This window comes from Podarcis pityusensis, assembly GCF_964106645.2.
Source record: "Podarcis pityusensis genome assembly, chromosome: 10".
Classification (NCBI taxonomy): Eukaryota; Metazoa; Chordata; class Lepidosauria; order Squamata; family Lacertidae; genus Podarcis; species Podarcis pityusensis.
Genome location: NC_138035.1, coordinates 54,276,495 through 54,348,583, shown reverse-complemented (window position 1 = coordinate 54,348,583; position 72,089 = coordinate 54,276,495). Strand labels below are relative to the sequence as shown.

At 41.0% G+C, this 72,089-nt stretch overlaps 1 protein-coding gene and 2 long non-coding RNA genes across 4 annotated transcripts in view; 2 read left to right on the top strand and 1 right to left on the bottom strand.

The window, feature by feature from the left end:
• The window catches only part of FOXP2 (forkhead box P2), a 318,364-nt gene extending 314,189 nt beyond the window's left edge, over positions 1 to 4,175 (bottom strand). The window contains exon 1 of one of the 2 annotated variants that reach the window (XM_081023624.1): positions 3,923 to 4,175. The gene's annotated coding sequence lies outside the window, so the exon portion shown is untranslated. The remainder of the gene's footprint in view (positions 1 to 3,922) is intronic. The other variant, XM_081023625.1, reaches the window with a different exon arrangement.
• Positions 4,176 to 34,029: 29,854 nt separating this feature from the next.
• LOC308486740 lies at positions 34,030 to 54,549 on the top strand. Its single transcript, XR_013991252.1, has 3 exons — positions 34,030 to 34,980; positions 42,639 to 42,687; positions 53,790 to 54,549. It is a non-coding gene; the product is annotated as an uncharacterized lncRNA (long non-coding RNA).
• Positions 54,550 to 57,088: 2,539 nt separating this feature from the next.
• On the top strand, positions 57,089 to 69,252 carry LOC308486796. Its single transcript, XR_013991318.1, has 3 exons — positions 57,089 to 57,181; positions 66,324 to 66,399; positions 68,700 to 69,252. It is a non-coding gene; the product is annotated as an uncharacterized lncRNA (long non-coding RNA).
• Positions 69,253 to 72,089: the final 2,837 nt, after the last annotated feature.

The window sequence follows — 72,089 nt, the reverse complement described above, 5'->3', positions numbered from 1 at the left end:
ATCCCATGGCTATATGCTACTGAAATCACATTAGTCTTTTTTTGTTGCTAAATTTCATTTCGTATGGTCCATGCTGCAGACTTCTTTACCAACACAAGAGACCACTTGCTTAATGAAATGTCAAAACAACAGATTTGCATATGCAAAAGCAGGTGCTGTAACAGGTTTGACTACTCCTGACCTGAAGCATGTAAAAGAGGTTCATGAGCAACAGCTCTCCCCGAGGTATTAGGGCTGTGATGGGCAGTCAAAACCTTGCCATCTGTAGTCCTGTTGCTCAGAAATGACAACCTGAATTAAATATTGGTCACCAGATCTTGTATAACTAATCATCACAGCATCTTCATCCATATGTTAAATTCCCAGGATGGAAAAAGAAAACGTTCTTGAAATGGAATATCCACCAAAATACATGAAATATGTAGAAGACAATAAAAATGCTTCCTGCAAATAATTTCAGGGTGTTTGTAATAAGAATTTATATAAATTGCAATAATTTTATGATATTATTCATAATACACAAGGGCTGGTACACTTCATTAGACTCCTTACTTCCCTACAGACCAGCCTAGTCTTCAAGACTCTTAATAATGCCACATTAGCTGATGTTGCAAAATGCAGCACCAGGTGAGAGGGCCTTCTCTGTAAAGCAGCCAGGTGTGGAATGCCCTCTCCTCACAGACTCAGTTGACATCAACCATGATGGATTTTATACGTCTTGTAAATACATATTTACTTACTCAGGAGTTTGATTAAGGTTTTTTTTCCTGCTCTCATAGTGCTGCGATATAGCTCCTAATGTACTGTTACAGTGGTTTGGTTGTTTATTCTATATTGTTATGCCGTATCCTGCTCTGAGATTGATTTTTAATCGTGAGTTATGAATCATTTAAAAAATAACAAAGCTGTTAATGAACATTGTGTGGCACAGAATGTTTCAACACACATTTGGTAATTTTGTCACCATATCAATTCCCCCCACCCACCCCAAAAGACATAAATTAGTTTGGTAAATTCTTGAATTCATGCTTGCCTTATTGTAACATTGCCTCAGCAAACTGTTTTGTTTCGGGGCAAGTCGACCTATTCAATTACAATAAAGTTCACAGTTCTTCCCGCATGTGAACTCACACCAAGGTGTATGTGCAGCAGGAAACTTTCAGTAACATGCAAAGATGCCATTACACAGAAAAGCCCCCTTACTGCTGCTTTTTCAGGGCATGCATTTGTCATTATTAGATCACAGATTTACAGCAGAAAGTTAACACATCTATGAAAGTAGCAGCAAATCCATAGTGTTACAGGCCAGGGTGGTGTAGTGATTAGACTGTTGGGTTTTGATCAGGGACCTGTGTATTTAAATTCCCAATCAGTCATAAAGCTCATTAGGTGAGCTTGGGGCTGTTACTTTCTCTAAGCATGGTCTACCTCAAAAAAGTGGGAATCCCACCATGACTCAAGGGGTGAGGTACAAAAGTTGTTGAAGATGACAGTAAATAATGATGATAATAGTTTATGATCCAACAAGCCAGATGAAATAACAAAATAACTATAAAATAAGTAACTAAAACTAAACATATTAATACTTTTGCTCTACACATGGTTGAGCTAAATTTCTATTTTGCCTCACAGAATCCACATTTTTAAAATCTATTTATTACTACCATCCTCATCATCAGATCCACTCTTAAAGAGACTCATCATTCAAAGTGTAAGCAAATCTCAATCATGCGTAAAACAGTTATTTATTAATCCATACACTTACGGTCATTTTCAGCAGGTTGGTGGTCTAATCATAAAAACACATTATTATTAGCACTTATATAAATGTCATCAATATATGCACCCAGGGCCAAGGTACTCATAACGTAACACTGGACAAAAGGAGAGGGAAACATATATTCAGTTCAGTTGCAATACTCAGATTGGCTTTCAACAGGGGAAAGGATTAAAAGGTTGAGAGCTGGGCTGATTCTGTTAGCCCCTTAACCCTGATTTTCACATGTGTGGGAAGTGGGCAGGCGGGGGTCTATGCGCAAAGACCCAAGCTCCTTGCTTCCAACATCTCCCCGAATGCATGGATGGTGAAGGGCAGGCACATCTTGCACACCTCTGCTCTCCTCCATACCATTACAACCATACTGAGAAGAACACCTGCAGAGGTATTCTATTGCCTTCAAATTTATCAATTCAACTGTGTTGAGAAACTACAAGTGGTACAGTATGCAGTGGCCAGATTAGGTTGCAAACGTGATCCGTGCGGGAAGCACGTTCGCAACCCACAGCGCTGCGTCTGCACAGGTCGCGATTTGGCGCTTCTGCACATGCGCAAGGGCCGAAACCCAGAAGTAACCCATTCCGATACTTCCAGGTTTGGCACAGTGCGCAACCCGAAATCGCGCAACCCGAAGTGTCTGTAACCCGAGGTATGACTGTATCTACCTGACTGCCTCAAGGTTCAATTTAAAAGTGCTGGTTTTATCCTTTAAAGCTCTACATACCCTGGGATTTTTTCATCTAAAGTAGGGGTCACCAATGAGCTCACAGAGGCATTTTCTGGCAATCACAAAGTCCCCTCCCCATGCTGGAAGTAGGCTTGAAAGAAGTGTTTGTTGTACCCAAGTGCAGTGTGTTTAGTTGTGGTGTTAACAGCAGTTTCTCTGGTTTGCCAATGTGACCACAGGTCCCAAAAGGTTGGTGACCCCCTCCCATATTAGCCAGACTACCATTGAATTTAAGTAGTAAGAGGCAACTGTTCATTCTGCCCTGCTCTAAGTGGACAGACAAAAGAGTAGGCTATTGCCCCTGAATGTTTATCAGCAGTGATAGTTTAGGTCTCCAGCCCACCATACCTTTTAAACCATATGGGCTCAGATCTGAACACTTTTACATAATTACTTTTATAGACTAGGTTGAATACATCGATCCCATCAGTCCATGACATAAATAGGTCAGAGCATCTTTACGTACAAACCTATTTACATTATATATTACAAATTATCACTTCTGAAAACGCAGCCATATATTTACTTTTCTCTGATATGAAAGCATGAACCTGACCCTTAGCGAACAGTGACTTGCTTTGGAGCTATGCTAGCAGAAGGTAGCAACATATGCCCCAAGCCCCAAGTTGGATGCTCTTTCTACAGTCCAATGTGCTTGTCAAAAGATGTTACAATCATAAATCCACTTTGTCTAGAAATACTTCATTACTCTACAAGGAAAAATATTTTCTTTTTTCCTTGTACAAACAAAAACATAAAGCATCTTCATCCAAATTTGATTTACGTATAGAAATAAGTGACAGAATTTTAAAATGCAATCTACTCAGCTTAATATCAAATTCTGTTTGCTATTGTTTATACTATTTTTGATACACCATTATATAGTTTTTTTATTTAAAAAAACAACAAAGTAAGAAAGGCACATGACCACTGCCAAAATAATTCCCCTCTCTTACGCTCACTAATAAAAAGCTAAACCTGTTGTAGTTATTAGTATTATTACAAATAACTTAATATATTACTTATGCTTTGGTGCATTTCTTCTTACAAAAAGAAATATTTAAATTATACATTAGGAGGCACCTCTCCATCAGAAACACTTCTGGAGTGAAAACCCAATCACTCTCTGTCAGTGAAGCTGGTTTGCCACAGACATGCTGGTATCAAAAGCAAGCCAGGAATGTGTCTTTGTATACCAACAGGTCACATACACACTGGTGTGTGGCCGGGGTGTATAAATGTTGGTGATACGCAAAGTAACAGAGTAGCTTACAGCTAGGAAGTTAACTCCTCTTCTAGGTGATTGATAGCTTCTTTGTAAAGACTTTATATTCAAAAGAACTTTACTTTCATAAACATATAACTGAGAAGAATATATTTACAACAGCATGCTTATTCAAACATGGGTACATTCTCACTTGAATTGTAGATCTCACTCAGGCCTTACAGTTTCTTATGAACGGTTTTTACTTTCACCTCAGAAGTATTCTCTCTGTTCCTTACAGAGAGCTCCTGAACAGGTTTCTCCCTATTAACTTTTAGGGATCTTCCTCTGCCTGCCTCACTTCAGACAGATCACACTGACACACAGTAGTATCCTGAGAAACCTCTCTCAGCAGCCATTCTCCCTCACAGATAGAGAGAAGCAGAAAGACAGTTACAAAACAAGTTACTGGAATAACGGTCACAACAGAATGGAATGCCTCTCTCATGTGACTCACAGTCAGCCAATCACATGAGAGCTACTGACAAAGGGGTTGGGGAACCATGTTAAAAGTACACAGTAATTTAACATAAGCAAACATTCCCATTTCAAGAAATTAAACCATTATCCTTAACACACACACACACCCCACTTAAGATATGCTGGGGAATCTTGCATCGTATTTTAATTTTCCCAGAATCCTCCCTGCCCATCCCAGAATTGGCAGTCACAAATGGTTATGTATGTGTGCCGCCCTCTGTTGGTAGCAAAGAGCATGGCACTAGGTCTCCGTTGGCTAGGTCTGGGAGTTAGGAGGTAGCCGAACCCACACAGCAACTTCTCTTCTTGAGACAGGTGCTGCCAGACATAGCTACGGTGATGGTTCTCCCCTGAACTTCAGCAATGTAGGGCATGAGTAGGCAAACTAGGGTCCACGGGCCAGATCAGGCCCAATTGCCTTCTGGATTTGGCTCACGGTCGGTCTGGGAATCGCCGTGTGGATCACCAGTGCACACATTCTTTCCCGCTCCCTCCCTCTCCCTCACACGGCGGCAGTGCCTCCTCCCTCCTGGCTTCTCCCCGCCCTGCCTAGAGGAGGAAAGGGGCTAGGCTTTGTTGGTGACAGCAGCAGCAGCGCTGTCAGCAGCACTCGAGTGGCCACCATTTTAAGCAGCCCCTCTCCGGAGCCCTTTCGCACGCCACTCATCATCCCTACGCCACCACCGCCAGCCCCTGCTGCTCACAAGACACAGGTAAGCAGCCACCGGGGCTCATGGTACTCTTGCATCATCCCCCCCCCCAAAAAAAAATATAGTCCACCCCCCCCCAAGGTCTGAGGGACAGTGGACCGGCCCGCTGCTGAAAATGTTTCCTGACCTCTGGTCTAGGGAGACCCACCATGGTCCCTTTGTGGAATGAAGCGAAGCATTTAAGAAATGCCCAGGGCAGAAGGGAGCATGCAAGCACGAGTTTCATTCCAGTACCAGCAAGCCCTGGTTTGGCCTAGCACACGAACAAGCCCACTGCCTACGTAAAAGCACAAAACTGAAACACTGGTTCTAGATTAGAACACTTCTTCTGCACATTTCTAAAGGCAGAGGCAACTAAAAAGTAAGGATGAGCCTACACGTGGGAGATACAAATATAATCCTGACATTTTTTTTAAGTCATGTATAGTTTCTTTTTAATACAATCTAATATGGGTTCTACTACAGATTTCAATGGTTGTGATAATAATATCCCTGTTCCTCTGCCAATATATGCACACTTGGCATGTTTGTGTGTGCCTGTGTGTTTATCAGGTTCAGCATCATCTTGCATGTGAATACATTCAGATGCGTGTACAAAACACACTTTAAATTCAGCTAAATGTGTATTCATTGTGGGATTGTGGCAGCTCTGAAAAGGCGGCTGCAATATATTGTGTAAATATTTTTTTAAAAAAGACCTGCCTGCAAAACTCTCAATTGTAATAATTGTTCATTCTGGTTCATCATAGTATCTAGGGAGGAGTAATAATAAAAATGAACATTTTCTTACACCATCTGCACTCATGCTACAAACACTATTAGGGAATATTTTCAAACATTTATAGTTAAGTTTTAAATGCTACAGCATTACATTTGCTCATAAATTTACAGTGTGTGCATATTTGTGTCATTTTCCTAGCATTTAACACCTCGGTTCTTCAAATTGGAGAACTGTAGGGTGCTTGCACGAAGGTTAAATAACTGAGGCACAAGTAACACATGACTTCATTTTGCAGTTTGCGAGATGTTTGCCTGTGCATTTCAAACCCTTTCAGTGGGAGTCACAGCTAAGAGGAAGGCCAAGTGGCTGCGAAAAGAGGCTGAAACATTCCAGGGACTGTCTATGCTTCCCAATCTGTATTTTTCTACAGGAGAGATGACCACTGAGAAGGGGAGTGAGTTCAAATTCTGTTGGAGAACAAAAAAGATTCAAAAACTCCCCATTTGCCTTCTATAAAGAGAGCTGAGAGGGACATATCCTGGTACTCAGGTTTGCCTAAGAACATTCTTCATCTAGCCATACTCCAATCTGAGGGTCAGTTAATAATGTTTTTCCTCTGCAACCAAGAAACATTGAACTCTCCATTCCACAGTGAAACGCAAACTGAAATGAAGCTGCACATGGATGCAATTTCCATGGGGACTTTGCTGCTGCTGTAGTAAAGTACTGGCTAGTTAACACACCCTTTTCTTCATTAGTATGAGCCCAGTCACAGGTTAGGACAGATTACACGGAACTGGGAATTACTTTGTAAATCAACCCTACGGCCACAAGATTTTGTAATAAAACTCAAGTTAATTTCTACAGGCACAGATCTGCAAAAAACAAAAAACCTGCAGATTGCGCAATTTACACCTACCTTTTTGGTAACATTCTCCCACGCCCCCTCCACTTTTTCTTTTACAGCTTAATATTTAAAATTTAAAACAATTTTGTATTGAAATGTAAAGCCTTGGGTGGTGGGATACTGCAGAGAGACAGGAGGGTCAGGGCAATGGGTGGAAGCTTCCCTTATTTTAGACCTGCTTCAGTATTTGTCCGCAATATCATTTGATGGATTGCCTGTGTGAATTAGAAAATGGCATATTATCTCATCCTTACTTTCAACTGAATGCACCTTTTGATAGGAATTTCCATTCAGGTGCATATCATATGCACATTTTACTGCAAGCAATGCAGTCCACACTAATTTTCAGGCATGCAACTCTTTTCTACAGAGATTAGGTAAGTAGCTCCATGGAAGCTACTAGAGTTGGGCACCTACCCAAACATATTCATCTGCAAGGCATGTACAAACTATGCTTGGCCACAAATTAGAGAGTAACTAATTAAGCAAAATACACAACTTGGGGAGTAGGAGGGAGTTCTGACACAGGACTCATTCTCTTAGTTCCTAGTCAATAGCTTCATGTATGTGTGAACTTAAACACTGGCCTAGATATACATGTATTAGAGATTCATTTACTACTCTTGTGCGTGAAGAAAACAGCCAAAGGTAACACATGAAGCAACACTGTGATGATTTGTGGCATCCACTTAAAACACTGAACACTGAGGTGCTAGCTGTCACATGCACAAATCAGTGAACTCCTTTTACACCCGATGCATTTATGAATTATCTTTTAATAATAATAATAATAATTTATTATTTATACCCCACCCATCTGGCTGGGCTTCCCCAGCCACTCTGGGCAGCTTCCAAAAAAATATAAAAATACCGTCATACATCAAACATTAAAAGCTTCCCTAAACAGGGCTGCCTTCAGATGTCTTCTAAAAGTTTGGTAGTTGTTCTCTTTGACATCTGGTGGGAGGGCATTCCACAGGGAGGGCGCCACTACCAAGAAGGCCCTCTGCCTGGTTCCCTGTAACTTGGCTTCTCGCAGTGAGGGAAGCGCAAGAAGGCCCTCGGCGCTGGACCTCAGTGTCTGGGTAGAACGATGGGGGTGGAGACGCTCCTTCAGATAATCCATTGTAAGACAAGGTTAAAGCGTCTACTTATATCTTTAGCAAATAGCTACCAAGTTCTGAATGGCAGAAAAAGATTTTTTTCAGACAAACTGTAGGCCCTAAGGAAGGCATTACACTACTCACTACCCCAGGACTAATGCATTTGCAGGTACACATTGGTGCATACCTGTGCATCCTAGGCCCTCACAGCCTCTCTAAAACTGATTTGGGTTTTATAGTTCTGTCATGAATGCTACCTGCTAGACATGGGCAGAACAGAAATTTGCAAGAGGGGTTTTTTAAAAAAGCTTTTATAGCAGCCAATCATCCAAAGGAATGGATAAACTGCTTTTCCATTGGTTTGCTGATTCAACTTTCGCAAAGCAATTCAGGCTACGAGCATGCTCCTTTCCTGTTCACAGTTGCAGTCATAGTGGATTATGGCCAATGATACTAAACTTTAAAACACACTGCACTTATAACAGTTAACTGTTATTAAGAGCGGGGCAATTACATAATTTTGCAGATATAAAAATTTTGCAAATATAATTTTGCAAATATAAAAACATCATTCACCCTCCCCTTCCAAATTTCAACCTGTGTTTTTATATAAATGTTTTATTGGTTTTGTTTACTACTAAGAAGTTTATAAGATTTTCTCACACACACTTACCTTGTATCAGTTTTTGTGTGTTGTGAATGCTGCACAACCTTGCTGTGGACTATTGGTTTTTCGCTGCTTAGACATGAAGGTTCATACAGTACTGTTCAAGAGAGATTACGGCTGTCTATCTACACAGGAAGTACCATGGCATCAGCATATTTTATTACCATAAATCCTATTCTTTCATGCTCTCAAAGACCCTCATTCCTAGGTTAGTTCAATCTGCAACAGCAAGGCAATTAATAAGAAAAAGCTTCAAAAGGTCTATGGGTAGCATTCAGATAGGAAAGGTTTACAGTCTGTTATTTTAAAATGTTCTCTCTATTTTTCCTATTTATTTCTTTATGGGAATGTTTTCAAACTTGTCATAACATGACTAGCACCACTAGAAATATACCACTACCACTAGCAAGTTGTTCTTAGAGAGCATGGGGTCACTTGTATGCAGTCTGGCCCTGTTGTGGTTGTCCTATAAACAAATGGAATTATTTAATGAAAATATTGCCATGAACTGTAATGTCAAACCTAATCTAAATTTGGTCTTCAAATTACTAGTTCATCATCATTCTTTAGCAGGCCAACCTACAAAAACACATGCTTCTGAAATTAATGGGTCTTAAAAAGTGCTTAACTGTTGCTCAAATGTGGCCTTAACGTCCAGCTGAAAATGTTATGTAATGCAGTAATTTACTAAATTTGCATTCAAAATCATAGCTATTTCAATTGCTTTTTCTGGAATGGGGAGAAAGTCTACAAGTTTACCTTAAATTTGGGAGTGTTTCTATAGGTTCAGAAACTATAAAATAAATGTGTAATATCCATGTCAAATGTGAATGCTAGCACATCACTGATGTCATGTTGTAAAACAGTGCATGATTCTGCAAACTGTATTTTGCTGCTGCTGTAATAACAAAAACTCAGCTAGATCAGATTTCATGAATAATTAAACAAAATAAGTATGATTTAGGGTAATTCTTTTTAATTGCAGGTGATCCTAATGAGCTCCACAGATTTCCTCTCAGGATCAGTATAGTTTGTGGAACTGCCTAGAGGAATCCGAGATCCTCTCTCTAAAGGGATGAATGTCTCATCAAAACATCTTATCAAAAAGCCATTGTGTTTTGTTAAGAACTTTAGGGAGATTATGCATATTAGGGGAGAGGTAGTTAAAAAAAAGGAATCACTAATTCACTCAATATTATATAAACTATTTTCTTAATTTCTTAATAAATGAGCACAGATTAGTGTTCTTCCCTGAAATTTAGAAGACGGGCAAACAATATGTTTAAAGTAAAACCAAAATTATCATGCGAGGGTAAAAAAACCTAGTTGATCCAAAATTAACTGATGTTATTATTTCAAAGTAATATTGCGAAGCACAAAGGGGAAATAAGTCTTCACAAAAAATGCATGCAACCTTCAGTACTCAAGAGCTAGCAAGGTATCTAGAATGAAGCCTTTTAGTTGCTGATGAAATTATTTTTAAAAAACCTTTAATACAAACCTGTCAGATCTCTTTCTACAGTATTAGAACACTACTCAAGTTACATTAAAATCTTTCTTATCCTTTCTTACACATATAAAGGTATTTCAAATAGGTTTTAAAACAGGACCTAGTGGTCAAATTGCTTAGTTTACTTTACATGACTTGGGAGTATACCAGTGTGTGACCTTCCTCTCCTCCCATGACTGCAGGTTTGGCAAGGCTAAATCTGCCTCCTAGCACTGTCAACACTTAGCAATGCTACCCTATGTCTGTTCTCCATGCCCTTTCCTCCCATCCCCATCTGCTCCAAAGCCCATCCATGAGTATCTATCATTTGCCTGTGAGTTATGAATGCCTTACAAAAGGGTATTTACAAAGGCAAAGTTGTTATCATCCGAAACAGAAGCACCAATAGCTCAAGAGCGGCTGTAATTTCTACATGTAGAAATCACCTTAAACATTTAAAATACACTAAATGAAATGTTATTTTGTTTTTACAGAGAGAGAGAGAGAGATTGTGATTGTGTGTGCGTGCGTGTACGTGTACCAGAAGTATTGCTTTTCAAAAACTGACTACATTTAAGCAATTGTATAAGATATTCATCAAGATCCTTCAAAATATCACAACAAAAGTGAAAAAAATAACAAAAATACAAAATAAAATCAGTTAAAAACACATAGATTTTCCATTACTTATTTTCCTTTAGCTTGTTTCCCGGACCTCCTCATACCTCCCTTTTTTGTATTCCAATTCAATCTGTTGGTTCAGCAAATCCTTACCCTCTTTAATTATCCTAATCTTTGATCTTAAAAGTAATAGCATTAGCTTTTTACCTATTTATAACCCTTTTTTCATATTCCCTTAAAGCATTACAGCTGGAAACCACTTAATTTCTATCCAACACCATTCTAACATTCATTAATTTTACAATATTTCTGTAGATAATCTTTGAATTTCTTCCAATCTTCTTCCACCGACTCTTCTCCCTGGTCTCGGAATCTGCCAGTCATTTCTACAAGTTCCATATACTCCATCAGCTTCATCTGCCATTCTTCCAAAGTGGGTAAATCTTGTGTCTTCCAATACTTTGCAATGAGTATTCTTGCTGCAGTTGTGGCATACATAAAAAAAGTTCTATCCTTCTTTGGCACCAATTGGCCGACTACGCCTAGGAGAAAGGCCTCTGGTTTCTTCAAGAAGGTATATTTAAATACCTTTTTCAATTCATTATATATCATTTCCCAGAAAGCCTTAATCCTTGGGCACGTCCACCAAAGGTGAAAGAATGTACCTTCAGTTTCTTTACATTTCCAGCATTTATTATCGGGCAAATGATAGATTTTTGCAAGCTTGACTGGGGTCATGTACCACCTGTATATCATTTTCATAATATTCTCTCTTAGGGCATTACATGCCGTAAACTTCATACCTGTGGTCCATAACTGTTCCCAGTCAGCAAACATAATATTATGTCCAACATCTTGTGCCCATTTAATCATAACAGATTTCACCGTTTCATCCTGAGTATTCCATTTCAACAGCAAGTTATACATTCTTGACAAATTCTTAGTTTTGGGTTCTAACAGTTCTGTTTCTAGTTTTGATTTTTCCACCTGGAAGCCAATTTTCTTATCCAAATTATATGCCTCCATTATCTGATAATAATGAAGCCAATCTCTCACTTTGTTTTTTAATTTCTCGAAACTCTGCAATTTCAATTTGTCTCCTTCTTGTTCCAAAATTTCCCAATATTTCGGCCATTTGGCCTCCATATTGAGCCTTTTCAGAGCTTTCGCTTCCATCGATGACAACCACCTTGGGGTTTTGTTTTCCAATAAATCCTTATATCTTATCCAAACATTAAACAGTGCTTTCCTGACAATATGATTTTTAAATGCTTTATGTGCTTTAACCCTGTCATATCATAAATATGCATGCCATCCAAATACGTTGTTAAAACCTTCTAAGTCCAAAATGTCTGTATTTTCAAGAAGTAGCCATTCTTTCAACCAGCAAAAAGCTGCTGATTCATAATAAAGTTTAAAGTCCAGCAGGGCAAATCCACCCCTTTCCTTTGCATCGGTTAATATCTTAAATTTTATTCTGGGCTTCTTGCCCTGCCAGACAAATCTAGAAATATCTCTCTGCCACTTCTTGAAACAGTCCATCTTGTCCACAATTTGCAATGTTTGAAACAAAAACAGCATTCTAGGCAATACATTCATTTTTATCACAGCAATACGACCCAACAGTGAAAGCTTCAAATTTGACCAGATTTCTAAATCTTTTTTCACTTCCGTCCAACATTTTTCATAATTATCTTTAAATAAGTTCCCATTTTTGGCTGTCATATTAATCCCCAGGTATTTCACTTTCTTAACCACAGTCAAGCCTGTCTCATTCTGAAACCTCTCTCTTTCAATCGGTGTTAAATTTTTCTCTAAAACCTTAGTTTTTAGCTTGTTCAGTTTAAATCCTGCCACTTGACCAAATTCTTGAATTAATTCTAAAACCCTTTTAGTACTAGATTCTGGCTCCTGTAACGTCAATACTAAGTCATCTGCAAATGCTCTCAGTTTGTACTGTTTGGCTCCGACCTGTATACCTTTAACCAACCGGTCCCTTCTAATCATATTCAGCAGAACCTCCAGGACCGATATAAAAAGCAGTGGGGAGATTGGGCACCCCTGTGGTGTCCCTTTTTCTATCTTAAATTCTTCCGTCACCACATTATTTACAATTAATTTAGCCTTTTGTTCAGAGTATATTGCACCTATACCATTTTCAAAACCTTGGCCTACCCCCATCCCCTGTAGGTTCTTCTTCATAAAAGAAAAAAAGCTTTCTCCGCATCCACAAATATCAGAACTGCTTTAGTGTTTATATTCACTTCTAGTTTTTCCAAGATATCAATTATATTCCTCAAATTATCAGACAAGTGTCTTCCTGGGAGAAAGCCCGCTTGGTCTTTATGAATCTCTTCCATCAATACTTTTTTCAATCTCTTGGCCAAAATGTCTGCAAAAATTTTGTAATCCACATTAAGTAACGATATAGGGCGGTAGTTCTTAAGCTGAGTCTTTTCAGTCTCTGTTTTCGGTATAAGTGTAATGTACGCCTCTTCCCACGACTCTGGTGCCCTTTTCCCTTCCAATATTTCATTACAGACTTCCTTCAAAGGTTGTAATAGCCACTCTTTCAAAGATCTATAATATCTAGAAGTCAGCCCATCCGGTCCTGGAGATTTGCCCAATTGCATGTTTTGAATGGCACCTTCTACTTCCTGTTCAGATATTTTATAATTCAACATTAATTTGCTTTCTTGGGAGATTTTCTGTAATCCATTTGTCTTCAAAAATCGGTCTATATCCATTTCTTTCTGTGGCCCTTGTGTATATAATTGTTTAAAATACCTCTGGAAACAGTTTCTAATCTCAGTTGGGTTATGTATATTCTTTCCTTCCACTTCTAAGTTTGTAATAGTATTTAATTTTTGTCTTTTTTTCATTTGCCAGGCCAGCAATTTCCCACATTTGTTAGCTGATTCAAATGTTTTTTGTCTCATTTGTTTGATTTTCCATTCTATTTCCTGATTCATCATTTCCATATATTGTACTTGATATAACTTTATTTCTCTCAAAATCTCCTACGACTTTGGTTTTGCTCTCAATTTCTTCTCACTTTCTTTTATTTTCTCCAAAATTTTATCTTTCTTCTCATTTTGACTTCTCTTCTTCATTGCATTCTGTTGTATCAGAAACCCTCTCATGACAGCTTTGCTTGCGTCCCAGATTACTCTTTTTTCTACATTGGTGTTCATATTTATTGCAAAATAATCTCTCAAAGTTTTTTGGGCCTTTTTGTAGACTTCTTCATCTCTAAATAAGGTGTCATTCATCCTCCATCTGAAGGAGCCAGTTGATATTTGTTTCATCTCCATCCTTCAGCATTATGGTCGGAGCAGGTTTTTGGGCAGATTTCCACTTTCTTTATCTTTGGTGCCATTCCTCTAGTTACCCATATTTGGTCAATTCTAGTCCATGTCATCTTGGCTTCAGAAAAGAAGGTTCCCTCTCTTCCCAGGGGGTTCTTTACTCTCCAAATGTCCACTAAGTCCATATTGTCTGTCATCTCAAAAAATGTTTTCGGTAGTCTACCATCCTTAGTAACTACCTGTCTTTGTGCCTTGTCCATATTTGTAGATACTACTCCATTCATATCCCCCATCAGAATCAGATTGTAATCCAAATAGTCTAATAAAGTCTCGTGCAACTTTTTAAAGAATTCAGATTTCCCCTCATTCGGTGCGTATATTCCTATGATCAAAAATTTCTCTCCTTGAACATGAATTTCAATTGCCAAAAATCTGCCTTGTTCATCTTTAAAAATTAATTTCGGTAATAATCTCTCCTTTGCATATATCACAACTCCTCTTTTTTTAACTTTGTCAGATGAGATAAACTCCTGTCCCAATCTTTTATTAATCAGTAGTTTCCTGTGTAGCCTTGTTATATGTGTTTCTTGTAAACAAATCAAGTCCAATTTTTCCTTTTTTAGTTGATGAAAAACACTTTTTCTCTTTCGAGGAGAGTTCAAACCATTACAATTCCAACTTAACAGTTGCAGAGCCATGATGGGGTTACTTCGCTTTGCCTCCAACTGCACCAAGTGTCTGTTCTTGTTCTGTCAATGGTGTCTCTTTCTCTGGGCCGTGCAAGCCAAAAGATAAGTTTGCTATGTCTAGTATTCCTTTTTCCAGTGCTTTTGGCTCTACTCCGGATTCCGCTTCTTTCTGTAGATCTTCTTCGTGGTCTTTCAAAAACCTATCTTTATCGTTGACTGATCTTATTTTTATCTTTCTTCCTTTGTATTTGAAGGATAGGCCTTGAGGAAATTCCCACCTAAAGAGAATTCTATTTCTTCTCAACAGGGCAACTAGGTCTCCGTAGGTAAGCCTTAAGTCCAAAAGATGTTTTGGAATGTCCTTAAATATCTCCACACTTGAGTCGTAAATTTCCAAAGTCTTTCGATAGTACAGATTTAAAATTTTGTCTCTCTCCTCTTTTGTTTGAAGAGTAATCAAGCAGTCCCTCACCTTGTTCCTCCTTTGTCCTCTTCCAAGTCTAAATGCACTCACTATCTTAAATTCTTCCTTCCCCAAGTCCTGTTGCCAAAAATCTGTAAATTCCTGTGTAAGAAATTCAGCCAAATTGTCTTTCTCACGTTCTGGTACAGCCCTGATTCTTAAATTTCTTTGTTTCTCTTTCAATTCAATCATAGACAGTGTCAAACCGTGGTCTTCCAATTGCTTGTATACCGATGGTATCTTCTCTTGAGTAGCAGTTGCTATATCTTTGCTTCTTCAGCTATCTTTCAGGTCGAAGCAGATTCCTGTAATAATTTTTCAATAGACTCTGTATTGGTATTCACCTTCTGTCCCAAATTATTAATGCTTGTTGTACTCAGGTCAATTTTAACTGATGCTTCAGCTACTTGTTTATTTGTCTCAGCTACCTACTTAGCTAAATTTTCCAAGGATTCATTAATTTTTCTAAGTGCATGTGCCAGAACGTCTTCGAACGACATAACTTTTGGTTTGACCTGTGGAGGAGCAGCCCCTGATGTTCCAGATGCTCCAGATGTTGAAGCCCTTCACTGCTGCGCAGTGTCTGTCCGATAGTCTCTGCCAGACCTAGTAGTTTTTTCCTGTGCCAGCTCTAACTTTCCTCTCCCATCTGCCATGACACTCTCATGAGAATTCAAGGCCGATCCCACGGTTGAAAGTTTGTTTTGGAATGGAATTTTCCTCTTGTTATTGTAGCAATGTCAAACCTCCTCTAGGGGGACACAGTAACAGCCAAAGCTTGCAACTTTTAGAAACAAAAATGGTCCTTATAAGTCCCCCAATTCACCTATAAACAACAGTTTCAGTTGCACTTAAACAGTTACTTTAGGACTTTAGAACCAGGAGAGGTCCAGAAACATTGTATCTCTTTTGCAGAGTTAGCTGTCAAAATCTACTGCTTACCGATAGGCTTTCCACTGAACGACATTCCTTGTCTAGGGGCAGTCCATTCCCAGGTTTTAGGCGGCGGATTTTAGCTTCCTTTCCCCCTTTTTTTTGCAGATAAATACAGTTCAAACCTTCCCCCCTCCTCTTCTGCAATCCAGAGGGGAGACCGCTTTCCAGATGTTAAGATTTAAGTCTTTTTCCAAACGTCTTTCCAAGTTTCCGCTTTACAGTCTCTTTGCTTTGATCTATTTACAAGAAAGGAAGGCAGACTTCCTGTTTATACCTTCCCGCTTCGGTGTCGAATTAACTTATTTTTTCTCCTTTTAAATCCAATTTAATCCTACTCACGGGTAGTTGCTTTCAGTCCAATTGTCCCAGGAAAAAGTCAGCGCTCTCCGATAACGGCTGTGCGGCTTCACTCCGCGGAAGAAGCAGTCGACTCTCAGCACCGCGCCACTCACCCCGTCCCGCTCCGGAGCCCTTAAAAGGGTCCCTTCGCAACTTGGGGGGGGGGCGCAAATGGTGCCCGCCGAGTCCCCACGTTCACAGGCTTCCCCCGCCTGTGATTTTTAAAGGGCCCCCGCTTTGCCGCAGCGGTAAGACCCGATCCCGCTGAGCTGGTCCCTCCGAGACTCAGAGGGAATCCGCCATTAACGATGGCGCTGACCCGGAAGTTTAAGCAATTGTAATAATTTTTATGAGAAGCTGGTACACACGTGGAACAAGTTAAGTAGATTTCAAAAGGTCACAGCACTGAGTACATTTGGTAACGAATACATGGCAATTTAGCAGTTATTCAAAGATTAACTTGGAAAAATAAAAACTGCAATTCAATCTGCACAAACACACAGGCACAAACCCTGAATTGATACTGTGGCATGAATTCACCTGTACTGTAAGCAGAGATGGTCAAGTTCAATTAATTAGAACACATGAGCTCAGAAAGCTGTGATCACTGCTGTTTTAAATTAGCATGTGCAGTATGAATTAAGCATTTTCATAATTGCTTAGAAAGCAAGATGAATTAGGTGTAAAGGAGAAAACTGACATATCTTTGATGAAAAGCCAGATTCCAAAACCTTTATAGTATATTGTATCAGTCCACATTTTTCTCAATTTTGCCTACTGTGTTATTTTTCTTCTTCTAAATAGGTATGATGTATTTAATGGTTTATGTTGCAATGCGATGGTTGCATCCGTAGGCTGAAGCATGCTTTGCTCTGACACATTCCTTTCCTCCCAACTGGGAAGACACACCATGGTTCATACGAGAGGAAAGTTCATAATGGAATAGGCTTATAATAATTTTTGTATGGTTTTTTTTTTAAAAAAAAAATTAACCCTTCCCAAGCTTGCGGGAAAGCAGTCTGTTCCCTCACTGGCTGAATAGCAAGTTAGTGAATAACCTGAGATGCTTCTTCCTTGAAAACAAGACTGCAATCTCAGAGCTGGAGTGACTGCAAAATAAGTGGGGGAATCCCATAGGTTTGGTTAGCCTTCAGGCACCCAAAGAGAGGCAATCTGGGATGTGCTGAGACTGGCAGGATTCTTCAAGCCTCTAGCATAGGGTGTGGTGGTGAAGTAAGGGGAATATTGCAGCTGCCTCCATCCCCAGCCCTGAAACAAGATGGCATTACCTGAACAAGGAAGAGGACTATCATGAAAGTAACAGCCCCAACTGACTCATTCAGTTACAATAATTAGCACATTTTCACCTAGAATAGTTTATCCTACCCCCCCAAACCAGTGCATTCTCCCACAGGCCCCATGAAACCTTTCATATCATGAAGCTCTTTACTTTTTCCCTACTTAACACTGCTGTTGCCTTGCAACAGATCTGCCTTCCGGGTTCGGCACAATGCACAAATGCTTGATTGCAAACATTTTGAACACACGTAAATGGGAGGCTGCCTGTATATGTATTGCCTCGGTGATTAAGAATGTGTATGAATCACATACTTTTCAAGATAAAAGTGAGCAGCAACCAAGAAACAATCAGGCCACCAATGACATGTACAGCTTGCAACACGTACGGTATTTATTTTGTATACATGTGTGCAAATTCAACAAGAAGTGGTACCCTGGCTCAGTTTAGGCATTGTGGCTGAACAAAAGTGCTGTAGGTTGCATGTTTCCTTTATCCTGCTGAGTACCAATTCCAATGTGGACTTCACAGTGTTACCAAAAATCAGTAAGTCTGAATCAGGAAAACCATAGCTATTTTAAGCCAGAAAGTCGGGAAGGGAATTGGGGCCAGAAGAGGATGGAAGGAGGGGAGGACAAGCCCACAACATATTCCCAGTGGCCAAATCAGTTTAACTATGACCATCAAAATAACATAATGTCTACTCAGAAGTAAGTCCTATTGAATTCAATACGCAGGGTTAAAAAAGCAGCATTAGTTGAGTGAGGAACAGAATTACATAGATTTTTAGACTTTGTTTTTAAAAAAGTGGGAAGAATAGTTCTCTAGAGACATTTCTTTTACCACAAATGTCTGCTTTAAAAGACATTTTAAAGTATTTGAGATGGGCTTCTCACCAAAAATGGGCTTTTCTGTTTTAAAAGTCAATTGTTAACAATACATATTCCATATGTACTGAGTAGCTTTGAGAGAGATGTCATTATTACACAACTTTTCTGTTCTCTTAGGAGATAGGGTTTCTCATGACCTCACACCTAGACTTTTTTCTTTCCAAGGATCAGAACCTACATTTTATTACACAGATGCCACAAAACAGAATAACAAATTTGTGAAAGATGTCCAAACAGGCCCCTAGCAAACAAGCTGTTAATTACAAATATGACAGACTCATTATGTGGACCTATTCCACCATCTGGGGTAACGATCAACAACACAAAAGCAAGGAAAATAGTTCAAATTAGGAAATCATAACTAATTCATGTGGGCATGACAAAAAGAGAGAGATTCTCCCAGAACTCTGGAAGATTAAAGTTACCTGCCTGCCTTAAGTTTAATACTTAAGAGTTAAATGCTTTATGAAAGCAAATAAGCAGTATGCTGACAGCATTTTGCAGTGAAGCCATTTATGATAGCCTACTACAGGAGTGTATAAGATTAATATTGAAAGAGCAGTAATTGCCCACATGTATCTCCTTACAGTAGCACACCAATGCACATGAAAGTGCACATATACAGCCTGCAAGCTTCTTGTTTTGGCGAGATTTTGTCTCGCAGCAATGCAGTATTTAGAAAGCAGGAACAAGCGTAAGACCACCTATATGCAAAGGGTTGTCAAACTTTTTGGACCTGCTGGCACAATTGGAATGAAGAGGAAGTGCTATAGGCAGCCATACCCAAAATAGCTGTCATGGGGATGTGGCATTAAAAAAATTAGAGAACAGTCAGTGCTGCTCCCCACTCCCATGAACAACCTCATGCTTGTCATGGCAAGACACTTATGTCCTGCTGGTCCTGATTGCAAAATAGTAATCACACAGAATGATGTTGTTACTGCGTGTCAATAACAGGAAGTGTTCCCCAGTCCAATGAAAGATGAAAGGTGCATACTATATGCACACACTGATCACAGACACACATGTATCTGTGTCTCTCTCTTCAAAGCTGCACGCGTGCATACACACACCTCCCCCCCCCCGCCCATCTTGCATACATTCAGGAAAGCTCACAATGGGGGAAGACAGTGCCTCCCATCTGGGGAGTGGGGGAGCGGAATCAAAAATCAAATCCAAAAAATACATGATGGCCCCCAGGCTATATACCATTCCCAGCCACATAGGGAAATTCTACTTCTATCTAGGAGGGACACAAACTTCTGTTATCGATGCTTCAGATTTGGAGCTAAATCGCTAAAAGGCAGTATACCCTTTTGCTTAATATGCTTCTCTCTCCGGGATAATGATTTGTTTAAAGAATGATTTTATTTTCATTTGTATATTATAAACATTTTATGTTTTCCTGAACGCTATTAGCTAGATACCTTGCTTTATTCCTGCTTTTGGGTGGAGTATTCTTTGTTCAAATTACTACATTTCTGCATCAATTGACAGGCAGCCTAAACATATTTCACAATTATCTTGGCTTAATGCATTCAGTCTCCAATATTACTCTACTGCAAACAAGAGTCTACAGAAATATGCTACAATGTTTTCTTTTCTGAAACGTATCGGTGAATACATAAACCAAAACATTTGTTTTCTAAAAGTGATGACTTTCCCCCAGATTATAGTACATTTGTAAACATCAAGATGATTCGATGGTTTTGCACTCCCTTGTTATGTATAGGAAGGAACATCACTTGTATGATAGAGCTTCCTGCACACATTGTAACATGGGCATAAACAACTTGAGAAAAGTAATGCTGAAGGATTGCCATAAATAAGCAATATTGCAATCAAGTCATGAACTAATGCTAATTAGTGCATTATTTGGCGGGGTTGGGAGCTCTGTTCACTTTCGAAATTAAAAAAACAACCCAGAGCTAAGATGGAAGATAGTCAAAGGCAAGAGTAAATGAACAGCAGACAGGAGAAGAATTAAAAGAATTAATAGAAACAATGTCTATTGGTAAACAATGTCTACTGGAAAACAGAATTCTATCTTTTCAAATCATATGGAGAAATCTGAGGAAACGAATTAGTTAAGCTGGCAAAGCTTAAGTGCAACAGAACTGAACATGTATAAATATAAATGGACAAGAAATCTCTCCAGACATATTTTTTTATTTCAAATCGTATCCCATCCTCATTTCAACCTATTTCAAAGGAGATTAAAATATAACGTCATGAATCAAATTAATTATCCTTATTGTTTAAATTCTAGCCACCAGGTGCCTCCTCAAGATGACTATAGTGTAAACAGCAGCTCTGGAATTATTTAGAAGAGGTTCTGGATTTGACAACTCCCCCAAGAGCAAGAGTCCTCATAACTGTTGAGCTGTAGGAACTCTTCAAAGAGGATATATCTTCCTCATTCTAAAAGAAACAGAAATCCAAAGTGCTGCGGCACAGGGAACCCAATATGTTTAAGGATTTAGAATTTTAGTATATGGTCACCTCATTCAGAGCCACCTACAGCCTGTGAGGAATCACCTGGGTACAGCACATTACCACAGACAAGTCTTGAGGTTACAAATGCAAAAACCGCATTTACCACTTTCAGATTTAAAAAGTGAGCCTGGGGGGAAAGCACCTTCTATATTGCCATCATTTGATGACCTTACTGCAGTCACAAATCCAGGAGCAAACAAAGGTTGGACATCTCTATTGCCTGGGAAGGCAGCCACTATGAATGGGAGACAGGACAACTCTTAGTTCAGTATTATGCTGATTCATCTACAACCTGCTATCCTGCACCTACTCAATTCTGAACTCAAATCAGAAGAGAAGGAAAAACAAAACTGTGTGACACAAATTCAATGAGTGAGAGGGCACAACTGATCAACTAGTTTGATTCCTTTGTTAACAAAAGATACCCTATTCACAGCTTGCCATGTCACCGTACTCCAAAAATCAGGTTAATCTTAACTTGGGTTAGTGGAAACAAGCCATCTTTAATCTATAAAATCCATGAACCTGGCTTGTTTTCACTAACCATGGTTAAAATAAACCATAGTTCTGGGATTGCATGAAACCCAAGTATGACTGGGTTCATTTTCACTAAACCATGTTTTAGCATTATGACTGAACAGTCAATACACCTTATAAACCATGGGTTGGAAAAAAGATAGATCAGAATTTACTAGTAGATTTCAGAGTGATTAGCAAAGGTTCCAAGTCCCAGTTATTTAACAACAAAAAAAACACTTTCCCCCATATAATTAAGTTGCTGAAATGAGGAAAGCTAAGCAGGAGTGGTGGACCTGTATGGGAAAGGACTGTGAGCTCAGCTGAGTTCTAGCGCTGAAAACAAATGCCTAGGTTTACAATGTTTTCAGAGTATCCTGTTCTTTGTATGTTGTTTGCACCTGACTTTGTTTGGTAGATCTTCAGATTCTAGTGAAAAACAAGCCTGCAGTTTGCTCGCCTATTATAAACAATAAAAAACTCAAAAACTAGTAAAAAAGAAAAGCAGAGTATTTATAAAACAAGCAAACAGAACCACTGATGTTACTTTAAAGCTCAGGGATAGCCTAGGACTTACATGACAGTGGTGCTACTGGGCAGCTTCCTTGGGGAAGTAATTCTAAAGGCTGGGTGCCACTACAGAAAAGGCCCTTATCATTTATTTTCAAAATTTGTTATTTAAAGCAATATCCAAAACAAAAAAGCCTCACCATTAATGCATTGTGTCTCATAAATCAAACTCTAAACTGCAAAATGAATAGAGACTTTTACACTGATGTGGATAATTAAACCGCAAAAGCTTCACAGACTTAAGAAACAAAATGCAGTCTTTTATCAAAAGCAGTCATTCTATCTCAGCCTGACAGTTAACAGCATATGATCTAGTAAACAAATACTTTCACACAGTACAAAAGTGCCATTAAAGGCCAAAACTGTCAACACAAATTCCATTCTTACAAGAGGGGGGGAAATATAAACTGTTGATCACCTCTGGTTGCCTTAACTAGCATGGAGGTTGTCATGGAAACATTTCTGCGAAGTTCACAGTGATGAAACACAAACACTTCCAGTTTAATTGCTATTAGGTTTAGCATACCACAGTTTATTTATACTCAAAGCGCATTATGATAAAATGCAGTAGAGAGTAGAAGCCCCTGATGATCTACCATAACAAATCCAAGGATGAGATTTCAAAAGGAACAAACAAGGAAAAATAAAAATACAGGAAAATTCAAAAACTTTTATAACACAATTGTCTCTTAAGGTACTTAGTCTTTTTGCCAGCATATAGTTTTTTGAACAAAAACAGAAAGTCCTTAAAATAAGGAACTATATTGATAATATTCATTAACTGGACATGAGTCCAATTAAATGACTATGCCCTATCTAAATTATGCCCAACCTTAATTCAGTGTATTTTGTGTAGTCTCTTTTTAGCATCATTGTGACACCATTAAGCAGGACTCAAAATATGGAAGTTAACTGCTAAACTAGATCCAGTTTTTTTGTATTAATATTGTAAAATTTCCATCCTGCCCTAGTTGTCTTAAGTGTAAAAACACCAGCGACAACTTCATCCCACATCAATCTACACATGACTCGCCAGAGGCAAATGGTGACTGCAGTCCAGCCTCTTGTGTAGTAGTACCACAACTGTGGAACTCTCAAGAAAGAGGTCTGCCTAGTTTACTGTCGTTTAGGCACCAGATGATATCTTTTTATTATCCCAGGCCTTTTAGATCTCTCCTTTTTAACTCAATGATTATCTGGTCACATTAAGTGTTTTGCTTTTGCATGTGTTCCATAGAATTGAAGAGCTGGAAGGGACCAAGAGGGTCATCTTGTCCAAACCCCCTGCAATGCAGAAATCCTTTGCCCAACATGAGGCTCAAACCCATGATCCTGAGACTAATTTGTTTATTTTATTTTATTATTAGTTTTTGTAATTGTTGTTTCAATTTTATGTTGGGAGCCACTCTTTAAGAATATTATATGGAAGAGAAAAATATTAAATATCCATCTTTTAAAGGGGGAGGGAAGGTAATTTTGCTGGATCAAACCTGAAGTTTCATCTAGTCCAGATTTGTCTTGATTTACATATACCAATAATCCAAGCACTGTTTGCAGAATCTGGATGTCGTTGCAAACCAGAAAGCGAGAGAAGGACAAGTGAGAAGGAAAAGTCAAACCTTGGTTTGTCATTGCGTATGAACTGAACTACTTCATATCAAAAAGTAGTGAGCCTGATCTTGCTAGTAGTCACAAGATGAAGACAACAGATTAACTCACTTGTCCCTGCAGCCTGGTTTCTGTTTCTGAAAATGGATTCCATGCAGGGATAAACAATAAAGGGCCCTAAAGCTCCCGCCCCAAGAGTATTGGACAGGCTGACAGATATTGGGAGTCCAACAATATATTGAGGGTGCCATATTGGCTGCTCTTGATCTAGAGTTATCATGGCTAAGAGCTGTAAATATACCTTCCCTATCTCCTTTTAAACCACATATTATGATAGCAAAGTTGCAGTGCAATCCTACACATGTCTGCTCAAAAGTAAGGCACACTAAGTTTACTGGTATTGACTCAAGAAAGCAGAGTCAATTATGGATTATGAGAAGTACTTTCTTCCATCTGTTCTCACCTGACCCTACTAGAGAAGGGCAGAAGTGGGGACTTGCGCCACAGATTAAATGGGTGTGAGAACATTATTGTATGTCCCACTTTCAAGAGATCCCAAGTGTTAGTTGCTGGTCCACTATGGGCTCCATCCCCAACATTACTTAAACAAAAACAGAAACATTCATATTATTCTAACCATCAAACTCTAATAAGTGTACTTTCACTTATTATTCACTTATTTCACTTATTTCACTAGGCTCACTGTCTTGTTTTGGTTTTGGTTTTTTTTTTGGGGGGGGGGGTTTAAAAGCCTCACAAGAACAGAAATAAACCTGACAATACAAATACACTTATAAAAAACTAATTGCAAAGCTGTTAATCCATCTCACTGGCAAAACAGATGCAAACAAGCTGTTGGACTATCAAGTTTACATTGATGAATACCAGGCAGAGGGAGTGAGTGAGTGAGTGAGTGAGTGTGTGTGTGTGTGTGTGTGTGTGTGTAAGAATGACAATAGAATATAGAAAGCATAAATTTATTAAGCCTTCCTTCTATTCCCTTAGTCTGGAAAATGTTTTGAAAAAGCATTAAGAAAGAGAAGAAATGCACTGTTAAGTAAACATTTCAGACCTCAGCCTTCTTTATACGCCTTTGAACCTTTTCTTTCATGTGCAATACTTGATAGCCCACAGAGAATAACTGCTGAAAGCCCGAAAGATCGGTAAAACAGAATTTCTGACTCAGGAAATAAAAATCAGCTGAAAGTGATTCCCACATGGCGATTGAGATCAATGGGAAGCAAGACCAAAATTTGCAATATCTATACGGTACAGTATAACATGGTGGTTGTCTTTTATTGCTGGTAGCAAAATTCCCAATGGCTACGAATGGAAGTAGACACAAAGAATATAAATGAAGCAATGGTGAATTATATAAAAGTATATCTCAGTGCATATAAGAACACTATAATTTTGATTTTGTGGGATTACAACACATGTCTAGTAGGTAATTACAACTGCCTTATTTTTCTCTCTCTTCAAATCAGCTAAACACAAAACTCCAACATGCATTTTATGAGCACAGAAAGAAAGTAGATAAATGTGCTTACATGGAAACTACAGTCATTACAAGTTCTGATGAAACATTGTATATGACTGAATTATTTTCTAAAAAGCATCCAGTACTTTAGTATTCCAATATTTACTTCAAAAGGAAAGCTTTGGATAACCATAAAATTAGTAGTGTTGTGGGAGAGGAATGCATCTCCAGGACTATTTCTAAGATCGTGGGGGGAGGGGGGAATAATTCACATATTTTTCTTGCTTTGGCTGAGGTGATAACAATGCTTTCAGATTTTACTACAGTGGTAACTCAGGTTACAGATGCTTCAGGTTACAGATTCCGCTAACTCAGAAATAGTACCTCAGGTTAAGAACTTTGCTTCAGGATGAGAACAGAAATCGTGCTCCAGCGGCGCAGCAGGCCCCATTAGCTAAAGTGGTCCCTCAGGTAAGAACAGTTTCAGGTTAAGAACGGACCTCCAGAACAAATTAAGTTCTTAACCCGAGGTACCACTGTATTGCTTGTTACAGTTTAGCACAGTGGATTCAGAGAGTTGAGGAAAATCATGTGGAGACCAGATACTTCTTTCCTTTTTTGTGAGATTCCGACTTTATACTAGCAATTTAAGTAACATACTTTCTTTACGATATTTTCTGCCTAAAAGGCTGCATTTCCAGTGAAGATCCCTTGTTAAAGGTCAGTGTGTTTTGCAAGTTGAACCTTATGAAAACTTCATAGCTGATTTGTGGTGTGAATCCCCATCTCCTCAGCTCAAGACCAACATGAAACCCACTACACCACCTTTACTGTCTGATCACTATTCAAGTACACTGATCCCAGTAAACTGGGTATTATACTATGTACTTCTGCTCGAGGGGAGGGGAGGTCTGTTTGCAATATATATATCACACACATATCTGCACAGCTGGAGGAGATACTATGGAGCTGCCATTATGAGCTGCACTTCAAAATTTACCACTACACCAGTATACAGTGGTACTTCTGGTTAAGAACTTAATTCGTTCTGGAGGTCCGTTCTTAACCTGAAACTGTTCTTAACCTGAGGTACCACTTTAGCTAATGGGGCCTCCCGCTGCCACTGCGCCGCCACCGCGCGATTTCTGTTCTCATCCTGAAGCAAAGTTCTTAACCTGAGGTACTATTTCTGGGTTAGCGGAGTCTGTAACCTGAAGCGCCTGTAACCTGAAGCATCTGTAACCCGAGGTACCACTGTATAAAAATCAATCAAAGAAATATCTCTACAGAACTTCACAAAAAGATTTCTAATGAGCGAACGGTAACGAGGCAATCCTGAATAATTAACCTGAAGACATTCATTTCTGCAAATAGTAATCTCCTTGTAAAGAATGTCAAGCCATGGCCATGCCTAACATAAATGTACCAGGAACACCTGCCATGACAATCTTGTAGTCCACTGCAAAATGCATGCAGATCTATTCAGCAGCAGCAGTTGTAAAACTAACTAAATATATCCATCTACAACAGGATTGTCCTTTGCTACAGAAACCTCAGCATGATACTGTATTTATAGGTTTTTTTAAAAAAAAAGGTAAAGGACCCCTGGACAGTTAAGTCCAGTCAAAGGCGATTATGGGGTTGTGGCGCTCATCACACTTTCAGGAAGAGGGAGCCGGCGTTTGTCAACGTACAGCTTTCCAGGTCATGTGGCCAGCATGACTAAATCGCTTCTGGTACAACAGAACACCATGACAGAAGTCAGAGCGCATGGAAACTTTGTTTACTTTCCCACCGCAGTAGTACCTATTTATCTACTTGCACTGGTGTGCTTTCAAACTGCTAGGTTGGGAGAAACTGGGACAGAACAACAGAAGCTCACCCTGTCATGGAGATTTGAACTGCCGACCTTCTGATCAGCAAGCCCAAGAGGCTCAGTGGTTTAGACCACAGTGCCACCCGCGTTATAGACAATCTATTGCCAATACCTTAAGATGTTACAGTGCTTACGCAATACAATTTTTATTTTTATTTTTGCAGAGGAGGGCAAGAGGATGCCTCTCCCACCTCACAATTCGGCACACAGAAGGCATCCAGACTGACAGGTGGATTTTGCTTCAGCACTGGCAACCAGATGCCATCCTCACTGCATCCAAAGGCAGCAAGCTAGCTCGCTCATGGGGCACAAAGCAAGCTGCTCAGCATATACAACTCTGCCTTCCAACACCTACTACTGCTACTCACTCACTGCTATGTGTTTCATCTGCTTGCTGCACCCTCAAATAAATGTTGACACAGCAGCATTGGCACACATAAGATCATGTTAGCGGACAAATGGGAATGTGTGTCTAGGGCTGGCTGCCCCTAAACTTGCTCACTCATGCATCTTTTGCAACAGCATAGTCTGAGACACACTGGAAGAAGGCAACTAGGGCAGCTCACATCAACAAGAAGAGAGTATATTCATTTCCAGTCCAACCAGGTCGCCACCAATGGGGAAGTATCCTGTACTTAGGAGTACATCTGATATGTCACCTCCTACATTTCCCTGTTCCATTTGGCAAATGCAATATTTTCCACAAATCCACATATACTGTGCTTTAATCCAGTATCTCACGTTTTCTGACCACAGTAAATGCTCTGGAAGATTATCTAAATCTGGCTTTGGTTTCAAAAGGATGTACAGACGTAATCTGAAGCAACATAAACCATGAAGTCCCTTCCAATTATATGAGTCTCCTCCTTTTCCAGAACAGTAAGTTCAAGAAGAAAAGCCCGCTATGTTTGTTTGTTTCTTTTAAACCTAGCCATCTTAACACAACGTTTGCAGTTTTTAAAACCAAGTTCTGCTGGTTACCTTACACATGATTCCTTCTTCAGCACCTGAAGAACTGAACTATCTTTTTTGGTGGTTGAACTGTTCTAACAACTCCCCTCCCTTCAATCAGGTAAACATTTTAAGGACTCGCCCGTTCACCTTTCCATGCTGCTGTTCTAATTTCTATGGCTAGGCTAAAATAACAATTATCAGAAACAACAAGAGGAGGGAGTGCTCAAATTCTGTTTGCAGTTTCCCACAGGCATTTGACCAGTCACTGTGTGTACATTGTGTACATTGGCCTGATCCAGCAGGCTCTTCCTATGTTCAGAGTCATGAAATCAAGTAGATGGCATGACTGTTTCTCACAGACTTCAGCACAGTTCAACCTGGCCATAATAGCATGGGGGGGGGGGGACCTGGGTTATCTGGTTTACGGCTGAACTTTGCAGTTCACTAAGGTATCACCAAAATAGCCTGAAAACGGTACTTTCAATTACCGGTAATAGTCCTATTCTGCAATCACAAAAGGAGCATGTTCCATTTACAGTACCAGCTGATGACAAATTAAAGGTGGGAAAGACTCGCTGACATGTTTATCCCAGGGTTGCCAACTCGTGTAATTTTAGGAGTTTGTTAATTCTCAGATCAACAGACTGTCAATTCAGTCTTGAAGCTCTCCTGTTTTGCCTTATAAAGACGGTTTCTAGTGCTGGTATTTACGAAGAAAGTTCAAAAATGCGACTGCTTAATGCCATAAAAGCACACAAACCAGGATCAAGACTTCATTTAAACTCACTTATTGAAACTTATCTTTTTATTTTGGGGTTCTTCGACGTCTGCACAACTGGTGACTTTCTGTGGCTGAGGAGCCTTGCTTTCTTGGGAAAAGAGTTCATGACCGAGTATACTGTTACCTAGAGACTTGCTTCAAAACCTAGACCCATAAAAGTGGTCCCTGAAATGGGAGATCACATCTTTTGAGCAAAAGTTAAAGCACCCAAAATGAGTTCCTATAAATATTAAAGTTAACAATGAAAAGTACAGGTGTTTATTGTTCAATAAATATCAGAGGCATTTTTAAATATTTTTGTGATGGTGATCGCCTTGTTTAAGAGGCTGTATGTCCTCCTAATATAGATGAGCTCTCAGCAACTTACAAAAACAAAAGTAAACACGAACAGCTGAACCTTAGTTATCAAATTTAATGTACAAATATAGTTGAAATGTTTGAGTAACGAATAAACAGACATAAAAAGAGTAAACAAATTTGGGCCTATGCATGCAGCCCCTTCCCACATCTCTTCTGAGGATGTCAAACTATGTTTTAAAAATTGGCTCCCAAACTCTGGCTTTTAAAAAAGCCATTAGCCACAGCTCACTGTTCACACCAAACAGCAAGCTATCATTTACTGCAGTTCCTGGTTTCTTTGCCCACAGTAGCACAAGGGTTGAGTGCAGGTACATGAAGCTCATGCATAATCTTGTTTATTAAGACAGGATTTGATCATCCAAATGCAGCAAGTACAACCTGTGGCGTTTGCCCCTAGGATGCGTCAAGGAAAGAGTTAAAAATGGGTGTGATGTGATTGGCCAGTGAGAATGCGAGGGGGGAGTAAAAGATAGAGTGGGAGGTTTTGAAAAGACAGTTGAGGTCTGGGGGTTGACGGTTGAGGTTTGGGAGTTGGGAGTTGAGGTTTGTCAGTTGGGAGTGGAGGCTTGGGTGTTGGAGAAGGAAGAGGGTGGAATACGCAGTGGGTTGGTTGAGTTGTATTGTGAGAGAGTGAGAGGAATTGTTAGGGAGTTAGATAGATAGTTGGGAATAATTCAGTTTGAAGTTGTGGGAACTAAGATTTAAGAAACTGATAAGAGAAAAATAAACCGAAACCATACGCTTATTCCTGCACTTAACAATAAACTTGATTATTTGTTATGTTAACAACTGTCTGGACTCCGTGTGTCCCCGTGAGAAGCGGGGTGGTGGCAGCGAAGGAAGCAACCGCAGTGGTGGCACAGGGTCAATAGACCGTGAAACATCCGGGGGCCCTGTGTGATCACCACAAACCTAAGCCCCAGTCAAAAGAACAGCCCCCATACATGAACTCCATACTGATCAACTAATGCAATACAGACACTTAAAACTCAAGCAGAAACGCAGCTCCAAAACATACAGACCCAGGCAAGCGATCGAAAACCTACAAAGTGGAGGAACAGAAAAGGGTTCTCAATACTGGGGATAAATTACTTATTTACAACTAAAATTGTGCTAATATTAACATATGCACACACATTTTGCAAAAAGGCAAAAACAAATCCATTAAAAGCAAAACATTTTTTCTTCTTCTTTAACGAAAGAAATGGTAGTCTGAACTTCAGAGGTTTATTCTGCAGTTAAATGGCATTCATATAATAGATTTTGTTTATTATACAGTAAGGTATACAGTAATGGAAATCCATGCATACAATTAATGCAGGTGCATATTAACATCACATGCCAACTTGGACTGCACTGAACTTCAGGGATGCATGCCCGGACAATGAGGTCCAGCTCCGAGGGCCTTCTGGCGGTTCCCTCACTGCAAAAAGCGAAGTTACAGGGAACCAGGAAGAGGGCCTAATGCCCTCCCATCAGATGTCAAGGAAATAAACAACTATCTGACTTTTAGAAGACATCTGAAGGCAGCCCTGTTTAGGGAAGTTTTTAATGGTTGATGTTTTATTGTATTTTTAATATTTTGTTGGAAGCCGCTCAGAGTGGCTGGGGAAATCCAGCCAGATGAGCGGGGTATAAATAATGAATTATTATTTATTATTATACTGAGGCAGACTGGAAATGTACTTCTGCATCCAGGGGCAACAGTTGCGCAACTTGTTGGCATCCGTCTGTCTCAAGAGACAAAAAAAAAGACTGCACTTCCAGGGGTGAAGTCAAACTGCTAAAATTGTAGCGCTGAAGTGACCTCCCTGGGGCACAAGCATGGGCAGTATGTATGAAGGTCCTGGGCTGCCCAGACAACAAGACACCCCCCCCCGGCCTCACTGATGTGGTCTAAAGGAAAGTAGAGCAATAGAGCTTGGCTGCAGGAGTTGCCAGAAGGCAGTGTACCAACCACCTTCTCGACTGTTGGACCCACTATTGGTCTCGTCTGCTCAATTCACTGTAGCGTGTCTTCACATGGAGACCAAGTCTCTAACTCAATGAAGGTTTGAGACCTGGTTTAGGTACCTGGTGAGGCCACTGCGAATGCTGACAGCTTCTAGGAGCCACAGGTGAGAGCTGAGTGCAATGAGAAAGAGAGAAAATGGGTATTCTAAGTGATCAGTGAGCCTCAAATCCAAATTTTCAACTCGGGGGGGGGGAATAGCTCCTTAATATTAAAGAGCCACTTCAGGGACAATGGATAAAAAGAAAGGGCACAAAATCCCCCTTTAAATGAAAAGTTTTTGCAGTGCCACACTAACTTCAGTATTTTTCCCTTCAAAAGTGACTCCTTATGCACTCTTGTTAAGCTGCATATTCCAGCTGGGGTGCTGATATTATCATCTGATTCCTAGTTAAAAAGAATGCCAAAATATCTTTAAATAAACTTTACAGGGGTTTTATAAGTTATATATATTTAAAACCTATTTAGATTTGTTTTATGTCCTTTTCTGGGCAACATCACTAGAAAGCTTTCAGAAGGAAAAAAGTTGGGTTACAGCTTTATTGACCAAACTAACCTTTTGCAATACAAGGCATTAGTCACCTAAAACATAAGCAAACAACAAATGTTTCTTTGCTAATTTATATCTCAATAAACCTTGATTTCTCTTTGCTGAACAGATATGTTTTCAAGACTTTATTGCTCTTTCTGTAAATTATAACCATTTTGTGAACTATTGACCATACATATTACATGGTGTACTTAGATAGTTATTGTGCACGAAGAACAATTTACTGGCATCATCACAACCTTAAAAGTAATTTAAATTCATTCATACTGATAACAAGCAAGTCTGAATGAATTTTCTGGGTGAAAGCATTTCATGATCGTTTCCAAAACTAACATCATATTCCTGCACTCTTTGTGCTCATACACTATGCTAATTGGTTTTCAATTGAAAAATTATCCTTACAATATGCCCAGCACTACTCCATATCTTCTGTGCTACGCTAACTGTACAGTACACAAGACCATCAGTATGTTTCCCCCAACACTATTCCCTCATTAAGTTTAGATATGTTCTTACAAAAATATTACAAGAATGTCAATATTGAAGGGGAGGGGGAAGCATAACTATTTATCAACAATCTTGGCAGACTCTTTATACTTGACTGCATTAGGTCTTTTGCACTTTAAATTTTAGGTCATGAAAATACTGTAAGTACTGTAATGTAACCACAGCCTTATCTGTGCTTTCACATACAACACTGTGCGCCATCATAAATATTTTAATTCCTATTTTTAACTCCAGAAAACTTTATGTTTGTGTTTTCTATGAACTCTTATTTTCCCATTACTTTGAGAAAAACTTTTTTTAAAAAAACACAAACTTATATTTGGGGATGCAATGAGTGGAGGAACAACACATAATGGATGCCATCAAGAAGCTTTCAAAAAGGTACTAATGAATCCAAGTTGCCCCTTCTTTTTAGAGCCATCCATTACTTCAGACTAATCACATTTCCATATTACAGTAACTGCAAGAAGTAGAATACCCACTCTATATTTGCTCATTCTGAACAAGAAAGAGCTGCAACTCAGCAGCTGGGCATCTGCTTTGAAGTCGGAAGGCCCCAGGTGCAATCCTTGGCATGTAGGGTTAGGAGAGACCATTGTCTAAAACCCTAGATAGCTGCTACCAGTCAGTGTAGACAATACTAAGCTAAGGAGAGAACTGGTCTGGCTCAGTATAAGGTAGCTATGAACTGGTAACTCCATTGTGGAAGAGCTGTATAGTCACCAAGAGCGAAGTCTTTTACATATAACTCTGTGGTAAGACACAAAAATCCAAACACCTTTCTTAAGTTCAAACTTAATGCACATTTTAATGCAACAATTGATTGTATTTCTTTTCCATATTTGCATCTATTAGCATCTCTCGAAACAGAAACTCTCCAACTAGCATTTTCAAGTATCACACCTGTGTGTTTTTCTTATATTTATACCCCATCTTTCCTCCATCATGGAACCCAAGGTAGAGTACACATGATGTTCAGGCAATCTCCCATCCAGGCAAAAACCAGGCCCTAGATCTGCTTAGCTTCAGCAAGGCGGTGACTCTATGTGCCTTAATACCATATCCTGGGGCCATATGCTTGTAACAAAATTGTTCACCAATTTCCAACAGTTCTATTCCTCTCTGGCTCATTCAACGCTAAAAGTATGTTATCAACTGCTTCTTCCATTTCCTAACATGTATTTAAATATACAATAAATCAGTCGTTACTAACAAGCCTAATTGTGCTGATGAAATGAAATCTGTTCAGGATGATCATTTCTTGTGTATATGAGCAAAAGAGGTCAAATAATGCTTGTCTAAACAGGTTACCACTATTTTGCCCAGAAAATACTGCCCACATTGCTGTTCATTAGGTTGTGTACATGTGAGAAACATCGCAAACTGTCGACATAATGTCTGTCCACCCATAGACCCAGAATGATGTCCAATAGAATCGCCTAGGGAATATTTTTATTAGGCAACTCAAATTGAATTACTAAGATAAAAATAAAAACAATATTTTGGGAAGGTTTCCCTCCACAACTTCCCTTCCAGCCCCCGGAGCAAACAGTTATTATTAGGTAAAAATAAAAACCAATTTCTCTTACCACACATATTTAAAACAAATAACATCATTTGTCACTTCCATACCATTCAAATATTTTATACCTTTCTCAGCTTCTTATCCAATCCCAAGCTTTGCTTGGCCACTTTCCACAAAAGTCTTATCCTTTCAAATTTCCAGCTGATTCTAGCAACCTGCTCATCTCAGTTTTCCTTCAATTATTTGTGTTGAAACTGAAATGTTTCTAATTTAGTTATGAAACAAATGTTATTACAAATGCTTGCTTTTCCAAGTCTTGGGACTAAAGCCATAAGAACGCAATGTTACGTCTAAACTTTTAACAGAAAGAAGAGTGTCTAGAGAGGAGAAAATATATTCCATACCTTTATAGCGAGAAGACAAAAATCGGTATATTTTTAACTCCCCAATGTCAAAATGTCAAGAGTCTTCAAAGAGGTATGCTGCACTAGCATTGCATCAACATCAAGCTTTTGATTTAACTTGACCATGTGGAACAGGCACGCCCAACTGGTAGATTGTGATCTACCAGTAGATCACTGGGCGTCTGTGGTAGATCACTGGCTCCCCCCAACGAAGCTCAACAAGTTTAGCTCCCCTAAAAAAAGCTAAACAACTTTGACCTGAATCCTTAAAAAGGGGATAGATCACTGCCAGTTTTTAACTCTGTGAGTAGATCGCAGTCTCTTGGGAATTGGCTACCCCGGATCTAGAACATTACATGATGTCACTATGCTGCATAGAATGCAGTCAGCCAATAAAGCACACAAGACAGAATCATAGAATCATAGAATTGTAGCATTGGAAGAGACCCTGAGAATCATCTAGTCCAACCCCCGGCAATACAGGAATATGCAGCTGTCCCATATAGGGATCGAACCCGCAACCTTGGTATTATCAGCACCACGCTCTAACCAACTGAGCTATCCAGGTGAATTAAGGAATACAGCAGCAAGAAAACCACTGAAGCAACAGAAAGAGCTGGTAGTAAAAGAAATGAAACCAACAGCTTCTGGTTCTACTTCTATAACCATTTCATAAGAACTGTATACCTCCTCTGAAGGAATCTAGCTCTACAGGCACCTACACAGACTTCAACAGGACTAGCCTGACAGCACAGATGCAACTGTCCATTGACCAAAAGTAGTGAACACAGGAGTGTCCATCTTGTGAAAGCATTAACAGAAAGTATTAAAAAGCATGACACACAAGATGGAACTTTGTGGCATCTTGAGGCAGAACGAAGGGACCTTCCAAGAATGAATGACAGCACCTGTTTCAAAGTGTGAAATATTCCCATGAATCAAAAACATCGTTCTGTAAATGGCCATCAATGTTATATATTACATCATACTCATCAGATAGCAACGGCTTTGTACATCACACAGGTTTAGGTATTGGTCACATATGAACACACCCTTTATTTATGAGCAGGCACTGGCTTCCCAACCATTCTCTCCAGAAAACACCTGCTTTTTGCAACCAAGGTACATAGTCTAACTTCTCCTACTGCCAATTAACTTGCAGCTATCTCAAAAGAGGAATGTTGGCTTCAGAAGGAAGTATGAAAAACAGGAATCATGGCGGCACAGGGCCAGATTCAACTAAAAAGTTGCACTAGTCAGAGCCACTGCAACTTTTCCCACTAATGCAATGGGGCTTTCCCCCTCCCCCCTAATCAGATGGGACAGTCAGGATAACCCCAGAACAGCACACCACAGGGAAGATCACCCCATCAAGCCATCATAAATGCTTGCAATTATGGAGCAATCTCCTTAGAGCTACTTCTAATTCCATCCACAGTTTAATAATTGCCAAATAGCTACAATTTTACAACCATTGTTGGTTGTATTTATAATATAGCATGTGTGTACACTACAAAGACTTGCGCTCTGGAGACACATATAAGCGCATTGTGCCATTTCGTATAGTTCCAACTCTTAATCAGAGAACTATGGAAGTGGCTGGTTGGCTACACTTGACAAGATCACATGCATCCATGTTGGCCTCCCATGATCTGCAGAAGGAGCTTACCAGTCAAGAGCAAAGACAGAACTTCTCCCTCTCAGTCCAATGAATGGCTACCAATGCACCCAAGCCAATTTATCAGGTAATGTATTTTCCTTGAGCAACTGCCCCCCTCAACGAACAAGATAAAGATGTAGAGAGGTACACCAAGACAAAACATAAAATCCACTAAGAACATAGCAGGAGAACCATCCTGCTGGGTCAGAACAGAAGTCTACCAAATCCAACAGTGGCCAGCCAGATGCTTCTGGAAACATGTTTCCATAGCTGGGTATGATGGCAGCAGTCCTTAATCTCTACTATTAATCAATTCTCTACCCCACAACTGATTGTCCATGTCTAATCCCATTTTAACGGCACCAAAGGCCGTGGCCATAAACACATCCAGAGGCAGTTAATTCTATAAATCAATCATGCATCATGTAAAGTAAAGGTAAAGGTAAAGATACCCCTGACCGATAGGTCCAATCGCGGACGAATCTGGGGTTGCATGCTCATCTCGCTCTATAGACCGAGGGAGCTGGCGTTTCTCCACAGACAGCTTCTGGGTCATGTGGCCAGCATGACTAAGCCACTTATGGTGAGCCAGAGCAGTGCATGGAAATGCTGTTTACCTTCCCGCTGGAGTAGTACTATTTATCTACTTGCACTTTGACGTGCTTTCAAACTGCTAGGTGGGAATGAGCTGGGACCAAACAACGGGAGTTCACCCCGTTGCGGGGATGCGAACCGCTGATCTTCTGATTGGCAAGCCCTAGGCTCTGTGGTTTAGACCACAGCGCCACGCGCATCCAAATTTGGGAAAAGTAGTTGACCCCAAATTCTAGTATTATCAGGAAGGAAGAAAAACTTCCACTTTATGTAGTTTTTATAAATCTATCTCATGCCCTCTTATCTTTTCTACTAAACAAAAAGCCCTCAAACATGTTAGCCTTTTCCCATAGAGAAAGAGCTCCTAATTCAATCATTTTGGTTGCTCTTTTATACATCTTCTCCAACTCTACATCCTTTTTGAGACAAATTATTTGGGTTGCTCTCTCATAACCACACTACAGATTTATACAACAGAGCGCCGCAACCCCAGAGTCGGCCATGACTGGACCTAATGGTCAGGGGTCCCTTTACCTTTACTATTATAATATTGGCAATTTTGTTTTCACTCAATTAACCAATAAACCTGACCATGGTATTAGCCTTCCTCAATGCTGTAGCACATAATATCACTACCACAATCCCAAGACCCATTTCCTGGGTATTCACAATCACTTCAGATGCTATCAATGTATCTGAAGTTAGGAGCTTTTGCCCAGGTGTGCACCACTTTAAAGTTTTAAATTGAACTTCATTTAGCATTTTCATCAACATTCATCCAGTTTGGAAGGATACTTTTGGTGTTCATCACAGTCTGCTTGGGTTTTCACCACAATGGATAATTTGATGTTATCCACAAACCTGAGCAGCTCACTGCCTAATTCCAGATCAATTCATGAACAAGTTAGACAGAACTAGTCCTATTATACAGTAGATCCTTTGGTACCCCTATGAGTCATGTCCCCTATTTTGAAACTGTTTGATTTATTTATATCCTCAGGTTTCTGTTCTCTAATCAGTCATTAATGCATGAAAGGCCTGCTTCTTACTCTATGAGCATTTAAGTTTATTCAGGGGCAATTTGTCCATAACGTGAAATTAAAGTATATAATGCTTATGAGAATATATGTATATATTTGAGAATACCTTCAAAAAGTATTCTCAAATGTGCGGAACTTCCTATTGCAGAAGCCACACCAATTCTACCACAGCAACCTTATTCTTCTATGTTTAACAACTCTGGCTTTAATTATGCTTCTCTACCAATTTACCCAAGACAGATGTTATGCTAATGGACTTGTAATTTCCCAGCTCCCCCTGGATCCTTTTTTAAAGATTGGTGTTTATGCTGGCTACTTTCCAATCCTCCAGCACAGAAACTGATTTTAGTGACAAGTTGCATATTTTTGTTAGAAGATCTTCACATTAGGGTATATGCCATTCAGACAGCGTGGCTTGATGATTTTAATTTGTCTATTTGCCCTACAACTTCATCTCTCATCACTTTAATTTGGCCATTCTTCTGACACCCTCCCAGAAAGCACACACAGTTCAAACCCACCTATCTCGATCCAGTATCTTCAATAGCAAAGATCAATGCTAAGTATTTGTTCAGCTTCTCTGCAATCTCCCTATACTCCAATAATCCTTTCATACCTTTGTTATGGACTAGTCCAACATCTTCCTGGGATGGTTAGAGGCTTACACTATTTGTTTTAAGGCTTCTAAAATATTATTATTTTATTGTTACCATATTCTTGCCCCTGAAGCAAAACAACAGCATCTCAATTTAAAATACAGTGGTACCTCGGGTTACAGACTCTTCAGGTTACAGACTCCACTAACCCAGAAATAGTACCTCGGATTAAGAACTTTGCTTCAGGATGAGAACAGAAATCGTGTGGTGGCAGCGGGAGGCCCCATTAGCTAAAGTGGTACCTCAGGTTAAGAACAGTTTCAGGTTAAGAACAGACCTCCAGAACGTATTAAGTTCTTAACCTGAGGTACCACTGTAATACAGAAATTAAAATAAATTTTGAAACAACCTCACAATTGACACTTTCAAAGCTGCTAAACGGCCCCTACAAAATTGGGCAAAATTTGTGATCTTTTATATTTTCCTCATGTCAGGATTTACACTTTTTAAAGTATGCCTTATTGCCTTTTATAGCTTGCTTTACTCTTGCTTGTTAGCCACACCAGTTTTCTTTTGGACTTTCCTGCACCTTCCGTAATCTAAATTATATATTCTATCCGAGCTGCTATTGTGGTTTTAAATAACCTCCAAGCATCCTAAAGATATTTTGCCCTCTTCACTCTCCCTTTCAATTTCCTTTTAACAAAGCCTCTCATCTTTGAGAAGTTTCTTCTTCTGAAGTGAAATGTGACCATTGTTGGACCTTCTGGGCACACTCATATGTTGAATCTGACAATTCTGTTGTCATTGTGTTTAAACCGTTATTATGAAACTTAAGGCAGACAGTATGTTAGATCTGGAAACCACAACTAAAAGATATTTGGATAGAAAAAGACTTACTGAGCTGAATGTTATGTTCCTTAATTAAATTTATGCTTATGTTTGACTGTCTTGGTGTGTGGGTGGATGCTTAGGTAACTATATCTAGCCCCATGTGTCTGTACCTGGGTAACAATAGAAAGATAGAATCCTGTCACTCTTTCCAAGTCCACTAGGTGATAGCAGCAGGTATTTTAAAGGAATTCTGCACTCAGTGGAGTAGCTGAAAGACTGACCATAGTTACCACCCATGGATAGACCAATGTGAGGCTCCCCGGGAATATCACAGACCACTCTGAGGAAGAGTTATTTGCCCAAGGACTCAGTACAAACTCAGAGGTGCTCAGACCTTTGTATCTTCTACAGATTACAAGTGCCCAGTAGTCAGGATTATTACAGAGTCCTTTGTATTTACTTTGGGGAGAAAGAAGGCCTAAGCGTAGTTTAGCGCAGTGTTCTGTAAAGGCGCCAAGGAAGCACTGAATTCTAGTCTTCTACTACGTGACAGTTTTGGTGATCAGCATCATCCTATTTTTCATAACTTGCTCTAAAAAACTGACACCTTAAAGCATTTGGTCATTTTATTCTCTTTTTTAAAAATGGGTCAAATGTCAATCCTATTTAGACCCATTGAAGTCAATGGGCTTAAGCAGAGATAAATGTCAGAATGATTAGGAACTGATTCGGCTAGCTCAGTACTGCCTGCACTGGGTGATAACAGTTCTAAAGAGTTATAGATAGGAGACTTTCCCAACCCTACTGGGAAATGCCAGAGACCGAAGCTGCAATTTTCTGCATCTAAAACATGTGCTCTACCACCAAGCTACAACTCCGTCTGAACTCTGATCCTAAGCAGATTGGATCCACAAAACAATCCTACACATATACTCAGAAGTAAGTCACACCAAGTTCAATGAGACTTGCACTTAGGTACGGCAGCCTATGTCAGTGGAAATTAGGCCCCACCTAAGTAATGGATCATGACATAACTTGTCCTGTTGATTTCAAGGGGCACTTAACTTATTACGTATCCAACCTAACATATTTTTAAGTAAGGGTTTCTTCAAACAATATGAATTTTATACATGAAAATTATTGCCACGTGAATGGAAAAGCATAATATAGAGTGCACTAGCAATATAGTATGTTAGGCATACTGTGAACTATTTCATGCAATGATTACTGTAACAGCTCGAAGTTTAATGAGAAGCAAGCCCCATTAAATTCAATGGGACTTACTCCCCCTATCCCTATTATGTGTGCTTAATATGGAAGTTGGCCTTTGCTTAAGAATGAGTTTACTTCTACCATTTCAGTTTTGAAAGCTTATATATAACCACTATCTATGAAAAATAACAATTATGCAGTGATACAATCTAAATCTAAACTATTCAGTGTTGTGTATTTGTGTTAAGGACGGTTGAGATGTATGCCGCAGGACTCGTACAATAGACCATTTATATTATTTCTAGCACACCATTGACAAAAGCCTCAGAAGAGTAATCAGTTTGAGTGCCCCAAAATTAGTATTCAATATTTGTAATGGAACTGATAGCATTCCAAGTTTAACTATGATTTGCAATTTTCTCCACTGACAATCATACCAAAGTACTTCTCGGTGACCTGTGTCCTAAATCATTTTCAGTTCACAAAAGTAAACCTCACATTCATAATTTGACTCAGACAACACACAAAGATACATTATTCAATTCTTACCAAGAACCTACCCCAATATTAACCTAGTAAACAGTAACACTTAGTTCCCAAAAGCTAATAAATTAACTTTGGTGTGCCAGAGAAGCAAGTTGAGAAGCAATTATCTTAATTTTGAAAGAGAGAGAACAACAGGCCTAACAACAATCAGATAGCATAATTTTAAGATAAAATACTTACGATCTGAATCACATTGATCCTAAATATATTTACAAGGCAGCAATCCTAACCCCATTTACTTACAAGTTTCATTAACTGGAACACGGTAAACATGCTTTAAGACAGTTGTAAATTTGTTTAAACTGAATTGCTTTAGCTTAATTTGGTTATAAAGCCTAAGTGGCATACACAAACAACACAACAATCAGGAATCCGGTACTCTGGTCAACCCATCACATTTTAACAGTGCTTGTAGCAAACATCTTTCAAAAGTATAGCTAGGGTTTTCACACTGCCTACAAACATGCACCAATTCTGAATGTAAGTCTCATTTTCAATTAAATAAACCAGCTTTATATCACATTCCTAGAAAGAACTTGGAAACAGTACTGCCTACAGGCGCACTAGTTTGTGTTCTTCCATAACAGCAGTGTCCCACTTCCCTTCTTTCCTTGGTTGCCACTCAGTGGCCTAGCAGTACTTTTTTATCTTCTCCACCTACCTCCACTATCTGTGGTAATTAAAGTATGGTCACATTCTACCTAGCACCTACATCTCAGGCAAAAATTTGAAGTATACTCTACCACAATCAATGGGGTTTACTTCCAAGTATATTAAGCCTCACAGACATTGGTAACGTATTTAGGATTAAGGAGAATAAACAATTAGCACCAAGATTCCAAAATATAACATCGTGTAAAGTGTTTTAACAAAACATTTATTTTTTAAGACACATAGTTACAAACCGTTTACACATATGGCTATTCTGCAGTCTTACCTACTTTAAAATATAGGGGAAATATATTTTTTTAAAAAACTAGAGGTAAACATGCACTGCAAGTCACACATTTATTCATTTTCTTTCAGTTACCAACAAAATCATAATAACCGCTTCTTCTTGGCAAGTAAATTTCATTGAAGTTAATAGGCTTTATTTCCAGAAGATACGTTTAGGAAGCCCAAACAGGCAGTCTACAATGTGGCAATTTCATAAGCAGTCTACAAATACAAGTGAAAGAACTCCCAAGACCCAATTAAACCACTCCACTTAACTCAGCATAGTCTAATAAACTACTCCAGTTTAACCAAGAGACAGATCAAGTCATTTGTTGGAATATTTTATAATATAATACAAAAAAATACCAAGCACTCCCTACTTTTCTCAAAAAAAAAAAAAAAAGCAACAAAATAGGATATGATCCATATATTATCATTTTAAATGCATGTTGTTTTAATTTTGCACTGTGTGGATTGTTCTACTTTAAGTCGCCTCAATATTTTTTAGTAGCAACCATCATAAAAACCTGAGTAAATAATAATAACTGGCAAATAATAAATCAATGTTTCCGATGTGTTTTCATATGATTCCAGTATGGCACAGCCGCAAAATGAAGAATACAAATAGACCTCTCATTAGCCTGCACTGATCTTCAACAGATGAGGCTTACTATACAAAATAGTAATACCACAACCAATTGTTTTAAGGGCCCATATTAGATAATCTGTAAGAGTACAGACAGCATTTTTAAAAAAATTAGTTAGCAGTCACATGGTATTTCGGATATGTGAAGGAAAGAAAATGAGTCTTTACAAAGTAGTTATTCCAGATAACTAGATTTGCTTGTGCAAAATACTACTATCAATTATAATTTTGCACACAAGATCCTTTTGAAAATGGTAGTTGTGCATACAGTAGCAAGAACTGTGTGCATACTACAAAGTTTATAATTGTTGTTGTTGTTGTTGTTTAGTCGTTTAGTCGTGTCCGACTCCTTGTGACCCCATGGACCAAAGTTTATAGTATGTTCTTTAAAATTAATATACCTAGTATAGCAACTTAAAGTCTAACTTTAAAGAGTCACTCCTTTATAAAAAAGAGATCACTTGTATGTTTAATGTAGCATTAGGAAAACTACTTTAAACATTAATGCACTGTAATATTATTAGACACAATACTCTTTTTCTTGACAGGTTTCATTTATCTGAAGCGGAAGAGAAGCAGCAGCAAAATACCTTACAGGTAATATTTTTGTGATTTATCATCAATTAGTAGTGTGCTTTCTTCCACTTCCCCATTTCACTATAGAGTGACTAATATACTTGATATACTTCAGTTGGATGGATCAAGTTATATCAAATATCTGGATCTAGAACAAGTTATATCAAATATCTGGATCTAGAACAGCAAAGGAGCCATTAAAAATATGGCATGAATTATTTTACACTGTGATCCTAAACTCCTGAATGTGGAATTGGTCAACACTTATGCCACAAGAACTGAGTTGTGGAGTAACACAAGCATCAAGCTGCAATTCTATTCATACTTACCCATAAGTAAGTCCCACTGAATAAAGTGGAACTTACTTCAGAGTAAATATGCATATGACTGCATTACTATTTTAAAGGAATCATTTATATATATATATACATATACATATATATAAATATATATATGAATGAGAGAAAAATGATTGGAAGTGAACTAGCTATGTAAGATGAAGATCACTGGAGCACTGAAATCTCTTACACTCAGTTGTGTAACATATTTCATTTTCTACTTCAAAAAAGAACTCTCTCTTCTGCACTGTGAATGCACTGCGAGTGCAGAATAGTCACTTTAGTAACTTTTCCTTAAAGCCCAGTTACCTTCACTCCTAATCATTTGTTGCCATCTGTTATAAATGTATGGGTTCTTTTCAACTTGATTCCACAATCAACTGTTTCCAGTAGAACAGGTACCCAGATGCAGAAAATTCACTCTGACAATGAAAGCAGACCACAACTTCATTTGGAGCAAAAGCTGTTGTACAGTATTTAAGTCCAGTTATTAAAATGCCTGGAAAAATGTTTTAGTGCAAAGTTACTTAGACACAGAATCTACATCAAAGAGCTACCTTGGTTTCACCGGGAACTCTGCCCTATTTTTTATTCATCCTTACACTAAGACCTTTTTATGTTTGGGTAATCACTCAGAAACTCGAGCAAAAAAAAAAAAGGCAGCTAGCGTTTTGTTTTATTCCTCACCTTCCCTGTCCTCACACTCACAACTCCACAAACAAAGCTCAACATGCCTTAGAGCCATTTACCTACTTGATCTCGAAAGCTCTTAAAATTAAACTTTCACAACTTTCTTGCGTTTTGAATTTCAAGAGTGAAATTCAGGAGAAGACTCTCCCACAGCAGAGGCAGCCAAGAATGCCTCCGGAGCTCCATACAGGTCTGCCATTATTATTTATTAATCTAGCGTTGTAGGCTAACGTTTTCTGTTGCTGTTGTTCAAGGTGAACACACTCTCTCCAGCAAGCACAATATATATAAATAAATTTTAAAAAAACCACTACGAAAAAGGTGGTGTTAGGAGACCAAAGCAAACGGCAGCAAACTAGCTAAATATATAAATAAATGAAAGGAATGCAGTAACTCGTCCTGGCCAGAGAGGGTACAGGCGAAACACCATGCACGTGCAACTAACTGATGGAAGGAAGAGAAGTCAGTGAATACTGCTACAGCCCCCCAAGTGTCACAGCTAGGCCCGTCTTTCCACCCCTCTTGCTGCCAATTTCCCTTTCCCCCTCCATGCATTAGGGTCTGTCTGGCATGGAGGAAAGTGGGGTGTCTCGCTGCTCTCCCCAAAGGCACACGTGCTCCCCGCCCCATGACTCTACGCTTCCACCTCCCGGAGAGTGACACAAGAGGAGCAGGCTGGGAGAAAACAACACCACACTCTCTGGAATACCACGCCACGTTTTCTCAATATCTGATGAAAACAGCCGGCAATTAGGTGATTTTTAATACACCTTTTACTTGCAGTGAGCAACTGTTAAAAGTCCGCGCAGGCCAAGTTCGAGAGTTTGCAAAGATCACCTGTACTTCAAGCGCGCACAAAAGTGCAAACACCCACCCACACAAGTCTAGTGGCACCTCAAGATCTTGCATCAAATGCACTACAACTCAAAGCACATTAAGTCTGCTAAGTCTTTGAGGTGCCACGAGGCTCGGGGGGGGGGATTTGCTACCCGAGCCGAAGATCGGGCGCGTTAAAATGAGAGGGGTGGGGGTTAACACCCTGCCTCGATTAATTTATAAGCAAGAAGCCCTCCTGCAAAAACAAAGATGCATGCAAAACTCAATCTCCGTGTGGGCGTTTGCTTCGGCGAAAGAAAGAAAAGAGGGGCAGGAGTGGGCCACAGCGTTCGCCACCTGCTAAGAACAGACCTTGACACATGTCACCCTGGACACATGGACACGCCATGTTCCCGGCGGCTTGCAGGCAAACTTTTCTTGCAGCCAGGAGCAGCTGGAGAGAAAGCGGGAGGGGGAGGGGAGCCGAGAGTGAGGGCAGGAGGAAAGTAACTAGTCAAACCCCAGACTGAAGGGACGGGGTGGGGTGGGGGGAAAAGAGGGAGAGAGAGAGAAGGGAGGGGAATAGTATTTATATATATATTATAAAAAAAAAACTTACCAGGAGCGCACACTGACTGAGCAGAGTCCCGAGGAGATGGCACGGCGGGGGAGAGAGAGAGAGGGAGAGAGGCAGGCGGTGCACTCGCTCGCCGCGCGCACGCACACGCAAATACAAACACACCGAGGGAGAGGGAAAAGTGTTTTGCAGGAGGAGCTGCCGCCGCCGCTGCTGCTGCCAGGACGCGCCAGAGGAGCCGCCGGGTGGGAGGGGGAATCCGAACGCAAGAACAAGAGAGAAAGAGAGAGAGAGAGAGAGAGAGAGAGAGAAGCAGCAGCGTCTCTGAATGGGCTGGATATTCCTCCGCAGGCGGCGCTGGCTCTGCGGCTCCCGGGGCCTGGGCGGCAGCAAGCAAAGCAAAGGAGCCGCCGACCGAACAGCAGCAGCCGCCGCCGCCGCCGCCAAAGCTGAGGCAGGAGCAGCAGCTGCGCGGGGTCTCGCGTTCTCTCAGAGGCTCGCGCTGCTTCTCGCGTTCTCCCTCCCCCTGGGTGTGGGGCTGGCTCCCTCTCTCTGGATGGAGGGTGCAGCTGCCTCTCGTGTGTGTGTTTGTGGAAAGATTCAGATTTTTCTCTCTTTTTGGAGGGGAAAAATGCGTGTGCACGCACGTTTCTCCCCCCCTTTTATGGGGTGGAGTGGGGTGGCAACGACTCTTTAGGTTGTGTTCCTAAAGTTGTGTTCCAGGGAGCCAGGAAGGGGCTGCGAGTTTCTTCCCGCCACCACCAACACTCCCGCCCCCCAAATAAAAGTGTGGCGGGGTCAATCTAGCAAGCTTCCCTCGCCCCCGATGCTGCAGCCTCCCCGCTTGCCAGCCTTCTTCCGAGCAAGGTGTCCTGCTCGCGGAGCAGGATATTATTCGGATTCGCAGTGAAGCGTCCTCCTTGACGTCAGGTCCACCTGCTATGTAAACAAACCACCCGAGAAGTTGTTTGCTCTCCTCTCTCGCTCTCTTTCTCTCTCTCCCCTCGCGCCACAACCAGACTAGCAAACGGGAGAGGGGAAAACAAAAGCGTCGTGTCAAATTGGTTGCGCCACAGCAGCTTTTCGGCTAGTACTCCAAAGGAGCAAGCGGGAGGGGGGGGCTTATGCGAAGTGGGGGGGGGACTTCTCAGAAGGAGGACAGGAAGGACTACAAGAGCCCTTTAGAAAGGCTGCTTTGAAGCGTTGGCACGGGGGGAGGAGGAGGAGGAGGGGTATGTGTGCAAATCTCCTCAGACTTGGGCCGCGCTTTTCAGAGTTTGGTCAAAGCGCGCGCGTTTCAGACTCCCTCTCCTCCTCTCTCGCCCTGCCTCTCTCTCCCTCTCCGGAGGTTTAGTATGCCAATAAAACTCAGGAGCTCAACTCTGACCTTCAAGCACACCCCACAGCGAGGAAGGCGAAAGGCAGCGGGTGGCCCCACACGTGCTACACTAAACACCCAGCCCAGCTCTCCTTGCAAAGAAAAGCGTGGTAAATCCCGCGCCAGCAGGTTGCCTGCTGCGTCCTCCTCCTTCTCCTCTTCCTCTAAAGGCGGGAAAGAATGAGACAGACGGGGGTAAATGGAACTGACGCCGGGCTGACAGCTACGCTCCGATGCCCCCCTTCCCCCCCTCCCGTTTGCAGGTCCCACAGCGGGGCTTACGCTTAGGCTAACGCACACAGAACCGCAAACTTACAACGTCCCCCTGTGCGTGTCTCCTCAGAAGTTATTCGTTCAGTGGGGTGGGGTGGGCTTCCCGAAAAGGACATTTAGTAACTCCATGTCAGAAAGCGCTGTCTGTTGTCGAGTAAGTATCCCCGAGAATGAGGGTGTGAGGGAGGCACACTGCACATGCTCGGTGGCACTTCGGTTTTAATTGGAACCCCGCGCTTTCCGAGCCTGAGCGCGCCTGTGGCAAATGAAAGCCTTGCGCGTGCGGCCGCCTGTCCGGTTCGAACTCGCTGCTAGAGCGAAACTGGCTTCCTTGGCTGAGCTCCGGTTTCGCACACTAGAGAACCGACAACCCCCTTCCCTTCCGCCATAGTTGCTGGCTCCAGGCTGACGACTAAGGCCCACCGAGCGCCCGCCCGCCCGCCCTTCCTCAAGAAAAGACGACGAAACTTTTTGGACGAGATGCAATTAAAAGCCCATCCATCTCCTGCGTTGCAATGGCTAATAACGTCAACAAAAGCCTAAAGAGTCTGGTGGTGGCACCTCTAGCTAGCTTTACTGCACGCAACGCGAACAACTCCGAAAGTGCATTGTAACTTCTGCTCGGGTCTGGCAAGGGGCTTCCCGCTGCGCTTTACACACACGCCTTGCAGAGCCATGAAAACGGCCAGGCAACCGCCACATATCCTTCCCAACACCTTTCAGCCACGGATCGCGTTTCCAGCTGAAACAGTTGTTGCCCCTCACCCCAAAAGCAGGGGAAGGGAAGCCTGATCAACAGTGCAGTACAGTACTTTAATTTTAAATACATGCGCACATCAGATTTTTCAAACCGCGTGAGCATATGGAAGCGCAATCGAGATAAATAAATTCAAGTATTCCGGCTTTTTTGGGGCTGTGAGAAAGTTTCTAAAAGCAAAACAAAATGAAATACCCGCATCGCAAGTTTCTAATCGTTCAACTTGCTTTCATATTTCTGCATTTTGCAACGCTAGTGCTTGGTTGATGATTAATTAAGAAGTGAAAAAGGAAATCCTACATAAAAATCTCGCGGATTTGCCTTGGATTTAATTTGTTGGTGGGACTTTTTGAGCGCTTTTAAAGAGAATTCAAAAAGTTCTTTTAAATTTACCGAAGATCTGAATGCAACACGACCGTCGCTCAGAATTAATGCGAAGTGTTTGTTTTCGGCTTAGCGTGTTACGCAAATGGGAAAGTTTATCGGGACGCAGTTATTATAGGTTGCCCACCGCCAGTTGGAAAGCGCGCGGTTGATAGTGGTGGGGGAGAGTATCGGAAAGGACAGAAAGGAATTACTATGCAAATTTTTCCTTTCGCTTGGGATTTGGACGATGCCCACATCTTTACTCATAAGATGAAAGCAAATTTGCCTTGGTTGTCCCCCCCCCCCCCGCCCCAGTTCAAGATTTCCCCCAAGAAACAGGAGAGGGTGAAAAAAACAAAAGTCGGAAAGGAATCGGCCACACTTTGCTGAACTTTCCTTTTTGTGGGGTTGCAATCGCTCCACTGCCGGAGAAGTGCAAAAAGGTGCAAAGATTTGAACCGTGTGCGTCTCATGTTTGGACAATTATTGGTGGGGTGTTTTGTTGTTTTTTTTCAAAGTGCGTTCTGCAAAGCAGCTATTCCCGCCATTCCTCTGGCATACTTTTCGGAGTGTGTTTGGAGGCGCCTGGGCAGCAGATGAGACTACCCTCCCCCTCCCTTGCTCAGGTCTGAGAGGCAAGGGAAGGCGGGGGAAGAGAAAGCAGGAGGTGCGCAGGACGCAGGTTTTGCGGAGAGCCGAGGGCTCTCTCCTACCCAGATTGCTAACTCTCAGCCAATAGGGCTCCACCGGGTTCGAGAGGTGAAAGTTCAGCCCAAGGGCACGCGCACTCCAGGCTATTGACTGCTGCAAGGCGCGGAGTGCTTGTTGATGGGTGGTCGTAAAACATCTTCATTTGCCTCTCGCAACTCTTTTTGTCTTACCTCCGCCTTCTTTAATTGTCCGAGTTGCTCATAAACCTTGATGGCTCGTTAGCACCGCGAGCCTAAGAGGCACGTTTACTTGGGACGAAAGACGCACTGGTTTCAATGGGACACTTGCTCTCTCTCTCTCTCTCTTTTTGTTTTGTCCCCCCCCCCTTTGATTATTTGTTACTTCAAAGAGGGGAGTTCTAAGCAGTCCCACGCCTCGTCCCTAAATGCATTTATTCGGCCGCGATCGCAGCGGGGCTTGCTTCCGAGTAAATGTGCTGTGGAGCGTTAGGCTGCATCGCTAAGCATACATGGTATGGATTACTTGAAACCATTCAGGCACTTTATTTTATTTTATTTTACTGCCAAGCTCATTTGTTTAGGATCAGGGCGTGAGTCCTGCGACTCGGGGGTTCCTCGAAGTTGAGGAAACCACAATAATAATAAAAAGTTTCTCTAAGCAGTGTGGGCGCCAGACAGCAAGAGGAATCTGGGGGCGAGATGAACGGAGAACGAATACTCCAGTTCTGGGCAGATCTTAAGTGCCTCCAGACAACTCCCGTGAACCTTCAAACGAAATAATTCACCGAGCGGGAAAGCAGGCAGCTCGCTCGCTGGCAACGCGCAGCCGGCAGCCTTGGGGCGCAAGGTAGTGGTTTTCTCTCTCTCCTTCCCAAGAGCGGAGCCCGGGCCAGGCGAGAAGGCTCCGGGGCAGCGTGGGGATGTTATCCCCAAAGGTCCCGATCTTCCGGCAGGCATGTCCAGAGCACAGTTTCGGCGGCGGGGGAGAGTCACCCGTTTTCTTTCGCCATTCTTTTTGTGCGTGTGACGAGTTAAGCTCGCGGACCAAACAAAAAGGCGCAGGAGCTGCCCAGCCTGGAGCCCAGACAGCGGCCAAGTTTGTTTGGCTGCTTGATCCGAGCGAGCTTTTCTGACATGCAGCCGCCGTGTCCAACCCTCGCCCGCTCCCCATTGAAAAGACAGAGGAGCTCAAACTGAATCCGTCCCCTTGCTTCAAAACCTGTCCCAGATCTCGCGCCTCTTGGAGTTCCTCGTTTCGCGTTAGTTTTAACTCAGAATTTTTAGACTGTCTTTTGTTTCAAAGGAGAGCTTTCAGATCTCTCCAGTTCCCGCAGATAATCGCCTTGTTGTACTCAAGGGGGATACTACCCACCTGGCGAGATGAGGTGCGCTTATGTGTGTGTGCGTGCGCGCGCGCGCGTCTTCTCCTGAAACTGGATTAGGAGGTCGATCTTTAGTACATTTTCTTAGGAGTAAGGATTCCTTACAGTGGGAACAACTTACTTTGAAGTTGACCTGCTAAAAAGGGAGTGAGCACAGTGTATTGTTGTTGTTGTTGTTTGTGCATGGCAAAGTGCACCACGCAGTAAAACACACAAAACAATTCCCCCCCTCGCCTCACCCCAGGGTTCTTATACTTTTAAAATCAAAGTGGTTATTACGCATGAATTACCCCCTTCACTTTCTGGTTTAAACACAAACTGGGTCCTCCCCCGCCCGCCTTTGTTCCTGTTTTGGGCTTGATATTTTCAGTCCAATCCGAGTTGCATTCTATTCCTCGCTTCAAACAACCCTATTTCAAACGTCTTCTTTTAATTAATTTAATGTATGTCTTTTCCTTGCGGCTGTGTGTAGATCAGATTGCCATTTTTCATTATGATTGTTTGTAAAGGCAAGGAACAAAACAATAAACAGGGTGTTCTTCAAAATGGGATTATTCCTCTCTGCGCGCACACACACTTCTCCCGCCCGCCCCCAATTGTTAACGGAGATAGTTCGGGAAGGGAAGAACACGCCGGCTTTGAAAAACCGAAATCAAATCAAGGGGAATCTTCCTTAACAACAGCAAAGGAGTGACTAAATTGGTGGAGTTACACCACCATCTGTCGTTAAGCTTCGGGACTACAAAACTCGCGTAATAATAAATCTTAATGAGAGCTGGCACCCCCCCCCTTTACCCATCTTATGCTTCCCTGACAATTAGACTCACATGTAAAGCACATGACATTTGGAACTGCAGTTTACCCTTCACAGAGCAATTCCCAGCACCCGTGACAAACTACATTTCCCATGATTCTTGGGGGGGGGGGAGTCATGCTATGCAGCCTCTGTTTCAGCTTCTAACTCCGCTTCCTAGTGGTGTTCATGTAATAACATTCTGATGCTGTTCCAGCTGTGTACTACCCAATCTGTCCCGTCTTCAGGCATATGGTGCTGAGCATCTTTTTTCTGCCACAAATCCCTTTCACCTTCACCAAGACTGTGAGCTGTTCCTGCTTGTTCTGGGTTGTTGCTGGACTGCGGCTCTCATCACACCTCTCCACTGACCGTGCTGGCTGGAGCTCATGGGAGTTGGAGTCCAACAACATCTGAAATGCCACGAGATAAAATTACATCTTCCCCAAAGAATCCCGGGAGCTGTACTTTCTACGTGGGACTACCTTTGAAGGTGACCCAGAAACTACAATTAATCCAGAATGCATCAGCTAGACTGGTGACTGGGAGTGGCCACCAAGACCATATAACACCGGTCCTGAAAGACCTACATTGGCTCCCAGTAAGTTTCTGAGCACAATTCAAAGTGTTGGTGCTGACCTTTAAAGCCCTAAACGGCCTTGGCCCAGTGTACCTGAAGGAGCATCTCCACCCCCATCGTTCAGCCCGGACACGGACACTGAGGTCCAGCTCCAAGGGCCTTCTGGTGGTTCCCTCACTGAGAAGTGAAGTTACAGGGAACCAGGCAGAGGGCCTTCTTGGCAGTGGTGCCCGCCCTGTGGAACACCCTCCCATCAGATGTCAAGGAAATAAACAACTATCTACTTTTAGAAGACATCTGAAGGCAGCCCTGTTTAGGTTGTTTTAATGTTTGATATTTTATTGTGTTTTTAATATTCTGTTGGAAGCCGCCCAGAGTAGCTGGGGTATAAGTAATAAAATTATTATTATTATTATTATTATTATTATTATTATTAGGGTGCTGGGAATTGTAACTCTGCCAGGGATAAAAACTAGAGTTCCTGGGGAAAGGGTCACTTTATGTGTGCTGTGCACACAGCCTACTACTTTTCTTCAAATACACAATGGACGATCCAAACCTAAATATCTTAACTCAGCAGTTAGTCCAACTATGGCACCTTACTCCAAAATTATTTTGCAAAGGTTTGCAGTTGCAAAAATCCTGCAGGATTTCCCGCTTCTCTTTTCTATAGCCCACAGCATTCTGTCCAATCTCTCATTGTCACTTGAAGATATATATAACATCTAACCTGTGAGTGATGTTCAGTGCTCTGATCAGCCGAGGGTCTCCAGGTAGTCAGAGGGCCTTTACAGAGGTGGCACCTACCATAAAGAAGAGCCCGCCCACCCGAGTTAGGCATGCACTAACCACATTAGGGTTTGGGCATATCTTAAAAACAAATCTGCCGTCCCAGCAATAAGAGCCAACTCCTAGGGAAAGGGCTTACCTGGTGGAGCTTACCTACCCCCCCATATATTATTCAAGTTGCACCTCTGCCTCCCAGGCTTTTACTGAATATAAGTATTGGTCTGGCACATAACACTATTTGTTTACTGTGGAGACTTCACTTCTAATGTAAAGCATTAAAAGAAGGAATTATTGTATTAGAGTTTATTGGTTGATAGCTGTATTATGTTTTGTTATTGCAGACAACTTTGTGTGTGTGTGTATCTATAAGTTGCTGGAGGTCATCACAGAGGGGCAGAAGGAAAACAAAGGGGATATTGCATTTGGCATATTTTGACTTCAAAATCTGAGTTACCTTCTTTGGGGTAGGGCCCCCAAAGTGTAGACCATCCTTAACTACAGTTGGTGACTATACCATTGCTCCATGGTGTAAAATATAGTCCAGTGGAGTCCTCTCAGGGTGACTGATGAACTCTTCAAGAGCTGATGGGATGTGCTCCTGACCTTAGCTTCTTCAGTTCTGCCTTCTCTCAAGGCACAGTTCTGCCTTTAGTAACCTCCAGAAAGGTGAGGGAGAGGGTGTCCCAACAGTTCTCTCAGGCTATTGATGGTTCTTTCAGGAGCTGATGGTACTGTACTCCATGGTCTGGGCTTGCTCGCTTCTATGTGGTCCGTTTGGTGTCCCCCCCCCCCGGGCAAAAAACAAAACAAAACACTTTAATGCAGGCTACCTTTTTAAAAAACAACAACAAATGTTAGGACACAATCCAGAAAACAGTTACACCATTTTGGTGTTACATTGTTTTGGGATTTTCATACATTTTAAAGAAATCATTGAACAATAATACAAATGTATCTCTTTAGGCCAGGCACGGCCAAACTTGGCCCTCCAGATGTTTTGGGACTACAACTCCCATCATCCCTAGCTAACAGGACTAGTGGTGGTCAGGATGATGGGAATTGTAGTCCCAAGTTTGGCCATGCCTGTTTTCGGCTGACATAATCCCACTAACTAAGCTGACAGTACATAGCAAAAAGGGAAGGTGGGAAAGGGCAGACACCAAAAAGATCCACAGGATTCTGTCAGTTTTATTGGAAGGGTTTTGAATGATCTGTTTCATGGAATGCTGTGTATTCTTTGATTTTTTTCCATTAATCTATCTACCATTACATTTATATCACGACCTTCCTTCCAAAGGAGCCCAGGGCAGCAAACAACAATGAAGTAAAATCAATACAATTAAAAATAAAATAAAACATATTCAGAACATTTAAAGACATTAATAACATTTTTTAAAAAAAACATTTAAAACTATGTAACACAAGAACAGCAATAACTAAAGTGTTCTTGAATGTATATAGAAAACCTTCCACATTCAAAACACACTCTAGGGCAACAATAGCAACTGGAATAAAATTAGCAATCAAGCCAATTTATAATGCAGAAAAACAAGTAACACACAAGACAATTAATTTAAAATCGGAGTCCAGTGAGTTATGAGCTGGTAGCTTAGGAAGAAGAGATTTCCAAACATCCTATTAGGGCTGCCATTATCTGGAAATCTGAAGCTTCTATCAGTTTTCTGTCACTGCAATTTTTGTTTTGATTTGCAGAAACAAATAAGTGCCCTGGCTTTTGAGATTGGATGGATTTCTTGTAAGGTGGGCATCTCCAGTTCACAAGCACACTCCTCCACCATCAGCATCTAGGTTGGTATTCATCCAGTATAGAATTCCGTGTGAGCCTGATCTCTCCAAGATCAGCAGAAGAAGTTCTGCCAAATGCTGTGTGCTGGGAGGTATTGCTTCCAGCTGAGCTGCTTCAGCAGGGCTTACCAGGGCTTCAGAGAGATGGAGCAGAAGAGCAAGTGGTTTAACAGCTTCAGGAAGGAAGCCTTTATTCTACCAGATACAGAAATACTTCAGTGAGACTCAAGCAAACCACATTTTGGTCCAACAACTCTCACAATGTGGAGATTCCTCCGGCTGAGCTTTTTGGGTGGTAACAGGCACCAAAGTGAGCCTTGACTTGTTTGTTTGATAAATGTAATTTAACCACACAAACTGGGGAAGGGGATGCCTTTTTGTTGCTCCCTTCGAATTCAGCATGTTTGCTTAGGGCAAAAAGGGCTTATGTCTTAATAGCTGCAATTGTACAGCTTATTGAGAGCTGCTTCACTTTAGCTCATTCTACCCATCACATCCAGTATTCCTGCACTGCATGGCCTTTGCAAATTTGGGGAAACATATTGCTGCATTTTAAAAAAATAGTGCCTTAGTATTTGTGGAAAGGGGGAGATTATGCTGTCAAGAACTTGTGAAAGATCATTGCAGTTGAGAAATAAATTGAACACATTCCTAAATGTTAGCAATATTTCAGGGGTGTGTGGATTTTATACTTACCAAAGCCTAACCACACAAATCCTTAATGTGCAGGAAACCTCCTATTAAAGTAGGTAAGGATTGCAAATATTCAAAATGAATTTTCAATAGCACTTGAATCACATCATCGTCTGTACTGGATTAAAAGTGGGATTTCATTGCTAGATCCCAAAGTTTGCATGGAAAAGCACCCCCCAAAACAAGGGGTTCAGCTCCTCACTTGTCCCCCATATCTGAAACATTACCCCTTCTGTCCTCCCCCCCCCCATTTTTTCTGGTGCCACCACTGCCAAAATGTACTCCTAGTATTCAATTTAGCATCATGCTGAAAGTTATTTTTAAACTAAGCATGATGATGGCTGCTACCTCAGGCATAGCTTTAACAAATTTAAAATATCTGGTGTTTTAGATTCATCCTTTTAAAGAATAAAGAACATGTGTATTTATTTTATTATTTTATTTGAATAACATATTGAATAACACTTAACTACTTGTCTCTTGGGACGCGTGTGGCGCTGTGGTCTAAACCACTGAACCTTGGGCTTGCCGATCAAAAGGTCGGCGGTTCGAATCCCCACAACAGGGTGAGCTCCCATTGCTTACTCCCAGCTCCTGCCAACCTAGCAGTTCGAAAGCACGCCAAAAAGTGCAAGTAGATTAATAGGTACCGCTCCTGCGGGAAGGTAAACAGTGTTTCCGTGTGCTGCTCTGGTGTCAGTGTTCCACTGTGCCAGAAGCTGCTTAGTCATGCTGGCCATATGACCCAAAAAAACTGTCCGCGGAAGCAGACAAACACTAGCTCCCTCGACCTGTAAAGTGAGATGAGCACTGCAACCCCAGAGTCGTTTGCGACTGGACTTAACTGTCAAGGGTCCCTTTACCTTTACCTTTACTTGTCTCTATGTGGTTTACAGAGATACAATACCTAAAATAAGAATCAGTTACACTATAAAATCAGACTTCAGTTAAAATGCTTAATGGAACAACAACAACAACAACAGCAACAAAGATTTCAGTAGGCACCAGACGTTTGTTAGGGCACATTTGCTAGATTTTGTTTGTCTGATTTCACCTGGAAGGGCGTTCCATAAAACTGGGCCCACAGAGCTCTGGGTGGATTTGGGTGATGCACTCAGACCATGGGTGGCTGCTAACAGTGATTCTGCTGAAGGTCTCAATTATTGGGCAGGGATATAAGGAATAAGACAATCTTTGAGGAATCCTGACCCAAATAGTTAAGGGCCTCGTAAATTAATACAAGAACTTTGAACCTAGCCTGGTTGCAAATGGGCAGTCAGTGCAGATTTTTGAGCACTGGCTTTATGTGCTGGCGATAGTCTGCAGGAACCACTTAGCAAGCAAACAGAAATTAAATGTTGGGGCTTGAGAGCCATGGAATATGTAGCTCAAGCACAGGGAGGCAATTTGTCCCTTATGAAGTGGTCTGGCGATATTGGAATGCTGTGTGAGATGAATTTAATTGTTCTCCACTGATTGTTTTTGTGGTTTCTATTTCCAAATGATTTTCAAATGTACAGTTTTAATTGTTATATTTCCGTCACCTACCATAGGTGGGCTATGAAAGCAAGTATATAATGAAATAAATTGTTCTTTTGGGCAAAGAAGCAACAGGGAAGTACTTGGAGTCAGCAGCTGTCAAAGTTTATGACATGTCATTCACCTTCTAAACTTACTACATCCTCTGTGACCTGAGGATGTTCACTTTGACAGCAAATGGTGGAATAGTAGCCATATTTGTCCATGGCAGCAAAAACCTCAACAAGACTGGCTTGAAGGCTGCCAGTATTTATTGAGGCAAAGACCGTTTAAAAGGAGAGGCTATTGACATGGACTTTAGTGAATTTGGACAGACAGAAGTTCATATGAGCCATCTCAGAAAGGTAGTTTGTATGTAATGTGCTTGCATACCATTTTAAGCAGAGATCTAATGTTACATCTCTCCCTTTACCACTTTATCAATTAGTGTTCTGTTTCAGTGGTTTGACATCTGTAACCAATATAACAGTGTTTTGCACAGAAGGGCATCCCCAGTGTCCTACAGACTGATCAACTAAGTGCCTTTGGCGTGTTAAAACGGACAAGGGGAGGCACTATGAGGGGCAGTAGTCCAACGGGGATTTTATTTTGTTAACTGTTAGGATTTAGCTTGCCTAGAAAAGTTGTCTGTAAATAGTTTAGTCCTATTGAACTCAGAAGAACTACAGTACACCGAATAGCCTCCTCTGGATGATCACTACTATGTTTACTGTTATTAACATGCTGTCTTGCTCACTGAACGCTGCACTTGCTGGCTAACCCCCCAACCTCCACCCCAAATACATGAGTTACATTGCTGTCACTGGGCCATGCTCCCATATAATTCCCAGAAAACATATATCTGAAATAGATGGCTGGTTAAATACTCCACAAGTTTCCCTAGGAAAACTATACTTCCTTTTGCTGCACAATTTCTCTGGAATTCGTATTGTTTTAAATTTGAAGTACTGCATGCTTCCCTTATTTTTATTTAGAAGGTTTATAAAGCACTTGACCAAAAAATGTCTCCAAGTGGTATACAAAGATGCAGAGAATGGTAGTTTCCAGTGGCCACGAAAGCTTCAAAAGTGAGTATGAGCATGTGACTTGCACTTCCTTTTCTGGTAGTTCTAGGCCAGGGGTCAGCAAACTTTTTCAGCAGGGGGCCAGTCCACTGTCCCTCAGACCTTGTGAAGAAGATGAAGAGTTTGGATTTGATATCCCGCTTTATCACTACCTGAAGGAGTCTCAAAGCGGCTAGCATTCTCCTTTCCCTTCCTCCCCCACAACAAACACTCTGTGAGGTGAGTGGGGCTGAGAGACTTCAGAGAAGTGTGACTGGCCCAAGGTCACCCAGCAGCTGCACGTGGAGGAGCAGAGACGCGAACCCAGTTCCCCAGATTACGAATCTACCGCTCTTAACCACTACACCACACTGTGGGGCCCGGACTATTTTTTTTGGGGGGGGGGAATATGAACGAATTCCTATGCCCCACAAATAACCCAGAGATGCGTTTTAAATAAAAGGACACATTCTACTCATGTAAAAACATGCTGATTCCCGGACCGTCTGCAGGCCAGATTGAGAAGGTGATTGGGCCGGATCCGGCCCCCAGGCCTTAGTTTGCCTACCCCTGTTCTAGGCCTTTGCTGAAGGGTAGAAGCACACATCTCCTTTGGTGGGAGAATTCCAGTATTTCTCTCTGGATGTGAGAACTGTGCTGTGGGAAGCCACTTGTTGTAAGCCAGCAGTCGTAGAACAAAGCCAGAAGTAAGGACTGGAGGATAACCAAACAGAAAAGAACTCTGGAAGACCTTGTTGGTCAAGAAAAGCTTAATTGGAACAGAAATCCCTAATATAGCTGTTTCTTACTAAGAGAGGATCCAATGGCCAGCAGCGCCATTCGTGGGCTAGAAGATACTAAACAGCCCTAGAAAGATGTTGCAACATATACTTCAGTGCCTTATCACACAGGATAATTGCATGCAGAGCTGAAGGTTGCCAGTTCAAATGCTAGCAGCTCCTAAAGGAAAACTGAGCATCTTCCTGTTTTGGATAACACTCAAATGGAGAAAGAGAGAGAAAAAAATATGAATGTGAGTCACTGGTGCTCCCCCACCTCTGTGCTTCTTCTGAACATTCAGAGTAGCTCATAATTAGCACCACCACTTCTTCTGCATAACCAAAAGTAATTAGCACCCAAGGAATTGGAGAGGTTCAAGACAGACACAGAAACACCAGAGAGCAAGTGAGGTGAAAATGAAGGAAGGCTACATGAGAAATGTCCATAAACAGCTGGAGAGATTTCTCGAATGCAGCATGGCAATAATACCACAATCGGCTTTTTACGTTTCTTTGTGTTTTTAAATCCTACTCATTCCCAAAGGCTCTGATTTATAGTTGCAGTAAATGTAAAGTAATATAACAGAAAGTAAAAAAAGGTTTGTGTGAAAGTTTACCTCTCCCCCACTCCTATATATGTGTGTGTGTGTGTGTGTGTGTGTGTGTGTGTATGTATAAAATTTATAGGCTTCCCTAGAACAATGATATACCTGGGCCCATCTCACAATAAAAATAGCAATTTTAAAACACAATGCAAAATAAGTGAAACACAGCACTAGAACGATATTCCTTGTGTCTTTGATCAGTCTGATTGCAAGATTTTCTCTGCTTGCATTCTAAGTTTAGTTTCCCTCAGCACAGAAGAATGGGCTCTGCTCAGTGGGCGAGAGCAGTTGGATGCAACCTTGTCAACCGCCAGAGTCATTTTTGCATTGTATGGTCATATCACCTGGAAAATCCCTCAGAGCCCTCAGAAATCCACTAGCTTCCAGGGGTGGACCATTCTAATAGGTCCTCCATCCTTACAGAGAACAGTAACTGTGAACCTAGACACCAGTAGGAAGCACTCTGACTAATCATGACAAGAAAAGAGATGTGAAATCCTCTATTTTCAGGCCAAGTTCTTTTTTCCCTAGTAAACCAAATCAAGAGCAACTCTGTGGTTGCCATAGCAAGCCATGAAGTCCTGAGCCATGCCAGCTGCATCAGTCAAATTGAATTCCTAAAGACTTCATCCGCCTACACCTTCTGAGTCTAAACTGGTGCTGAAGAGGCCGTCCAGATTGGCACAGCTGGGAGAGACCAACTCAGCTAGGTCAGTGGATGGATAAGAGAGAATTTATTATGAACCGACTTGTCATTTGGCAACAGCACTTTTTAGTTCCACTCTTCTAAATTTCCCAACTTTCCAAAGTTTACAATATACAATGTATATGTCACAACCACATTAAAACCTTCCCACCATGTTGTATCTCATGTTTCACTCAGAGAGCTCTGTCCTTCCTTTCTGATGCTTCGCAATGTATTATTTACTTATTTCATAAAATCTATATGACGATTAAAAACAACCCCTGCCGTTTCAATGAGAAGGATAATCCACTCCCTCCCCAAAAAGATCACTTGATATTTGCAAACTGTGTTATAAACTGCTGAATATAACGGCATGCCATAACTTTGTTGAAACCTGCAATAATTACAGAGTTCATTACGGCAGGTAACACTTACAACAGATCAATCAGATTTAGGCTACAATTCTATGTACATATATTCAGAGGCTAGGCTGTGTACACACGATACCTCTGAAGCACACTCAAAGTATATTCCCCACCAACACCAACACTTCTCAAAATTTCTGGGCACTGAGAAAAGTTTCCCCACTAGTGCTGTAGAAAACCACACTGTTAGGCTTCAGTCCTAAACACAGTTACTAATGTGTAAGCCCAACTGGACACAGTGGGACTTACTTTTGAGTAGATACAGCTGGCATTGGACTTTGACATATTTTTTTTGTAGCTTCTGTTTTGTTTATTTAATGTAACTCCTTAATTTCAGTCACCAAAATACTACAATTGAATAATAATAATAATAATAATAATAATAATAATATGGAGAGCAGTATTTGCCTGTGGAATGTGTTTTTTAAAAATATATGACTTCAAGTTATCTTTAAAAATATGATGCACAACTATTTTCATACGATTTTCAACAATAGAATGCACATAATCTTCCATTTCTTTGCAATGTATACTAACTCACACTAATATTATTGTCATTATTATGTCTAAACCAGTTCATATTTTTAAGAAAAGAATCTCAAAGCGGATATCTACACTAATATGCGCTCATGTAATTGTCAGTTGTTTCCAACTTGATGCACTTTTAAAATAAAAAGTAGGCGTTGATTGTAAGTGAAATGTGAATATAAATGAATCTTCAGGAATGACACCATGTATGTATGTACAATGTATACCTTAAACCTTTGAAGGACATTCTATCAATAATAGCTATTTGGTGCCACCTAGTGGTTAATAGGTTATTGAACTAGTTTAACAGCATCTGTTTTAGGTCATTCTCAATATTTAAATTAAACACTTTGAAACTAATAATGACAACACACTGTTTTCCCATATGTGCACAGTTCAGATATACCCCCCCCCGAATACCACATAATTAGGGTTGCTTTGCAGACTTTACATGCTTACCATCATGAGTCCATGCCATGGTGGCAAGGAAACTGTGTCCAATGCCAGTTGTCAACGTTTAATTTGTGTGCTTGAAAAGCTGTGCCTGCTGCATGAATGACCCTGGTTTTCTGTGCATGCGTGAAACCTGCGATACATGAAGCGCCCCAGAGGGTTCCATTAGGCCAGAGAGTTTGTGCTTTCAGTGCATTGAATTCCCTTCTGCAATCTTTTCTTGCTGTGCTTTGCACTGACGATGGGGAACCTTCATATCTTTTGTACCATTTAAGGTGTCTTCACACATGTGCATTCATCACTGGGTGACAAAAAGGGAGGAAGAGAGTGTACAAAACAGCCACAAGGGGAGATGCAGGACTCTACAGACCCACTTAGGTCCCTCTGATTGCTGAGGTTTGGAGGGGCGCTGAATGTGACAAATACCAGCATGGGGAGGAGGGCAGCAGAGCAGAAATGGTTCATTCTCCATCCCTCAATGCTGCAGCCTCAATCCAAATCATTCAATTCATGACTGCTTTGATTTTTTTTTTAAAGAAGAGGCAACACCCATGAGCAATCCTATCCATGCGTGTCTAATTTGGCTTGTTCCTTTTTATACAGAGCCCATCTCTCTCAACCCGAGTCTCCTGTTTTAATTGCTGTATTGATTTAATGGGATTGCTTTATCCTGCCTTTTAATTGTGGATGCTTCTATTTTAATGTTTTAATGGGGTTGTTTAATTATGGATGCTTACATTTTAAGGTCTGTGTAACAGGTGTGTTTTTTATTTTATACCTTGTAACCACTTAGAAGCCAGCTTTGGCATTAAGCAGTATATTAATGGTTTAATTCATTAATATAGGCAAAGGGATGATTGCACAGAACTTCCCCCTCCATTGAAGTTACAAAGCAAAACACATTTGCAGGCGGAAGGAAGCCTCTGGGGGCCAAATTAGGCACAATCACTTCAAGTGCTATGTCTCCATCTACAACCATAAATAGCCACTGAAACCTCACTATCAGTATTGCAGGAACCAAGGGATGCATCTTACTGCAGTCCTGGTGAAACCCCCCCCCCAGCTGCTATTCACTGTAAGGTGGACATTGCCTTTGGCACCAGTGGATGTTTCCCTCCATCAGCAAACAGTAGCTTTACATACCCTCCAACATTTCTCCGATGAAAACAGGGACGTCCCATTCCATAATGGCAATTTCACTATTTATACCCCACATATCTTACTGGGTTGCCCCAGCCACTCTGGGCAGCTTCCAGCATACATAAAAACATAATAAAACATTTTTAAAAAAACTTCCCTATACAGGATTGGGGGTCAAATAATTTCACACCCTCCAACATTTCTCCTGTGAAAACAGGGACGTCCTATTCCAGACCCTCCAACATTTCCCTGATGAAAATAGGGGTATCCTAAGGCATGGGTAGGCAAACTAAGGCCCAGGGGCCAGATCCAGCCCAATCGCCTTCTAAATCCGGCCTGCGGATGGTCCGGAAATCAGTGTGTTTTTACATGAGTAGAATGTGTCCTTTTACTTAAAATGCATTTCTGGGTTATTTGTGGGGCCTGCCTGATCTTTTTACATGAGTAGAATGTGTGCTTTTATTTTAAATGCATCTCTGGGTTATTTATGGGGCACAGGAATTGGTTTATTCCTTTTTTCCCTAAAATATAGTCCAGCCCCCCCCCCCCAAGGTCTGAGGGACTGTGGACCGGCCCCTTGCTGAAAAAGTTTGCTGACCCCGTCCTAAGGAAAAGTGGGACATTCCAGAATCAAATTAGAAACCGGGATGGCTTCCGTTAATCAGGGATGTCCTTGGAAAATAGGAACATTTGGAGGGTCTGGCTTTGGGTGGGTATGAGATTCAATGGAACAAAGGGGAGGGAGGAAAGAATTAAATCTCTCCCCATCTCTCTCTCTCTCTGTCACACTCACTCTCTCTCTCTCTCTCTCTCTCTCTCTCTCTCACACACACACACACACACACACACACAGAGTGCAGTGGCTTTTTAGGGTTATAAAAGGAGACATGGCATGTGAACCAACACATTTAGTGTGTGTTTTAGCTATCTACATGCATGAGTGTAGAAAAATAATTGAAGTGGAGTTATTTTGTGAAAGCAGTTCAACTGAAATAAGCAGGGTTCACTTTCAGGTGGGCTGTGCTGCAAGAGCCAAACCACCAACTCTGTTCAACCCCTTGCACTTTAGAAAAGCTGGGAGCCTGCAGGTGCAGCTCCAAAGTCCAAACGGATACCCCGGGGTTCTTGCTAAACCACAGTATCAATAAAATCAGTGGGAGTTGCAGACATCACATCACAGGGACATGGTGCATTCTTTGGCTTTTCAAAAAACGTCTGCGTACGCTACTATCATGTGATAAATTGCACAGTTAGAAGAGGAAATAGTTTTACCAAAACATTTTATGATGGTGTTAGCAACCAGAAATCTCTAAACCTGTGTGTGTGTGTGTGTGTGTGTGTGTGTGTGTGTGTTTTATAATACAACAACAGCAGCAGCACCTCAAAGCATGCAGTGAGTTGGTGGTGATGGTAGGATTTGAACCCAGGTTCCTTAGATCCAGGACTATTGATTTTGTCCACATCATCACACTGGCTTATACTTCAACAATTTTAGAATTTTGAAATCTGTGTCTATCCAAGTGAAGAAGAGGAGTACTATGACTTCAATCCAATCCTGATTTACTTACCAGAAAGCCCTACTGAACTCAATGAGCCCTACTTCTGAGTAGACCTGTTATACTGCTTAGAACTTGCACTTGATAAGCTATTCCGTTCTACTCTGTGAGAGTCCTCTCACAGAGATGGTATATCTTTTTAAAAAATCAATGGAGAAATCAATACATCTTACCGAGGTTATCAAAAGTGCTCTTAGATGCTTAAGTTACTAAATAGCAGTTGGATCAACTTAGATGTATCTCACATCCTTCATTTTCAAAGTGAAAGGCAGTTCAGATTTTTTTAAAAGAAGAAGATTGATTAGCAGTTTGCACAGAGACACCAATTTATTTCATATTTCGTATCGCCCCTCATTTTAATTGATTGGCATTTATTAAAAGCAAAACCGAATCAATTACCCCAGCCACACAATCATGGGAAATCAAGTCATATAGAACTGCCCTTGCATTTTATTTCTGAAACAAAGTGGCATTATTAATGAGGGTCTATGAGAAAGAGACCTTCAGGAAAAAACCAACAATGGGCAATGGAGTGTATAAAGAGGGAACAAAGACTGGAATTCACAGCAAGCTATTTCCACTGGATTTCATATCTCATCAATACATTATATTTCATGTGCATACAAATTATTTTTCATGGCAATTCTAAGAGGTAAATGGGTTGGCTTCATAATAAGTTAGGTGAGTTTAGGTCTATTGAAATCAACAGGGCAATTTAGCTCACTGATTTTAGTGGGAACGAAATTCAATTAACTTAGTCTGGATTCAACTCAGTATATTGGGCTCGGATATAAAGATTCAAATGAAGGCTGCTACCTCCTTCTTCTTTTTGGCAGCTTTTGAGTTTCCAGCAGTTCTAATGTGCCTGCATGCACATCAGCAGGGATGCAATTCTGCAACCGAGCCACTGAATTTGTCAGAGGTGTGGTTGTGTAGTCCTTCGAGGCATGGCTGTGTAATCCAAAAGGGGTGCTTATCCCGACCAGACCAGCTGTAATGTGCTTCCCCACTTGTGGTGTAGTGGTTAAGAGTGGTGGACTCATAATCTGGCAAACCGGGATCGATTCCCCGCTCCTCCACATGCAGCTGCTGGGTGACCTTGGGCTAATCACACTTCTCTGAAGTCTCTCAGCCCCACTCACCTCACAGAGTGTTTGTTGTGGGGGAGGAAGGGAAAGGAGATTTTAGCCGCTTTGAGACTCTTTCGGGTAGTGATAAAGCAGGATATCAAATCCAATCTCTTCTTACTGTACGTAGCCTAGAAGAAGGTGGCTATCCCAAAGATGTCATAGACAGGACTCAGCAGGTATTGGAAGAAGGGATGCCAGGGTTAAACATCTGGAAAAGAAGCAGAGGTTGTTCCATTGGAGGGTATTAAGATGGTGGCCAACATTTCCAATCAAAGTTAATCCAGTGTAGAAAGATTTTTAAATGCTTGTTTTCCTGATGTAAAATGCAATCCCTGCAAGGATGTCCCGGAGGTCTGAGGTTATAGAGGAAAGTGAGTGAAAAAGGTCTCTTTCAAAAGCCTCTCGATTGCGAGTATATAAATGCACACCATCATTGCTGCTGTTCTCTGGTAAGTGGTAAAAAGGGAGCATGCGGGGGGGGGGCGCAGATCAGGGGAGGTCTTGGATTCACAATATCAAAAGCCCTCCTATTCCCCTGAGCAAAGATCGCCAGTGTCGAAGCAATGATTCCACAACATCAACTTCATTGGACTGGTCATGTTGTGCAGATGCCTGATGATCGTCTTCCAAAGCAACTACTCTATTCCGAACTTAAAAATGGAAAGCGTAATGCTGGTGGTCAACAAAAGAGGTTTAAAGACTGTCTCAAGGCAAATCTTTAAAAATGTAGTAGAAACACCAACAATTGGGAAACACTTGCCTGTGAGCGCTCCAATTGGAGAACAGCCTTTACAAAAGGTGTCATGTGCTTTGAAGGTGCTTGAACTCAGGACGAAAGGGAGAAACATGCTAAGAGGAAGGCATGTTTGGCAAACCCTCACTGTGATCAACTCCCACCCGGAAATCTATGTCCCCACTGTGGAAGGACGTGTGGATCCAGAATTGGCCTCCACAGTCACACTCACTGTTAAGACCATGTTTATGGAAGACGATCTTGGTTATGAGTGATCGCCAAAGAAGAAGATTCCCCTGAGACTGGAATGTTTATTTTCTCTCCCATTGACATCAATAGATCTTCTATTGGGAGCCGCCCAGAGTGGCTGGGGTAACCCAGCCAGATGGGCAGGGTATAAATATTATTATTATTATTATTATTATTATTATTATTATTATTATTAGAAAAGAAAAAGGCTGAAAAGAATGGACAAAAATCACACACACATACACACCACACACTTTCTATCCTGTTGGTGTGGGTCCAGCAGGACTTGGCAGTTCCTTCACTTCCAACTCTCCCACCTCCAAAGGATTGCTCTGTCCACTAACAGCAAAAGCCTGCCGACCGCATGTTCTAGTGATATTTTGGAGAGAATTGTCACTATCAGACAAGTAAAATCCATCACCCTTCTATCTATATTTGGCTTGTAGGCTTAGGGAAGTGTGATGGCAGTTATTAGCTGCTCAACGCAAATCCAGTAGTAAGATGGATTTATTTCTTGATTAATGGCGGAGATTATTCACATATTAATTTCAGTTTTGTATAATTTCACAAACTTGGCGCCAGCATTCTTGTTCCAGCCACCCTTAAAATTACTATGATTATTCTAATTGTTAAAAAGCTATTATTTGATTCTAATTTATGGAGTAATTATCAGCTGGTAGAACATCTGCCATTTCTTTACTACACTTCAGAGGGAATTTGCAGCAGTGGCCTCTCAATTAAAAAGAAAGAAAGAAAGATCTTCAGCTGAAGAACCACAGCTGAACAAGTCTCCTAGAAAAGCTTTTCAAGCATAACAACACTTTGGTCTTGATTGATTGTGATTTGTGATGCATGCCGTTTAATTTATTGTGTTGCATTTCAGAATTGCTCTCCGAATCAGTGCCTGGGTTTCTGATGGTCGTCTACAGTGTTTCCTGCAGCCTGCAAAACATTGAGAGGTGCCTGCATCCTCATTTATCTTTGCTTGCGTATCATTCCCTATATTATATTTGGGCTCTTTCTAAAGATTCGGTGTTATTGTTAACTCTTATGATTTCTTTGCATTTAAAGTTATAGGGATTCATGGACTCTCCATCTCGGCATCAAAAGATGCTAAACTACTAGGCACATATAGGATAATTATATCACACTTCCGTGATCAAGAGGTGAAGGAATAAAACACCTCAACCATTAATGCCAGGAGCAATGGCTTCCACTTTGAAACTGCTGCACTTCTGATGTGTAGATATTGCAGAAGAGACAGAATTATTAACTGCACAGTGATAGGTTTTTGAGTGCACCTTGTCCTTCAAGGTCTGTCAATGAACACAAAGCCAATAACCTGTTTGCACAAGGTAACTGAATACATTTCACCTCGATAACTGGTGATGAGCCATAACTTTTCCATGTGCTTCTTTGCAAATGGCGGAACATGGTATACAAAGGAATGGACATTCAGGGCTGTGGTCTCAATTGAACTGAAGGAGGAAAATGCTTGTGCAGGACATTATCTTGGCACCATTGTCTTGGAATACATTCATGCGTGCAGGTGGCAGGAACAAAATGAACAGATCCCTTTTTATTCTTCCTAAAAAGATGACCAGGGGTCTGGAAATCAAGCCTTATAAGGAAAGGTTGAAGGAGCTGGGAATGTTTAACCTGGAAAAGAGGAGATTGAGAGGAGATATGATAGCCATCTTCAAATATCTCAAGGGCTGTCACATGGAAGAGGGAACAAGCTTGTTTTTTCCTTCTCTGGAGGGTAGGACTCGAACCAATGGCTTCAAGTTACAAGAAAGGAGATTCTGACTAAACATCAGGAATTACTTTCTAACACTAAGAGCTGTTGGACAGTGGAACAGTCTCCCTCTTGAAGTTGTGGACTCTCCTTCCTTAAGCAGAAGTTGGATGGTCATCTGTCATGGATGCTTTAGCTGAGATTCCTGCATTGCAAGGGGTTGGACTCTTCCAACTCTACAATTTTATGATTCTATGAAAAGAAAAAGACAGAAAGGGGGACATGGTTGTTCCCTTCCCTCTGCCCGGTTGGCCTTCTCTCTTCTCACCTTACCAGGTGTTGGTGGTGACAGCAGCAGTCACCGCAACAGCCTTCATCTCCCGCTTTCTTCTCACAGCAGAGGGTGCGGCTCTTGGGCAGTGAAGAAGCTCTAGATCAGGGCACTTAACCCATTATGACCCAAGGGACACATTCACCCTGGACCAAGCCTCTGGGGGGGCCAACAATGGATGTGGCTACCCCACACTCTCTCACATGCACACTGACGTGCACACACATCCCCACAGGCAGGATGGGGGAGAAATGCAGTTCTTTTCACGCTTAAAGGCAAATCTATTGAATTTGAACTTCCCAAAACAATATGAGAGCTAACACGCACCCACTGTTTACAATTCGCACTTATCTGAACTTTGCAATGCAGTTAGTTAGCAAAAAAAAGATGTGTATATTAAAGTGCACATAAAAATGCATATATTGGTGGAAAGAACACACAAATAGCATTAAATTAGGAGAAATTGCTTGCAAAAATGTGTGCATTACTTCAAGCTGCATACACATTTTTGTGTTCACTAGGAGAAATTTGCACTAAAATGCTGATGAATTTGCATGAGGATTTTTAATTATTATTTAAAAGAAATCACAAATGGATGCAGAAATGCAGAAAACTGAATTTGATGGGGAAAGTTAGAAACAGGTACAACCAAAATGGACAGGTCCGAACCCCCCCCCTCCCAAGCCACAGGATGCACAGAAGCAGATGAATTCCAACTCGGTTGATTTGTGCTATTTTCTGCTCTCCATCCACCAATTTATTGTTTTTCTTTTCACATGAGCCCAGAGGCACAGCACTCTGGGAAATGAACCTGGTAGGCACAACTGCTTGAAGTGTCTTTGCTCCACAGCAGTAGCAGTCTGTGAAAAGTAAATAAATGGGTAGGGAAGACATTGTAGTGACTGCCAGAGGTGCAACACTGTTCTTTTGTAGCAGGGGCTGGTTTGTGGTGCCTGGTGGTACCATTGGCACACAGCCTAAGGCAAGAACAGCTAGTTCATATAGATAGAAAATGCACAATAATCAGCACGCACTAAATAAAACAAATAGCATTTTTTTGGGGGGGGGGGGGAGATAAACCTTCAATTTAAGATAAGGCCAGGACTGTCACAGAATTAATTATTTGCTAAATGCAGGATAAAATAACATTTCAACCAAGTTATATTACTTCTGCTTTTGCTTGTTTTCAGTCCTGAAAAATGAAATATAAAACCAATGGGGCTGAGATGTGATCAACACATTCAGGAAGATCATTTTATAAAGCCCTCTTGGAATGGTATGACTTAGAAATGCAGTGACCGGTTGCATATTCAAATAATCTCCTCTGTGGCAAATGCCCCGAACACAGAAAACTCTGGTAGGGCTATAGCAGAAACCATTCATCCTAAGAGGCCCATTTTGTCACAGGTGGATTTTTTGAACTGACACAGCTGAACATTCAGTCAAATGATTCTCCCACAGTCACAAGAAGCTGGGAATAATGTGCTTTCCCCCTGAATATACAAATCAACCTTTACTTCAAGCAGTGTGTTGGGGACTGTCTGTCGGTATAAGAAAAACTGAGCCAGTGGAGCCATTTATAGGAGTCCGCATGACTTCAGCCTAAGCTATTTATGTCAGTCACTTGGCATTTAATATGTACACTCCAAAAGTAGCTGCACAGAGAAAAGGATAGCCTCCTGCCTTGTTTATTCAAGACACATACTTGAATTAAAACATATTTGTGCCTTTTTAAAACAAAAACTTTTTATTGACCATGAAGAATAAGGTATTTGGTTCAATGGGTCCATTTGCCATACCCTTTGTTTGCCGTGTGATAACTCAGGTAAACACCGAGATATTGAAACTAAACTTTGCACTTATGTTCAAGACAGAATTCCATACCTGAAGTTTCAGGCATCCACAAAACTCCCACCCCCACTTTAATGTGAGGGGAAATGCAAAAGACAATGCAACACAACATTTGCATTCAACACTGTGACGTCGGAATGAAAGTTTGTGTACACATTTCGAATGCTGTTCTAAGTTTTCAGGAGGGACTGTAAAATAGATGGCAATGTGATATCTGAAAAGAGGTCTCTCAGACACTGTGCCTTACTAACTAGTATAATTTGTATTTTGAATTATGGTAATTGTCTCTAAATGGTTTCATCTCAGGTACCAGTAGTTATCTGTATAAGCATGTTCTCTTCCATCGCTAATCTCCCACTAACATTTCTAATCTTTCATCAAGTTAAATCTAAATTTATTAGCTGAGTTCTCTCTACACACGTTCCAGCTTCTCAACATCCTTCCTAAATTGTGGCACCTATAACTGGATGCACTATTCCAATAATACTAGCAAGAATGACTTCTAGAAAAGGATGGCACTTTTTCAGATGGCATAAAGACCCCACATTATGAATAAACATTTATGTCATTGGCTTCCCAGTCCATAGTTCCACATGAGTGTGCCTAAAGAATACATTAACTGTATGGTATAATAGCCAATGCTTCTGGTTTATTCCTGTTGAAGCAGAAGATATGAGATCAGACTATCCCCATTACAATGATAAGTTCATTGTTAATAAATGTAAACAATGCAATGAACTTCACACTGAAATAGGACTATACAATGTGTTGACAGTCATATCATCGTTTCAGATTATATCAGCAGTAACTGCAGTTTTGTAAAAGTCAGCAACTCTTGCTTTATTATTGAATAAAGAAGAATGTACAGCACTAACAGCTTAAAGCTTTCTAAAGAGTAGCTATTTGCAATCATTATTGTTAAAGATAATGCTGTGAGGTTTGCTAAACAATTCCTGAACAATCACTTAGATGAAATGGTTTGTGATTTCCATGCAGCGATGTTGACTGTATTCTCTGAAGCATCATTTGCAACTGTGGAATATAATATTGACAGTGTAAAAACCAAAAGCGAGAGACACCCCCAAGCAACAGCTGTGACAATAAAAGACATCGGTTCACTGATTTGCAGTACAATCTCAGTCAAGTCTGACCCTAAGCACACTTAATGCAAAACCAATTTCCATTAAAATAAATGAGACTCATTTCCAACAAAGCCCTAGTATTACACCACTGTCTTTTACAGCAAATACTTTTATCACGTTGTATTTGTTACAGTATGAATTGGTCATCAGGGATGAAATGTCCAGCTGAATTAGTCCAGTCCAAGTGCAAGTAGCATCCTCTCAGGTTCTGAAAGATATAGCTGAATGCATCTCCACTCTGTTGATTGAAAGGGCAGATACATAAGGAAGCAGGGAACATCTGTTGAACATTCAGGAAAATGTTCTGCTGTACAGTTGAAGAACATAACCCATAAAACAAATCCACGGAGTTCCATTTTGCTTCCCTGAATTGTATCACAGATGAAAACTTTCCATGGGAAAAACCAAAGTTAACCTCCAACCCTGGGAAAGCATTTTCACAATCAGCCCAGAGCATTTCCCAGAAGGGATCCCAAAAGTAGGGATTCATTTGAGAAGGCAAAATGAGTATCAAACAAGAGCAGTTTCCCAACGGTGCAAGGTAAGATGTGCTGTGATGTGGGTCATATTCCCTTTGGCGTCCTTGTTGGTGCAGTCTGCGGTGTTGCCAAAAGTCACCACACACAAAATTGTTTACATTTGCCAGATGCTCCAGTAATTTCCTTTGCCGTCTTCACACCTTTCCACTTTGATAAAGCAATCATTTAGTGAAAGATTATGCCTGACACTGTTTTTCCAGCTTTGGCCTCTCTTCCTGTAAAAATAAATATTTTCTTCAATATATTTGTAAATAGCAGCTAAGGTGAGCTTCCTTGTAGGTGAGGAAAGAATCGCATTAGTGATCAAAGTGATGTAAGCTAGTGGTGGCTTCTCTGGAGCATCTTTGGTTATGCGTTTTGATAGACTCCTTTTGGCATATAGCACACCAATGGCTGGTCTGGGAGAAATTCCATTGGATGCGTCTACCTTTTTTTGGTAGGTTCCACAGGTGTTTGGAATGTCTGTGCTGCTCTCAAAGTTGCCAGTCATTGCAGTAGTCCTGAATTCCCGGGTTACTGCTTAGGTTTTACAGTATTTTATGGGAATGTTTTTGGTAAAAGTATTCATTTGATATAGCCGCTTGCAGCCAAAGTAAATGAGGTACATGCAACCTAAATGGGTGTTCAGCTCCAGCTCATATTCTGCTCTCTCTTTTATACTGGGTTGGCTATCCATATTTACAAGAAACCAACAAGAAAGGCATGAAGATAAACAGACTGCCATTCCCTTCTGTATAATCTGGGAAAACACCCTTCAGTGTTCCCCACTGAAAGCCAAGGACTGAAGAAAAAAAAGATCGCAGTTTGATAGCATTGTGAAAGGGTTAGACCACGGGTAGGTAAACTAAGGCCCAGGGGCTGGATCTGGCCCAATCGCCTTCTAAATCCGGCCCACGGATGGTCCGGTAATCAGTGTGTTTTTACATGAGTGGAATGTGTCCTTTTATTTAAATGCATCTCTGGATTATTTGTGGGGCCTGCCTGGTGTTTTTACATGAGTAAAATGTGTGCTTTTATTTAAAATGCATCTCTGGGTTATTTGTGGGGC